The 65,206-nt window shown below is 41.4% G+C and overlaps 1 protein-coding gene across 1 annotated transcript; it reads right to left on the reverse strand.

The window, feature by feature from the left end:
* Positions 1-26,215: 26,215 nt before the first annotated feature.
* LOC121984650 (syndetin-like) lies at positions 26,216-49,831 on the reverse strand. Its single transcript, XM_042537711.1, has 25 exons — positions 49,342-49,831; positions 48,169-48,324; positions 46,374-46,448; positions 45,381-45,459; positions 44,308-44,372; positions 44,122-44,211; positions 43,387-43,476; positions 43,152-43,238; positions 42,318-42,401; positions 41,865-41,984; positions 40,762-40,790; positions 40,542-40,674; positions 37,471-38,034; positions 34,838-35,379; positions 34,425-34,488; positions 34,237-34,339; positions 33,940-34,127; positions 30,936-31,061; positions 30,605-30,675; positions 29,896-29,958; positions 28,678-28,750; positions 28,139-28,258; positions 27,997-28,074; positions 26,580-26,630; positions 26,216-26,483 (listed from the first exon to the last, which is right to left on the reverse strand). The coding sequence occupies exons 1-25, from the start codon at positions 49,552-49,554 to the stop codon at positions 26,373-26,375; spliced, it is 3,375 nt and encodes a 1,124-aa protein (XP_042393645.1). The 5' UTR covers positions 49,555-49,831; the 3' UTR covers positions 26,216-26,372.
* Between the last annotated feature and the right edge of the window lie 15,375 nt (positions 49,832-65,206).

The raw sequence follows: 65,206 nt of genomic DNA on the forward strand, positions 1-65,206 counted from the left end.
CATTGGATGGGTAAGAAGGTGGGTATGTGGTGGGTATAAATCTCTATATACTAGAGGCTACGATAGGGACCGAGAGGAGGAATTGGTTTTGGTCTCCCGATGAAATTAAGCATCCCGTGTTCGCCCCGAACACACAACTTAATTTCATCAATAATAATTCATTCCACTAAAGAACTATTATTGAACTACCGCACCAATCCCAAATTACATTTTGGGCTCCTTTTTATTATGAGCATGTTAGTCTCCCTGTGTTTAAGATATCGAATGTCCACTAATTAAGTGAGTTACTGACAACTCATTTAATTAATATCTAGGTCCAAGAGTAGTACCACTCAACCTTATCGTCATGTCGGACTAAGTCCACCTGCAGGGTTTAACATGACAATCCTTATGAGCTCCTCTTGGGGACATTATCAACCTAGTATCTCTAGGACACAGTTTCCTTCTATAATCAACAACACACACTATAAGTGATATCATTTCCCAACTTATCGAGTTTATTGATTCATCGAACTAAATCTCACCCATTGATAAATTAAAGAAATAAATATCAAACATATGTGCTTGTTATTATATTAGGATTAAGAGCACACACTTCCATAATAACTGAGGTCTTTGTTTCTTTATAAAGTCAGTATAAAAGAAACGACCTCTAATGGTCCTACTCAATACACTCTAAGTGTACTAGTGTAATTATATAGTTAAGATAAACTAATACCTAATTACACTACGACCTTCCAATGGTTTGTTCCTTTCCATTATGGTCGTGAGCTACTGTTTATAATTTATAAGGTACTGATAACATGATCCTCTGTGTGTGACACAACACACCATGTTATCTACAATATAAATTAATTGAACAACTACATTTATCATAAATGTAGATATTTGACCAATGTGATTCTTATTTCTAGATAAATGTTTATACCAAAAGCTAGGCTTTTAGTATACACTCTAACACAATGTCCATGCTCTATTGATAGAACGGGCAAGAGACCGTGGACGCCTTCATCTCCTCAGTCGGTCGGTGTGAGAGACTATGATACTTCTGGCAAGACAGGTAGGTAGCCACCATTCGGGCGGCATCCTCTTGGAGGGTCAGCCAGAAGTACTCAGCCAATAGAATCTTTCTTGCCAGTGAGCGACCGCCCGGATGTCCTCCGCAGGACCCTTGATGTACCTCCCACAGTAGTAATCGGTGTCCTCCGATCCGACGCACTTAAGCAGAGGCCTAGAGAAGGTCTTCTTGTAGAGCTGATCCCCGATCAGGGTGAACCGACTAGCTCTCCTCTTCAATATGCGAGCCTCCTCCTGATCGAACAGTGTAGCTCCTGACCTCAAGAATTCCACTAGAGTCGTTCTCCAGTCACTTGGAAAGGAGAGTCCTTCCATTCGGTCGACATGAGCCACTAAAGATGCTTGCTCGATCGGCTATGGTATGACGATCGACGATAGCGAACTGGCTAGTTTGGCCAGCTCGTCCGCAGCTTGATTCTCCGATCAGGGGATTTTATATATGACAACCTCTCGAAAGTTGGCCTTTAGTTTTTCGAAAGCTTCGGCGTAAAGCTTGAGTCGCGTGTTACTTATCTCGAATGCCCCGGCCAACTGCTGAACGGCCAATTGAGAGGACGAGTGGATAAGGACCTTGATGGCTCCGACGTGCCGAGCGGCTTGCAGACCGGATATGAGCGCCTCGTATTCGGCTTTATTGTTTGTTGCCCTGTAGTTCAGCTGAACGGACAGCTGCATCCGTTCCTCTTGGGGGGAGATGAGCAATATACCGATCCCGCTCCCCTGCCGAGTAGACTAGCCATCCATATATATATATCTTCCAAATAGCTTCCGACTCAGGATTTTGTACCTCAGTGATGAAATCTGCCAAAGCTTGAGCTTTAATGGTTGTTCGGGGTTGGTACTGGATATCAAACTCGCTGAGCTCTGTTGTCCATTTGATTAGACGTCCGGACGCTTCTGGATTAAGGAGGGCTCTCCCCAAAGGATTGTTGATCATCATGATGATGGAATGCACGAGGAAATATGGGCAGAGCCTCCAAGCGATGAGAACCAATGCATAAGCCAACTTCTCGAGATCGGTGTAGCGAGATTCAACATTTTTCATTATATGACTTAAGAAATACACTGGTTGTTCCTCGCCGTCCTGCCTAACCAACGCCGAGCCGATCGCGTGCTCGGTCGAGGACAGATAAATTTGGGGTGGTTCACCGACAATTGGCTTAGCTAGCACAGGTAATGAGTTAAGGTATTCCTTAAGCTCTTCGAACGCTCAGTCGTATCCCTGGTCTCATTGAAACTTGGTGGCTCGGCGCAATATCTTAAGAATGGTAAACTCTGATCGAATGATTTGGAGATGAACCGAGACAACGCTATTATCCGACCAGTGAGACGTTGGACTTCCTTCAAATTTCTTGGCGACGACATATCTTGTAGTGTTTTTACTTTACTAGGATTTGTCTCGATGCCCTACTCGGTGACGATGTAGCCCAGGAATTACCCACTCTTTGCGTCGAACAGACACTTGTTAGGATTTAGTTTAATTCCGTATGTCCTGAGTGTCTGGCAGGTCTCCTTGATATATACACATAGGTCAGCTGCTCGGAGGGTTTTGATTAATATGTCGTCGATGTATACCTCTATGTTACGACCGATCTGCCGTCGGAACACCTTATTCATCAGCCTTTGATAAGTAGCCCCGGCGTTCTTCAATCCGAACGACATGACGTTATAACAGTATGTTCCATAGGCCGTAATGAAGCTGACTTTTTCCTGATCTTCCCGGGTGAGCGGCACTTGGTGGTACCCTTGATATACGTCCAGCATGCATATCATCTCGCACCCAGCGGTGGAGTCGACCATCTGATCAATCCGAGGTAGTGGGTAGAAGTCCTTCAGGCATGCTTTGTTGAGGTCCCGGAAGTTAATGCAGACTCATCACTTGTTGCCCGGTTTCGAGACCAACACGACATTTGTGAGCCAGTTCGGGAATTGAACTTCCCGTATGTGGTCAGCCTCCAACAGCTTCTCTATCTCTGCCCGGATGATCAGATTTTGTTCGTTTGTTCGGCGCTAAACTCTCTCTTTTTCTGCTTTACAGGTCGAGCGTCCGGTCGAACATGCAACTCATGTCGTGCGATGCTCGGGGAGATCCTGGGAAGCTCATGCGTCAACCACGCAAACACATCGTGGTTCTGCTGGAGACATGTGATCAGCTCCACCTTTTGCTCTACCTTCAGATCGGACACTATGAAGGTTGTTGCCTCCACTCGGCCGAGATGGAGTTGCACTTCCTCTCTCTCTCCTCATAAACTAGAGTAGGCGGTTTTTCAGTGATGGCGCTTACCTCTAGCCTGGGAGCCTTCCGAGCGAATCTAGTCTCAGTCTTGACCATCTCAACATAGCAGCGCTGAGCAGCCAACTGGTCACCTCTGACTTCTCCCACCCGGTCGTCTATCAGGAACTTGATCTTTTGGCAGTAGGTTGAAACTATCGCTCGGAACTCATTGAGGGCCAATCGGCCCAAGATGACGTTGTAGGCTGAGTGGATGTCTACCACAATGAAGTTTGTGGCTCTGGTCCTCTTGAGTGGCTCTTCTTCGAGCGATATGGCCAACTTAGTTTGGCCAATCAGCTGCACCTCGTTGCCAGTGAACCCATATAGTGGGGTTGTCATTGGCAGTAGCTCGCCTTGGTCGATCTGGAATTGATCGAAAGCCTTCTTGAAGATTATATTCACCGAGCTACCTGTGTCAATAAAAAACTCGATGAATGGTATAATTCACGATTACTGCTCGGATGATGAGAGCGTCGTCGTGGAGGACTTCTACTCCCTCGAGGTCACGGGGCCCGAAGCTGATTTCGGGCACGTTCACCTTCACTCGGCTACAACCTACGACGTGAATCTCCAACCGCCAAACTTATGACTTCTTGGCTCGGTTAGAGTCACCGCCGGTCGGCCCGCCGACGATGATGTTTATTTCTCCTCGAGCAGTATTGCTTCTATTTTCTTCCTCCCGAGTAGAGGGCCTGTTTTCTTCATGAGAGGCTAGGGGACAGTCGATGTTGGACTGCCGATGGTGGCGTTGTCGCTCGGGTGATCTTCTTGCATCCTCCCACTGACCAGCGGATTGATGCCTGTGCCGCCAGTCAGGAGAGGGCGATCAACGACGATAGCCCCTCGGGGCTGGACGGGCGATCGACGCCAGGTCGTGACAGTCGCGTGTGTTGTGTGACGCCGACTGGTGGAAGGAGCAAAACATGGGCATCCATACCTTGCCTTTTGATGCCTTTGGCCTGTCGGAAGTCACATGCTGTATGGCATGCACCCTCATTTCCTGGTGAGGCCGACCTTCAGCTCTTGGCCCTTTCGGCGGTTGGTGGTTACTCGGTGGCCGCATGTCTGGGCCTCCTCCACATTTATATACTCATTAGCCTTCTTGAACATGTGGTCATAGTCGCGGGGCGGCTTCCTGATGAGGGACCGGAAGAAGTCTCCCTTGACGAGCCCCTGGGTGAAGACATTCATCATGGTCTCAGATGAGACCGAAGGGATATCCATAGCTACCTGGTTAAATCGCTGGATGTACGCCTGGAGAGCTTCTCTCGGTCCTTGCTTCTAAGAAAATAAACTGACGATCGTTTTTTGGTAGCGCCTACTACTAGCGAAGTGGTGCAGGAAGATCGTTCGGAAATCCTTGAAGCTCCGTACTGATCCGTCCGGCAGCCTTCTGAACCAGCGCTACACCGAGCCTGAGAGTATGGTGAGAAAGACCCGACACTTCACCCCATATGTGTATTGGTGAAGTGTAGCTGTGTTGTCGAACTTGCCCAAATGGTCGTCCGGATCGGTTGATCCATTGTACTCTTCGATCGTCAGCGGAGCATAGTTCCTCGGCAACGAGTCTTGCAATATTGCTTCATAGAACTGGCGATTGATCCGCTCGGGGGGCGCGTCGCCTCGCGGCGCTTTGCCTTTTCGTACATCCCGAACGAGCGCTTTATCCGAAGAAGATCACCGCTCTTGATTCGCTTGTGCGATTTCCGAGGGCGTCTGGAACAGAGCCCAGTGGAATGGTATCGGCGCAGGGGTACTTCTCCTTGCGTGCCGATCAGCCCTCTATTCTGTCCCCAGATGGAGAGTTGTTCCGGCCAATCCTCCTGCGTCGCTCAGCCTCCTGACGTAGACGTGGCCTGTTGCGCCAACCGATCTGCTAGCGTCGTCTGCTGCTACTGCTCGACTATTTTGGCTGCTCGAGATTGCACGAGCATATCGAGCTCCTCTTGAGTGAGTGTCACGGTGTGGAGGCATCCAGCTTCTTCCATCTTCTCGGCTCGGATGCAGGTGCATTCCCACATATGACGCTAAATTTGATCCTGCCCGAGAGTCGAGGCGATGAACGCTAGGAGAACGTGGCGCTCTTGTTGACCGTGCGTGGACTCCGAATAGGGCGAACCTGCAACCACAATAACGTCAGTGCCGAGCCAGGGAGGGGTTTCTCGGCATGACCCTCCGACGCTCAAGTCAGTCTCCGGCGATGTGTAAGTAAGGAGGAGGAGAAGAAGAGTAACAGTGTAGCTACAGTAGAAATTATGCATACCTCCGTTGAAGCTTGGTGCTCCTTATATAGGGCTATCGGGAGCGTGCGTGCATGCTTTCCGAGATGTGCACGCTTATCAAAGGTTTCCCTTGAAAAGATATGTCAGGAAAGCGTCTCTGACACCATACCTTAATGATCCGAGCATATCTCTGACATGATAGTGAAAACTTCCATCGTACGATCCTCTGCCCGGTCATGCCGCCTATCAATGGTACGAGTTCCCACAAGGATATCAGTTGATCCTCCTTTTGTCTGTTAGTGGGCCGAGCGGGATGGCCGCTCGGCTAGCCCTCAACCGTTCGGGTGTCTGGCCCTTGGGCCGAGTGGGTTGGCCGCTTGGCCAACATTCCACTGTCCGAGTTCCGCTGTTGTGCCGAGATATATCTGAGTGTGACTATTCAGTTGTGCTCCCGTTTCTCCGGTTCTGAGGTTCGACTTAAGTCCGAGCGAGCTGGTTGCTTGGCGTGTGCCTCGCCGACACATGATTTTCTGAGCGTTGGAAGTTCGGTATGTGACCAAGCTGTGGTAACATTGGGTTGATATCGACCTGGCTATCCTTCGCCTCGGTCGGACAAGTGGATTGTCTGATCGGCTAGAGATACAAGGGCGTTGACCGCCTAAGCTTTGACTTCCACCGTGATAACAACCCTCTGAGAGGTGGGCCTTTATCACTGGATGAATATATAAATATTATTATATAATAATATTGTATTTTAGTTGTAGTATTGTGAAATAGAAACAAATATAACGACAATAACAATTAAAATAATAAAAATTAATTTCAATAATAATAAATAGTAGTTATGTATAAGAAAATAAAATAGAAATTAAAATTTTATTGGATTTCTTGAAGATTGGGGTTTCTAAGTCAGTTTTAGTTTGTATTATGAAAATTATTACAATTCTTACATAAATAATTCTCCTATGTCGTAATAAATGTAAAACCAACTTTCTATGCTTTCTTTTTTATCTATTTGAGGTCCAGGTCATGATATCACGATAGAATATTTAGGTTATCATCTAAATATCTATAATTTTAATCAAAGTTATAATTTATTTGTAAGAATTTTTCTTCAAATGGAGGTATAATCAAAGGATGTTGGATTTCTAATTTGATCATCGCATGTGCTTTCCGATTTACTCTGATGACTAATAAAAAATTTTTATTAAATTGAACCGACCACTTCAAAGATAATTAATGAGACTAATTAGAATTCTCATTAGTGAGTGTTGTAACGCGAGAATGATCAGTAAATGTTCTTTTAATCGAGTATGGATCTTAAAACGGAAATGATTATCTTTTTCTAATAACACTCATCATTCGGATGGATTTGTGTGAACATTTTTTTGATTTATTTATATGATCAATATAAAATTTTTATTGGACTGAATCTAACATCTACCAAATTAATCGGTTTAAACCTTTGGATTAGATAAAAAACTGATTTGTTATTCCCGGGTAGTTTCTGGAGTATGTAAATTGATCGTCGAGGTTAGTATTCGACACTATCTCCGTAAACGATATTGCTCCGCTACGGTGCTTAACGGATTATTGCAATTCGTTTCCAAGATACAACGACGACGAACGTCTCGGAATCGTAGCACTCCGACTTCCGAGACCAGCGAACCTTCTAGTAGACTTCTTGGACTCTTGAATGCACAAGATGAGATGAATGCTTGAGGAAGAGAAGAGAGGATTGAGTGAATTGAGTGAGTATTCCATCATCTGGAGGGTTCTATTTATACTGAAAGAAGAGGTTGATTGTCTTTTGGGTGAGTGGATGTGTTCCTTGGGCTGGATCGATCTAGATGAAGTGCAAAGTGCGCCTACAAAGCGCCCATTGCTCACGTGGCGGGTGGCGGGCTCACAGGTGCGAGCACCTGCTCGCCTTGGGCTAAGGGAGCACCTGTCCTTTTATTTTTTTTTGTGTTAACTCCATTAACACATCTTCATTAATAAATAGAGAATATACATCGAGAATTTCCGATGTGGGACTATTCTCCCATGCACTTTATTAATGAATAATAAATGCTATTTTGGGCCGACTTTAAACATTAATTTCTTATTCACCCTTAATCGGTTTTGAGCAAATTAATAGTCTAAATCTATCTACGTGAATCGTATATTTCAATTTTGAAGTCAATTACGACTTTCAACAATTGATGGCTTCCTTCCTCAAAATCGTTTTGATCCATTTAAGGCCCCTGATCCTGTCTGGAAGCTGAGAAAACGAACCTGCCGGTGTGACGTGTCTGGAATGTGGACCGCATCCTCACGACCCGGGGGTGAGCTATCCGCTGCGTTGACCAGATCGTCAGAAGTCCTCCTCCGGTCAACTGTACCTGTATCCAGCGACCGGGTTCCCCTCGGTCTCTGGTACCTCGGTGCTCGAGGCGAATCCCACAAATGTATGATTATCCAGATAATAACAGAATAGTAGTAAAATAAACAGATATCGAGTACGAGAACGTACCCTGGCCCAGGGGGGCGCCCTCGAATGGATCAGTGAGCTGACGGAGTCGTCGCGATCCCGAATAGTAGATAAATGTCCACCAAACGCGTAGCTGGCTCCAGTAGCTCGAAGCCGGACGCGATATAGATCCGCAGGACGGAGCACGGTCCGACTGCATGATAACAATCCGAATAACGAAACACCACACGGCTCGATGTCCGGAAACACTGCACTGGATCAGATCTGTGCCGCACGCGGCAAGGACAGCGGCTGTACCGCCGTCGGAATCGACGGTCGGGAAACCGGAGGTGCTGGCCGCCAAAGACGGCTGCGGCGGTGGCTACAGCATGAGATGCCGGTAACGGCAGCCTCTGGAGGAGGCACATGGCCGGCGGGAGGCGCTGACCGCCGCCGGAAGTCGCGGCCGGCGGAGACATTCGCTGCCGGCAGTATGGGAGAGGCGTCGATACTCGCTGGACGCGGCGGCGGGAGGCGACGGTAGCGGCGGGAGGCGCTGGAAGCCTCTAAAGGAAGCCTTGGCGTCTGCCTGAGGCGGCTTCGCCTGCTGGACTCGAAGTCGGCGACGCCTGCTAACTACGGCGTCCGCCGGAAGTGGCTGTAGCGTGTGGAGATGGCGACAGGAGACCCGCCGGCGGCGGAGGCGACGTCACATGGAGGTTGTGCGTGAGATGGGAAGCAGCGGTCGAAGATCTCTACAGGCGAGGGAAGCCGAAAGCCGGCAACGCGAGGGGGAGAAGAGGCTAGGCGGTGGCGGCCGGCGATGGCCCCGACGAACAGTACCCGATGGGGAGGAAGACGACCTCCCTTCATCTCTGCTGGCGGCGGCCTCTTTTTTCTCCCCCTGATCTCTGCCGCCGCCTCCTCCCAAAAAATCCCCCTCCCCCCCCCCTCTGCCCCCGCCCCCCCCCAAAAAATCCCCCCCTCAAAGCCCTAGCTTCTCAAAAGACCTAAATGCCCCTCTACTTTCTCCTATCTCCTTTTCTGCCCCTTACACAACCGGATCACAAGTCTCCCCTTCAAGTCTAGTCGAAGGAGGCGTGAGTCCGACTGACTGGACAGTCTATTGCAAAGAGCTAAACCGCTCTCGATGTCAAAACCGCATCGCTGAACCGATAATATAATGTCACTCGAGCGGTCGCTATGATAATAGTGTCGCATGAGATGATAAACGTGCCGAGCGGACCAGGTCAATAATCGCACTGATGTTGAATGCGCAGCCGCGAAGATACTGACCGGACGATCGAAGTGATGTCGATCGAGTGGATAGACGACCAAGCGTGTGGTCGAACGGACGATCAGAAAGATGTCGATCGAGTGAGTAGACGACGAGTGGACAACGCCGAACGGGCGACAGAGAAAATGACGATCAGTCGATTATGAAATGCTGGCCTGACGTGCTGAATGAGCAGCATCGAGAATGGTCAGCGAGCGAACATAAAATGTTGTTCTGGCAATCGAGTATCGATGAGTAGGCAATGCTGAACGAGCGATCGAAATGATGCCGATCGGATGGATTGATGCTAGGCGGACGCTGTCGTGCGAGCGATCGAAATGATGTCGATCGGTCAGATAGATGTCGGGCGGACGATGCCGCACGTGCGACCGTGGTGACGTCGATCGGTCAGATAGATGCCGGGCGGACGATGCCGCGCGTGCGACCGTGGTGACGTCGATCGGTCAGATAGATGCCGGGCGGACGATGCCGCGCGTGCGACCGTGGTGACGTCGATCGGTCAGATAGATGTCGGGCCGCGAGGACTGCTCGACCCCGAACGGGAGAGATAGATGTATGATATACTGGTCCGATATACTGGTCCTCCCGGCCGAACGGCTCGGGGGCCTTCGGCTTCGAGCCCGTGGCTCGGATATAAACCACCCGGCCGAACGGCTCGGGGGTCTTCGCCATCGAGCCCCTGGCTCGTATATAATCCTCCCGGCTGCTCGGCTCGGGGGTCTTCGCCATCGAGCCTGCAGCTCGGATATAATCCGCCCGGCCGATCGGCTCGGGGGTCTTCGCCATCGAGCCCCTGGCTCGTATATAATCCTCCCGGCTGCTCGGCTCGGGGGTCTTCACCATCGAGCCCCTGGCTCGTATATAATCCTCCCGGCTGCTCGGCTCGGGGGTCTTCGCCATCGAGCCCCTGGCTCGTATATATTCCTCCCGGCTGCTCGGCTCGGGGGTCTTCGCCTTCGAGCTCCTGGCTCGGATATAAACCTCCCGGCCGATCGGCTTGGGGGCCTTCGGCATCGAGCCCCTGGCTCGTATATAATCCTCTCGACTGCTCGGCTCGGGGGCCTTCGGGACTAATACAGATCATATAACTGCCAGGATAAATACCAGAAAAACTGACCGTGATCATGAGGATGGCAGAACTATCCGGCGTCGTTCATCTTCACGTTCCAGATCAGGCGCGTTCCCACAAACGGCGCCATTTTGATCCTGTCTGGAAGCTGAGAAAACGAACCTGCCGGTGTGACGTGTCTGGAATGTGGACCGCATCCTCACGACCCGGGGGTGAGCTATCCGCTGCGTTGACCAGATCGTCAGAAGTCCTCCTCCGGTCAACTCTACCTGTATCCAGCGACCGGGTTCCCCCCGGTCTCTGGTACCTCGGTGCTCGAGGCGAATCCCACAAATGTATAATTATCCAGATAATAACAGAATAGTAGTAAAATAAACAGATATCGAGTACGAGAACGTACCCTGGCCCAGGGGGGCGCCCTCGAATGGATCAGTGAGCTGACGGAGTCGTCGCGATCCCGAATAGTAGATAAATGTCCACCAAACGCGTAGCTGGCTCCAGTAGCTCGAAGCCGGACGCGATATAGATCCGCAGGACGGAGCACTGTCCGACTGCATGATAACAATCCGAATAACGAAACACCACACAGCTCGATGGCCGGAAACACAACCGGTCGGAATCGACGGTCGGGAAACCGGAGGTGCTGGCCGCCAAAGACGGCTGCGGCGGTGGCTACAGCATGAGATGCCGGTAACGGCAGCCTCTGGAGGAGGCACATGGCCGGCGGGAGGCGCTGACCGCCGCCGGAAGTCGCGGCCGGCGGAGACATTCGCTGCCGGCAGTATGGGAGAGGCGTCGATACTCGCTGGACGCGGCGGCGGGAGGCGACGGTAGCGGCGGGAGGCGCTGGAAGCCTCTAAAGGAAGCCTTGGCGTCTGCCTGAGGCGGCTTCGCCTGCTGGACTCGAAGTCGGCGACGCCTGCTAACTACGGCGTCCGCCGGAAGTGGCTGTAGCGTGTGGAGATGGCGACAGGAGACCCGCCGACGGCGGAGGCGATGTCACATGGAGGTTGTGCGTGAGATGGGAAGCAGCGGTCGAAGATCTCTACAGGCGAGGGAAGCCGAAAGCCGGCAACGCGAGGGGGAGAAGAGGCTAGGCGGTGGCGGCCGGCGATGGCCCCGACGAACAGTACCCGATGGGGAGGAAGACGACCTCCCTTCATCTCTGCTGGCGGCGGCCTCTTTTTTCTCCCCCTGATCTCTGCCGCCGCCTCCTCCCAAAAAATCCCCCTCCCCCTCATCTCTGCCGCCGCCTCCTCCCAAAAAATCCCCCCCTCAAAGCCCTAGCTTCTCAAAAGACCTAAATGCCCCTCTACTTTCTCCTATCTCCTTTTCTGCCCCTTACACAACCGGATCAGCCCCAATATCCAACAATCCCCCATATGAATGGAAATTAATGCAATGCGTGTATGCATGCTGACACTTTACAAGAGTCCAATCGATAAGTCACTGCATCGGGAGAGGTAGCTTGTGGCTTTGAACCTTCCGTAGTGAAATGCTATCGAGTATACTAGGCTGCGCAGTGAACGTGATGTCTTGAACTGCTCAGCTGTTGGTGTATACTTAGACAATAACACCCACACAGAGATCTATCTCACCTACTTTAGGTTCTCATGGTTGGTTCCGTTTCGGCCATGGATACCATCTTGGATTCATGAGTGTTTCATTGAAGCGGCCTGTCTTCACACTCACATAGGTGACACTTCTATCAAGAGTATCCTACCATACTATACCTTATCAGGTATAGAAGTCACTAAAAGCATAAGCTTAACCTCACTACATAAGGTAGGACAGCACAAATTCATCCTAGGATTGAGATAGAGATAAACTATCGAATGTGCTGGACCACAACTTCTGTAACTTCGTTGTCCTATTGAACCAAGATCTTGGGATCTCCAGTCAACAAGGTTGGGTTACCGCTACAGTCGTTTTCAGTTATAGATTTTTAATCTCATTCCTCTTGATGAGCAGTATACTTGATCTCGACTCAACCCCTTCATTAGAGGATCTGCCAAATTATCTTTGGACTTAACATAGTCGATTCCAATCACTCCATTCGAGATCAATTGCCTAATGGTATTATGTCTACGACGTATATGTCGTGACTTCCCATTATACATATTACTCTGTGCCCTTCCAATCGCCGATTGACTATCACAGTGGATTAGTACGGCAGGCACAGGTTTCATCCAGCTCGGAATATCTTCCAAGAAATTCCGCAGCCATTCAGCTTCCTCAGCTGCTTTGTCTAGTGCTATAAACTCGGATTCCATAGTTGACCGAGCAATGCAAGTCTGCTTAGTTGATTTCCAAGATACTGCTCCCCCACCGATCGTGAATACATATCCACTAGTGGATTTGGAGTCTTTTTTATCTGATATCCAATTAGCATCACAATATCCTTCCAACACAGTGGGATATTTTCCATAATGTAATCCATAGTTCATAGTATATTTCAAATATCTGAGAACTCGCATCAATGCTTTCCAATGGGTGTCGTTTGGATTACTCGTAAAACGACTCAGTTTGTTGACCGTACAAGCAATATCTGGACGTGTGCAGTGTTGGAGTGTATACTGAAAGTCTAAGCTTTGTAAACATTCATTATGAATAAAGAATCACATTTGGTCAAATTGTCTACATTTGTTTGTAGTTGTTCATTTAATTTATATTGTAGATAACATAGTATGTGGTGTCACATACAGAAGATGATGTTATCAGTACCTTATAAATTATAAATAGTAGCTCACGACTAAAATGGAAAGGAACAAACCATTAGAAGGTCGTAGTGTAATTAGGTATTAGTTTATCTTGACTATATAATTACACTAGTACACTCAGAGTGTATTGAGTAGGACCATTAGAGGTCGTTTCTTTTATACTGACTTTATAAAGGAACAAAGACCTCAGTTATTATGGAAGTGTGTGCTCTTAATCCTAATATAATAACAAGCACATATGTTTGATATTTATTTCTTTAATTTATCAATGGGTGAGATTTAGTTCGATGAATCAATAAACTCGATAAGTTGGGAAATGGTATCACTTATAGTGTGTGTTGTTGATTATAGAAGGAAACTGTGTCCTAAAGATACTAGGTTGATAATGTCCTCAAGAGGAGCTCATAAAGATTGTCATGTTAAACCCTGCAGTGGACTTAGTCCGACATGATAATAAGGTTGAGTGGTACTACTCTTGGACTTAGATATTAATTAAATGAGTTGTCAGTAACTCACTTAATTAGTGGACATTCGATATCTTAAACACAGGGAGACTAACACACTCATAATAAGAAGGAGCCCAAAAATGTAATTTGGGATTGGTGCGGTAGTTCAATGATAGTTCTCTAGTGGAATGAATTATCATTGATAAAATTAAGTTGTGTGTTCGGGGCGAACACGGGATGCTTAATTTTATCGGGAGACCAAAGCCAATTCCTCCTCTCGGTCCCTATCGTAGCCTCTTATTTATAGAGTTCTATACCCACCTATACCCACCTATACCCACCCAATAGGGGTCGGCCAAGCTAGCTTGGGAACAAGCTAGGGCCGGCCTAGGTATAAGATTGGGTGGCCGGCCCTAGCTTGAACCCAAGCTAGTAGGGCCGGCCAAAATAAATTAAAAAGAATTTTAATTTTAATTTTTTATTATGTGGAAGAAATAATTTATTAAAGAAAATTTGAATTAAATTATCTCTCTTGTAAAATTTACAAAAGATTAAAGAAAGAGATTAGATCTCTTTCCTTATTTGTAGATTGGTGAGATATTTTATTTTCTCTTTAAAAATTATTCACATGTTGTAAAATTAAAATTATGGAAATTTCTTTTTATTAACCATGAAGAGATTTTTGAAGAGAAATTTTATTTTTAAAATTTCCGGAAACAAATAAGGAAAGTTTTAATTGTTGATTGAAACTTGTCCAATTTGCTTCCCATTGATGTGGCCGGCCATTAGAGATTAATTGGGGAAATATTATTTTATTTTTCTCAATTAAATCATGTCAAGGGAATTAAGGAAATTTTATTGTAATTAAATTTCCTAATTTGCCTAGGCCAAGGAATATAAAAGAATGGGTGAGGGTGCCTTCACAAGACACAACCTCTATTGTTTTCTCTCCCTCTTTTGTTCCTTGGTGTGGCCGGCCATACTCTCTTTCTCTTCCTCTTGTGGTGGCCGAATCTCCTTCTTCCATTGGAGCTCTTGTGGTGGCCGGATACTACTCGGAGAAGAAGAAGAAGAAGGAGAGAAAGCTAGCATCTCTTGGAGCTTGGTTAGTATTTTGGTTTTTCTCCTTGGTGAAGTTTTCCTTTGTGGCCGAACCTTGCTTGGAGGAGAAGAAGGTGGTTGGTGGTTTCTCATCTCGGAAGATCGTTGCCCACACAACGTCCGAGGTTAGAAGAGGAATACGGTAGAAGATCAAGAGGTTTTTCTACAAGGTATAACTAGAATTTTTCTTTCCGCATCATGCTAGTTATTTATGGAAATAATACCAAATACAAGAGGCTTACGTTCTAGAATTTCGAATATGTTTTTCGATATTGTGTTCTTTTGTTTTTTCTTTTCCTTGTGATTTGATTGTTCTCTTTGGTTAACCTAAAGTTATTTTAGGAAATTAAATATTAGATTTCTATAAAAGGTTTTGTCTAGTCGGTGGTGGTTGCTCTCATATCCAAGAAGGTCATGTGCCTCGCCACGTCAGTACTGGGAACCAATTATGGAAATTAATATTTAATGGAATTAATAACTTAAGGAGACTTGGGTTGAACGTGTTAAGTTCCGCAGGAGATCCAAGTCAAAACCTAAAAGAACAAATAGATTAAGTTTTGGATCAAACGTGTTAAGTTCCGCAGGCGATCCAAAATTTAATTTAAAAGAACACATGGTAGCTAGGAAAAGGTTCAGACCTTTGTACAAAATTTTTGTACAGTGGAACCTATAGGTTTTCCGAGTAGCAACCAACAATTTTGTGAGATACATCAAACTGCTATTATCCGAGAATATTCCAACTGCGATATGGTCTCACCATGGTTTTTCGCTAAGTGTTGACTTAGATCCATAGGTGTTTTCACTGTAGAGAGATCGTACGCATTGAATTTTTTCAATACAGATTCTACATAATGGGATTGTGTTAAAACTATCCCTTCTGATGCCCTGAGAATTTTAATTCCCAATATAACATCTGCTTGACCCATATCTTTCATATCAAAATTTCTGGTCAACATTTTCTTTGTAGTCATGATTACATCATGATTACTGTCCATTATTAGCATGTCGTCTACGTATAGACAGACAATTACATAGCCTTTAGGTGTGTTTTTGACATAAATGCATTTGTCACATTCATTTATTCTGAATTCGTTTGACAGCATTACTTTGTCAAATTTTTCGTGCCATTGTTTAGGCGCTTGCTTAAGTCCGTACAACGACTTAACAAGTCGACACACCTTTTTCTCATTTCCAGGAGCCATGAACCCTTCGGGTTGCTCCATATAAATTTCTTCTTCCAACTCACCATTTAAGAACGCAGTCTTAACATTCATTTGATGTATTTCAAGGTCATACAGTGCTGCAATGGCTATTAGCACTCGTATGGACGTAATCCTTGTCACCGGTGAGTATGTATCGAAGTAATTAAGGCCTTCCTCTTGCTTGTACCCCTTGGCTACAAGTCTGGCCTTATACTTGTCAATTGATCCATCAGCTTTATACTTACGTTTTAGTATCCACTTACAACCTAATGGTTTATTATCAGAAGGAAGGTCTACTAATTCCCAAGTATGATTATTCATGATAGACTCAATTTCACTATTGACAACTTCTTTCCACATTGGAGCATCGGGTCTAGAGAGAGCTTCACTTAATATTCTTGGTTCCATTTCTGACATGAAAGTCATGAAATTTGGCCCGAACGATTTCTCAACTCTAGCCCGTTTGCTACGACGTGGCTCTTCACTTTGATCGTCAATAGTCCTTTTTATAACAGCTAAGTTCGGTAACGTCATTTTTGTTTGAACTTCCGTTGTTATCACTTTCAACGTTTCCCTTTTTATTTGGGAATACGTTTTCAAAGAATATCGCATTCTGAGATTCTATGGTTGTTCCCACATGTATATCAGGAATGTCTGATTTGTGAACTAGGAAACGATATGCACTACTATTATGGACATATCCGGCAAATACCGCATCGAACGTTTTAGGTCCGATCTTTACTTGCTTTGGTTTAGATACTTCGACCTTTTCCAAGCACCCCCACACTTTCAGGTATTTGTACGATGGCTCGCGGCCTTTCCATAGTTCATATGGAGTTTTATCATTTTTCTTATGAGGGATTCTGTTGAGAATGTGATTTGTCGATAATATTGCTTCCCCCCACAAGTTTTGAGGTAAGCCTAAATTTATTAACAAGGCATTCATCATTTCTTTTAGTGTCCGATTTTTACGTTCGGCAACACCGTTTGATTGAGGTGAGTAATGCGCCGTTGTTTGATGGATAATGCCAGATTCTGTACAAAATTCATCAAACGGTGCACCATATTCTCCACCTCTATCGCTTCGAATTATTTTAATTCGTTTGTCAAGTTGGTTTTCAACTTCTGTTTTATAGGTTCTGAATGCCTCTAGGGCTTCGTCTCTTAAAAGAAAGACATAACAGAACTTTGTGCAGTCATCGATAAAAGTAATAAAATATTTTTTACCTCCTCTAGTTTGCACAAATTTCAAGTCACATAGATCACTATGTATCAACTCTAGAGGAGTTGTTGTCCTTTCCACCGAATGAAAAGGTAGTTTCATCATTTTCGCTTCCACGCACACTTCACATTTGTGTGTTGCGTCAACATTGACGTTTGGTAATAATTTTAATTTGACGAGACGTTTGAGAGTATTATTATGCACATGTCCGAGTCGATCATGCCATAAATTAAAACACTCAACAACATAGCTGGAAGTATTTATTTTATTACCATCAAAATTTCGGAGTACAGGCATTACAACCATTTTGAATAGACCCTTTTCTAGGTACCCCTTTCCTACGAAGACACCATTCTTCGTAAGTACAAAGTTGTCTGACTGGAACACTAGCCTAAATCCGGCCTTGACCAATGCTGCTCCAGAAACTAGGTTCTTACTGATGTCGGGAACATGGAGTACATCAATGAGTGTTAGCTCCTTTCCGGACGTCATCTTCAGAACAACCTTTCCGAGTCCAACAATTGGCGACGTCGTGGAATTACCCATATAGAGCTTCCTGCCATTTATCGGAGTATACTTGGAGAACATCGCCTTATCGGAACAGATACGACGAGTTGCTCCAGTATCAATTGTTGGAACCTCGAGGTGTTTTGATGTGATCAAACCAAGTTAAGTTAGGTCCTGCGTTGTTTAACCCTTGTGTCTAAGTGTGCAGGAACTTAGGAACACAGGAAGTCGAGCGGAAGACGCGGCTAGCGAGAAGGACGGCACGGGAAAGAGCCGACGGGCTCGGTGCGTCCGAGGGACGAGGTGTCCGCGGAAGAGTACACCGGTGGACGAGAAGAACGTGCGCGGCGTTCGAGGGACGAGAAACCGGGAAGGAAGGCTGCTCGAGGAGAAGGCCGGAACATGGGTTCGGGTGAGCCCTATTCCGGATGGCCAAGATCACCCAAGCTAGTGGAGCCGGAACAGAAAACCCGGACCGAGACGAACTGAACCGAAGCAGAGCGACCGGACGGAAAAAGTCAACCAGAGTTGACTTTTGGGGTCCGGGGCGCCCGGAACCATCCTGGGCGCCCGGACCCCTCCGGGGCGCCCGGAACCATCCGGGGCGCCCGGAATATGGTTTTTGACCAGATCGAGTCAAACTCGATCTGAACGTTGGGGGATAAAGTTTTATCCCCCCAGGGCGCCCGGAACCCTTCCAGGCGCCCCGACCAAGGCTATAAATATAGCCTTGGTCCAGAAGCAAATAAATTTAATCAGAACGACGAACTTGTAATCAACTTCTGTGTGCTTTACTTTTCTTCTTGTACGTTCAACGCTGTAAGAGGCTACTCCGCCCAGAGGAGAATCAGATAGTGTGCTTTCTTTGCCTTGGATTAGCAATCCTCTGATTGCAAACCAAGTAATTCCTCTGTGTCTATTTTCTGTTTTAATTAGTCTCTGCTTTTTTAATTACAAGTTCTTTTAAGTTAGTTGAATATCCGAGAAGGGTTTTTGTTTTATTTTGTAGGGCAATTCACCCCTCCCCTCTTGCCGGCCTCCAAAGGGACCTACATCAATGAACCACTGCTTCGGGTTGGTATCCACCAAGTTGGCTTCAAATACAACCGCAGTGAGATCCAAGTCCTCAAGAGAGGTTGCGACATGATTCGCAGCATCCTTTGGCCCCTTGGTTGGCTTCTTTGGGCGTCTGCAGTCCTTGGACAGGTGTCCTGCCTTTCCACAGTTGTAGCAGGAGCCTTTGAACTTCTTTGCTTGAGCCTTCTTTTTGAACTGCTTCGGCTTTTTAGCGTTCGGCTCGACCAGGTTGGACATTTCGTCTATAGTCCGCTTGGTTCCTCTGGAGTCGGATAACTTTCGATTATCCTCCTCTATTCGTAGCCTCAGGATCAGGTCTTGCAGCCCTATCTCCTTTTGCTTGTGCTTTAGGTAATTCTTGAAATCCTTCCATGACGGAGGGAGCTTCTCAATTACCGCAGCAACTGCGAATGTCTCGTTCAGCTTCATGCCTTCGGCGTCCAGATCATGCAGTATTAATTGCATATCTTGGACTTGAGATGAGACGCTTTTTGAGTCCACCATCTTGAAATCCAGAAACCGACCGACGATGAATTTCTTCAATCCAGCATTTTCGGTCTTGTATTTCTTCTCAAGGGATTCCCACAAAGATTTCGCCGTCTCCAGAGAACAATATACATTATATAACGTGTTGTCCAAGGCGTTGAGTATATAATTGCGGCACAGAAAATCTCCGTGAGACCATGCATCGCTAGCAGCCTTACTACCTTCCGTAGCGGCTGCCGTGTCTTCGTGTAAAAACCGTACAAGGTTTAGCGATGTTAGATAAAACAGCATCTTCTGCTGCCATCTTTTGAAGTCGGTTCCGGTGAATTTCTCCGGCTTTTCTCCATGCGGAATGGTTGTCGGAACGACGGTCGGAACGGCCGTCGGAATGTCGTTGGTAGCCATATCAGTTTGCACGAAATATCGTTTACGACTGTTATTCCCGGGTAGCTTCTGGAGTATGCAAACTGATCGTCGAGGCTAGTGTTCGACACTATCTCCGTAAACGATATTGCTCCGCTACGGTGCTTCGGAATCGTAGCACTCTGACTTCCGAGACAAGCGAACCTTCTAGTAGACTTCTTGGACTCTTGAATGCACAAGATGAGATGAATGCTTGAGGAAGAGAAGAGAGGATTGAGTGAGTATTCCATCATCTGGAGGGTTCTATTTATACTGAAAGAAGAGGTTGAAACCCTTCACCAAGCCCACTTCAATCTCATCCATCAGATATGAGGAGTTGTGACCCTCAGATCTCGCCTATTGTCATCGGTCATCGGATCTGGATCCATTGATTCGATGCTTCATATCAAGTCTCATCCCAAGCCGTCAGATCGTTACTCTTTGCAATCCAACGCTCTAGATCGCATCACAAGCGATCCATCATACCTATTTGATCAATGTTGATCAACGGTAGCCATCCATTCCCTAAGTCAACTGTCCAGTCATCTCCCTTTGCCCACGAGGATGCCGCATAGGTGCTGCCACGTCAGGTACGAGCCTGACAAAGCGGCCATTGCGCACGTGGCGGGTGGCGGGCTCACAGGTGCGAGCACCTGCTCGCCCTGGGCTAAGGGAGCACCTGCCCTTTTATTTTTTTTGTGTTAACTCCATTAACACATCTTCATTAATAAGTAGAGAATACACATCGAGAATTTCCGATGTGGGACTATTCTCCCATGCACTTTATTAATGAATAATAAATGTTATTTTGGGCTGACTTTAAATATTAATTTCTCATTCACCCTTAATCGGTTTTGAGCAAATTAATAGTCTAAATCTATCTACGTACGCGAATCGTAGATTTCAATTTTGAAGTCAATTACGACTTTCAACAATTGATGACTTCCTTCTTCAAAATTGTTTTGGTCTATTTAAGACCTCAATATCCAACAAAACTGATTGACTTTTGTTTATTCCGGTGATCTTTATAATTTCCATTGCCATACAGAATTGCCTGATGAATCACTGTGAAACGTCGGATTTTAATTGTTCTAGACCTTTCAATAAAATGTAATGATTGACTATATCAAAGCATAAAATATTTAGGGCAACAATTAAAAGAGTATTCTGTATTCTATTTTATAACCGGCCAAATCAATCCTATAAATGATACCAAAGCAAAATCGCTTAGAACAACTAATCGCCGATCCAACAATAAAATCGAGGAGAATGGTCGGATCAAATATTTACCTATCTAAGTTCGAGGAGTTCACATTTTGGAAACGTAAAATGAAGATATATTTCAAAATTAATTTCAAAATTTTATTAATAATTAAATTTGATTTTGAAGTGCCAAAGAATAACAATGGAAAATAACTCAAAGAATGACGATGGACCAAAATGCAAAGGGAGGAATTTGTTGCCAACGGTAAAGTAGAATTTCATTTGCTAAGTGTATTATCTCTTCAAGAAGTCAATTGAATTAGTACCTACGACTCCACTAAAAAACTATGGAAGAAATCTATGGAATTTCATAAAGGAACCTCGGAGGTCAAACTAGCAAAACGGGACTTACTTCAAAATCAATTGAGCAATCTTCGACTAAAAGAAGGAGAAATGGTTGATCAATTGCACGCAAAGCTAAAAGAGATAATCACTGAGCTCAACAACCTTGGAGAAATAATAACAAACAGAAATTCGTTAAGATACGCTTTAAATATATTTTTGAAGACATCGGAGTGAACATCAATAGTAAACTCGTACTATATCTCTAAAAATCTCAAGATAAGCAATCTTGAGGAACTATTTTCTACTCTTGAACTTCATGAATCTAGATACGTAGAATAAAAAAAAAAGATGAATAAAAATATAGCATTACAAGCTAAGAGGAACGAGCTAGATTCAGAAATCACACCCAGCGAAGACAAAGAAATATATACAATAAGAAAAATTAAAATTTATTTAATTTTAACAATTTTGATAAGAAACAAATAAAGAAGCTTCTATAAAGAAAAATGAAAGTTAAATGTTACAACTGTGATAAAAAGATATATTAAGAATAATTATCCCAAATTAAAAAAATATGGGAAAAGAAAAAAAACAGAGGGTCAAAAGGTCCAAGTACAAAAATCTCAAGAACTTGGAGCAGCTGATCTTTAGAAGAGTCTAACACTAAGGAATACATGGGAAAAACACTAACGGTCAACCATCTACTTGAAGACGACCAAAGTTCTTTGGAGGAGAACAACGATCAAAGAGGAACGATGAAAGAGGAGCTTCAAACTATGAGTCAAAAATGGTGAGGTACGTATTCTTTCCTCATATAAAATATATAAAGCGATTAAAATAGTATCTAGAATATTATGTAAGACAAGGACTAAATATGTAAATTCGAAGAAAGAAAATGCATGCTCACTGTAAGAACTTGAAAAAGTTAAAAAAAAAAATGCAAAAGAATTAGTGGAAACTCGAAAACATGAATTAGAAAATTTTTCTATAAATTTAAATTTATTTTTAAATACTCTTGAAATTCGGGTTTAAATTGACATGTTAAAAATCACAGGGCTAAATCAAAAAAGTTTCAAATTTCAATATTCTATGAAAATACTTGATAAATATAGGAGGTAGAAATTTATTTTAGATTTTCTTTATTAGTTGCTAGAAATTCTATTAAAAATTTAAATGCTTTAATTGTTAGAAATGTATTATGTGCATAGCATTATATTTCATAAACATTCTGTTTGGATTTTTCTATTGAAATTTTTTTATATGATAAAACTACATATTTTCTAGGTGAAAATTTAAAAACTTAAATAATTTCTAAAATTAAAAATTTTCAGAGATCAATTTTTAAAAAACTTGATTTTTCTACATAAAATTATTATATTTTGAATGCTAAAAAAATAGGAAGTTATTTTGACGTTGAAATCTATTTGTAACTATTTAATTTAAAATTAACTATTTCTCTAAGATAATATATATTTTCACTATAAGAAAAATGATTTTTTATGAAAAAATATTTTTCTATGTTAATTCTCAGTATTCCATAACTTATAAAAAAAATTTGCAGAAGTTTTGAACAATTCGAGATATTTTTTTAATTTTATTTGAAAATTTTGAAATATAATTCTTAGAATTTATTTTATATAAAAAAATAATTATTTGAAAAATATACAAACTTGCATTCTGTACGTCCATCCCTCATAAATTTTTTCTCTATTATTTTTGTTTTTCCTATTTATTTTTTATGTGACTTTTGCTTGTACTTATTTGTAAAAATATTTGTCTTAATTTCTCATCCATTAAAATGTTTGTTTTTAGACCCTAATTTAATTTGGGTTAATTCATATTAAAAAAGGAAAAGATTATTGAAACCTCATAATTTTAATATGAACATCAACTAAGTTAAGTTAGATCTTATAAAAAAGGTAGATCCACTATCTTAGCGGCCCCCCTAGTGCCGGTCCCACGGATATGGAGGGAGGTTCATGCAGGTACACATGCCATAGGCGCATGGCGGGGTAAACCCCAGGTCGTCAGTTCCTGAGAATCGACCCCTGACCATTACGCCAGAGATACCATGCGCCCACCGTCTGTGCTACGTCCTGGGGGCTAAGTTAGATCTTACAAGATTTGATGCATTGTGTCTAAGTATGTAGAGACTTAGGAATATAAAAACTTCAGCGGAAGACCTAGTGAGTAAGAATGATTGCACGGGAAGAGGGTCGATAGACTCTGTGCACTTGAGGGACAAGAAGATATGGAAGAGTAAACTGCTGGAGCGAGAAAGATGTACGCGGTGCATCTGAGGGACGAGAAGCTGGAAAGAATACTGTTCAAAGAGAAGACCAGAGTTGGGTTCAGGTGACCGGTCTTTGACTTCCACTTGCCCAGGTGATGGTTCGGCCGTTTGGAGTTGAGCTCACGAAAACCTAATTTCGACCTTCTCCTCGAATACTCTTCCTCCTGGCTTCTCGTCCCTCAGATGCACCGTGTGCGTCCTCTCACTCCACGGTATACTCTTCCGCAATTCCTCATCCCTCAAATGCACCAATCCTGTCAACTCTCTTCCCGTGCAATCCTTCTTGCTCGTTATGTCTTCCGCTCGACCTCTTATGTTCCTAAGTACCCTCACTCTATTGGTGTACTCTTCTATAGCTCCTTGTCCCTAAAATACATTAAGCCTGTAACTCTCTTCCCATATAATCCTTCTACCTCGCTATATTTTTTGTTCGACCTCTTATATTATTAAATCCCTACATATTTAGACACACTACATTAAATCCCATAAGTCCTAACTAGCGTTTACATCAAAACTATGAGGTACCAGCACATTCCACATTTAATTAATCATTAAATGAGCATATCTTTTATAAAAATTATCAAATGGACATTGTATCATATTTTTAATTTCATAAGTATCCTTTTTTTCACAGTTGTAACGGCTACAACCCATTGCTATAACGTAACAACTCTAAAGTAGATGTTACAATATAATATTTCATTTTAATCAAAATTATTTCAGATAGAATATTCATATATCATAATATCTTTTACTAATTTGGTCAAAATTACTTTAACTCTATTGAAATAAATTTCATCAAAATTAGTTTAAATTTTTTATAAAAGTTACTTTTGTAGTTGTTATAATATTATGACAGTTATCTTGATAGTTGTTACAACTAGCTAATACAAATATTGTAACAACTAATTAATAACTACTAGAAAAAAATGTAAAATGATTTTGACAAGTTAAAATAGTTTTAATAAAGTTTAAATAATTAGACTAAGTTACTAAAGAATATTTTAATATAATAGTATTTTATATATAATAATTTTAATTAAAATAAAATATTATATTTTATCACATTATAAAGACTATCCCATATTTATTATAAATTGCAATAGCTAGCTAATAACTGTTATATATTATAGTAATTAGTTGTAGCTGTTACATGTTGTAACAATTAGTTGTAACTGTTACAATAATATTGAAAGTGAGGATATTATTAGGGGTATAAATGAGTCAAGCCGTTCGTGAATTATTCGAAGCTCGATTCGATAAAAACTCGTTTAACGAGGCTCGTTAAGATAAACAAACCAAGCTCAAGCTTCACAATATTCGGCTCGTTAGCTCGTGAACATATTTGTTAAGCTCATAAATCAACTTTTAAATAAAAATAATAATAGTTTTGATATTGAATTTATAGATTTTACACTCGACTTAGGAAAAACATAGACAAATATATTAAATTTATTTATTAGAATAAAATTATAAATTTTAACAAGAATATTATAATTTTTTTAAAATATATAATTTAGTTTTTAATGAATATTTAAATTTATAATTTATATTTATTAAGCTCGTTTAGGCTTGATAAAAGCTCGAATAAGCTCGTGAGCCATGAATATATTTGTTAAATAAAGCTCGAGTTCGGCTCGATTATAAACGAGTCAAACTCAAACATCCAAGAGTTCGGCTCGACTCGGCTCGATTACAACCCTAGATATTATCGAGATGAAAAAAATATGATAGATCGTTCATTTGTTTTTTTTTAATGCTCATTTAACTATTCGTTAAATACAGTCATTTTAATTTCTTTCCCAAATATTTATTGGTAAGGGTGTAATCGAATCAAGCTAACCAATAAGAAGCTCAAGCTCGGCTTGAGTTCAATTCAAGCTTTAATTTTTAAACTTGAGCTCAATTAGTAATGAAATTAAATAACTTGCGAACAACTCGAGTTCAGTTCAAAAAATAACTCGTTTAAAAGTTAAACGAACTTAATTCAAGTTCTTCGTAAGTCTCTAAATGAATATATTCACAAACTCACGAATTAAATACTGTTAAATTTAAACTCGATTCGTTAACTTTCAAACAAATTTTTTTTTCTGAATCAATAATCAAATAGCTCGTAAGTGGCTTGACTAATTTACACCTCTATTTAGTGGCATCTCATCTATACAATATAACCCCAGGCTGAAGAACAACAAATAATTTGGCAATTTAACATATATATACTTGTTAATTTGTGCATCCATGGTGGGCAATCCTCACAAGGCTAGAGAGTTGGATCACTTTCAGGTTATATATAGACACACACACGACTACAGATGCTCTAACAATCATCGTTGTGTTAAACTATTGTTACTTGTTATAAAAAAAATATGTTTTAATGTTACTCTACTCATTACAATTAAGTTTTTACTTAACTATATTTAAACTTGAACAATTTATCCTTATTAACTTTGTTAAAATTTATTTATTATTTTTTTTGCACGTTTTACTATGTACCATTATTTATATACGTATATAATTTAATTAAAATATTAATTAATTAAAGTATATTATATTAAATATAATATAAGTCTTTATAAGTAAAATCACAGTTTACTAGTTAATAAGTAAATTTATTTATAAATTTTATTCATTTCAATTTATTTATTTAATTTAATTTTAACTACCAAACAAATACAACTAAACTTTCTTCAAATCAAATATTAAATTTAGAAGAAATAACATACATTCTCTGAATTAAATTACCCCAATAGAATTCTGAGCAAAGAATGGAAATGCATGAACCTTCTCTTTTCTAATGGGGATTATTACGATACAAAAAGTTGTTCAAAGACATTTATCATTATATGCTGCCAAACAATCGGACTCGAAGATATCCAAGTTACATATAGATACCTAAGGTACATATACAAAATGAAAGAAAAGAAAATTGAATAATTAGAACTTTACATGTCGAAAAAATTGTAGATCTACTCTCTTTTAATTGCCTGCTTCGATCCTTTCTAGGATTTCCAACCTTGTCTTCCTCTTCCAACCTTTCATGGTGGCAACGAGATTTACGAGTCCAGTTATCTGAGATTTACTGAATTCCTGGAAAACAAATATGCAGCCGAACTGAAATGATTCTGGATATCAAACAAAGAGAATCTCACTTTGTTCAACTTCTGTAAAATCAAAATTCCTTACCGGATGAGTGCGAGCCCAGTGAACATATTCAGTCTCTGGGAGATAGTAGGCCTGTTCTCAAGGAAAGAGTAACAACTCGAATAAATCAATAGTTTGCGATGATGAGACAGTATAAGTATTCGCAGAATTTGAAAGGGATATCTTGTGCTCAGGGAATATCTTCCATAACATGCTTTTAATAAGTAATATTGAAAAGTTGGGCTTATCGCTAGCAAGCTATTGAGATTGGGCAACAAAAGTGTTTAAACTGCTATCTAGATGATGCAAAAGCCCAAATGAACCCGGGATAAAGAATTAAAGATATTATGCCAAACATACCTGCAACATTAAATTTTATGAGTTTTTATGATCATGAGAAGTAACAAACTGAACTTGTTTTGCCAAGCTTAACCTTTCAGAAGCCACTAGAAGCCATGAGATAAATTCCTAATCTAGCTACTCTGCTCCAGATCCCAAGATCTAGAAATAGAGTGGATTTTAAGAAACTACCAGATATTCTTACTGAAAATTTGGTATCAGATTTTGCTTACAATGATTTTGTTTGCAAACCAAGAGAAGTTCCATTACCAGAACCAGACAGCTTGAGCCAAGTCCCTATTATCCCATAAGTTGGATCAATCTAACTTGTTAGTTTGGATGGCCTGCATATACATCCGTCTCCAGCATTCACTCAACCAATAACAAGATTTGTTATTGAACAGGACATATCCAGTTAGAGGTGATTAAAAAAAAGGATCTGATTTCAATCTAATCCTGAAATTTTGAGTCAACTTTAGGTCTTGAACCAGGTTTTGCGCTATTTGTTTTGAAATTTTGGGTTAGGTTGAAAATTTTATTGTTCCACTTGATTCAAACCATTACTAATAACAAAACCAAAACAAACAAATTTCAATAATTATCATCAAGCCAGAACTGAATCGATCTAACTCCATGGTTTTAATTAGAATGACTTGTCCAGCACAATACGTTGATTATTGAAATCACAGTTTTGCTGTTTTGATAAAAACCAAACATAATCAGGTTGGCAAATTTTCCACAAGTAGTCAGGTCTCAAGTTGAGGATAATGAGTGTCTTGAACAAAAATCTCGGACACTGTAAACCTGACCAAGCCAAACCTCAAGCGCAACTTTTTATTAGTTTATCATTGTCGCTACAGCACAACTCAACAGTGCCAACTTGGAAATTTTATAAAATTTAAGTAGTAGCATCTTAGTATGGGATTGTGATAATGTCAAGTAAATGATTGACGCAGCCATGAATGTTAAATATGAGAAACATATTTCTACATCTTTTTGAAATTCTCAGCAGGAATCTAGTAGAATATATGCAATTCGTATGATCTTCCTGTAAATCTCAGAATCCATATACCTGAAATAGCTAACACGCAGGAAGGAAGCATAAAGTAAACACATTTACCTTGATAAATGTTTCCACTATCTGCAACTTTGGCTTCACATTTATGGTCACAAAATGTTGTAGTCCATTAATCAAGACCTGTAATCAGGAAGGGATTAATACCTCTTATATGAGATCTAGCATAAATAGCAGTTTGATAAACCTGAAGGTCGAGTGACATTAAAACTCTTCCTTCATCTGTGCATCTTTTAACACGTGATAGACCTTCAATAAGTGTCTCTGCGACATTTTCAAGTCCGTATTCCAAAAGGAGATCTTGAACCTGATAAAATCTCAATGTCAAAATGGAAAAACTACAAGGATGAAATTCAAGTTTAACATGGGGTTAATCATATTACTCCCCGCGCAAAGCAAGGTTGAAGCTTTAGTGTGAATGGTTGCAATGTACAAGAATCAATTTGTCACAAAATGGATCAAGAATTCAGCTGATATTCTGGCTAATGAAAATGCACTTGAATTTTAAGTCAACATATTCATTTTCTAAGGTAAGCAAAACAATAGATTGGTACTTAGCACACCAGTGAAAGATTCAAGAAAGGAATACAATTACAAGTTACAGAGTCAAGTCATAAGGAGAAGCATGGCAACTGAATTTAACTGAAAACTGAACAGACTGCCCAAGTAAAGAAAGACCACTACCAATTTTGTTTTTCTTAAAATAAAAATATCTACTACAGTTACCTCCTTTGAAATCCCACCATGCATGAGCCTTGTTTTATAATGTTTGAATTCTCCCAATAACAAGTCAACATACCTGTTAATAACAAACAATAAGCATAGGAAACAAATCCAGTGTCAGCAGCTTAAAAAAAAGAAAGATGTTTGATAACCAACAGATTCTACACTTGTAAACCATGTAGATTTGATCCCTTCTATCAACCAAATATGCAGGAGTTCTAATCTGGTACCATTACAATTTTTAGAAAATTGTATCAGTAGATTATTGGCGCCCCAAGCAGTATATTGAACCATCAGTTTGATACCAACCGAAAAGAACTGAAATTATTAGCATGCATTAAAGATGTTACCATGTAGTAACAATCCTTTTTAGGACCAACAGGTAGGTTACTAGTTTACCACATTTAAAATCATGAAGTTTACAACATGTATCATGTGAAAATACCACAAAGCTTTTACAAAAATATTTCCTATAGAATTCTTGGATTAACATATGGATAAAAGTGTTTTAACAAGGAAACTACTTCCACTAGTTATGAGTTAAACATAGGATGTTGCTATCTAATACTACATGAATAATTGAAAGATATAAAGGATTACCTTAGATTGCTGTAACAAAGTAGAATTAAGCATTATTAGAATTGCTATGATAAACCAAACACCGACAAATTTATAATCCAAGAAAATAACAGAAGTCGATATAATAATGATCCAAAGTATTCTCCATTTATTGCTTTGAAAATCAGTAATAGTTTGCTGTAAATATCTGCTTCAGGCCAAAATATGGGGAAAAACCATGCTCAAGGGCACAAGATTGAGCATGGAACCAAAAACAAAACAGTGGTTCTTCATTTAGTACCAACCCTTACATTCAGTTAGCTAGAAGATATTTCACATGCCAGGACAAAGCTTGCTTTAGGCCTAACATTCAGTGTGGAACTTATATCAGTAACATCATAGTGAATTTAAAAAGATATGCATAATGAAACTAATGAGAAAATGAATGAGCTCTTGCAGCAAAAATGAGATGTGGTTATGGACACTAAAGTGAGATGAATAATTAATGTTCATGGCACAAAGTTATTCTATCATATAATAATAAAAAACACAGCTGAGTGATCTGGGAGTGGTTTCTAGGGTAGAAGCATAAAGTAAATAATCAAGGAAGGCAAGAAGCAAAAATAAGAGAAAAAAAAGAACTGATAAATATGATGAACCAACCCATTGTGCTCAAAACCAAGCTCCTTCACCTCCCATTTTGCATTGGCAATCTTATCAGCGTACCTGCACAAACAAATGATCTAAATTACTACTTTGGCATGATAAAGAACAAGGATGTGGGATAAATTTTGGCTGCAAAGGATCTTAATTCTACAAGCAACGAATAAAATTAATTAACCAAAGCAATCTAATAATTTTAAAGTAACAGTTACATGTGTGTATAAGTCTAATCTCATATTTGGTCATTAGGTGTTATGTCATAGTCCTAAATATATGATAAATATGGGTATTAGGATTAAAAATAAAATGCAATTTAAGTCCTTTCAATTTGGTATCATAAAAGTCCAATCTAATTTTACGATTTTCTTCAATCCCCATTGAGGTTGCAACTTTGTTATGGCAACATCACCTCCCTCATCCTCCTCTCTCCATAAAAGCTTTCTTCCACCACATCCCAATCTCAACAAAGCCGTGGAAATACCCTCCCACATGGGTCCCACTGGTGTGTGGTGACGGATTTTTCGCCTTTTGTAGAATTTCTTCCACCACATCTTCACGCTCTAGCTTAACATGATTTCCCATTATCACGCCACATGCAACTTCAACTGTTGATGGCAAATGATTTCTAGAGGCAAGGTTAAAAACTGATGACTAAATGAAAAGGGTTTCGGAGAAGCATTATATTTATGAAATTGGAATGAGTTGATACCCATTAATATGGAGAAGCATACGAGCTGTTGCCCTGTGAATATACTCGGTCAGATCAGGAACTGCATCCACCTGTCAAACAGCAGACTGTCATTCCATTCTTCAATGAAATGGACATCAATAGAATTAAAACAACAAATTTACAAAGTAGTTAACGATTAAACAACTGATTATTAATATGAGGCAAGAAATGATGAAGAGAAAGAGGTAGGAAGGAAATTGATTGTTTGAGCATATGCAAATAAACAACCTGATTAAAGAAAAAAGACTTTACACAAGAAGCAAAGAGAAACAAAAAGGTGAAAGTTTGTGTACAAATTATTTAAAATTACCAGATGGATGAAAAACTCTTCTATTACACAAGCATTGTGCTGTGATAACATAGAATGGATATGAGCCTTCGATTTATGCAGTACTTGAGCAACTAATGATATGGTTTCAACAGAAGAACATCGTTCCTGTGACAGGCAGAATTAGCAGGAAATAAACATTACACGGACCAAATGGAAAAGAAAGCACTTGCACTACAAAACCAGCAATTGCTTATTCAAAACTAGGAATAGATCATTAAATAAATTACTTAACAGCAAAATATCCAGCTGAATTGATGTCTAATAAGATATATTATCCAACGGAAATAAAAGAAAACACTTGTCAGTAAATCTTTTCTCCTACATAAAACTTGTGGTATTTGATAGTATAATTTAGGCTGGCAGATTGATATGTAAAAATTTAAGATTCTAAAGGTGCGCTTTGTTTGCATGTTTTACATTTTCATTTTCTGAAAAACGCGCGTTTCTGAAAAATGGTGTTTGGTTTGCATTTTCCATATCTGTTTTCTAAAAAAATAGATAGTATTTTCTGAAAAAATAGAAAATGACTAAAAGTCATTTTCTATTTTCTAGAAAACTCGCGTTTTCTAGAAAATAAAAATGGAAAATGCGCAAACCAAACGCATCCTAATTTTGTTGAGGATGTAGGTCAAGAAATAAGCTATTCATTTTGGTTGAGAACCTAATTGTAAATATAGAAACATCCAGGCTAAATATCTCAATCTTTTGTAATGTTTTGAAATATAGGTAGAAGGATGTACCTGGGTTAATTTCAATGCTATTTTCTGCATTATCTGAAAAAGTACCAGAGCCAACTTGACAACAAATAGGTAGTAAATTTTATATCATGCAAACTTCCATAAGCAACCTCCTGATCGGATGCAGCCTTCCTTCTTTTGATGCATGCCTGCAGTCTCTTGTCCAAGACTCCAAGTAGTACAGAAGCACAGTTAACGCATCTTACTAATCCTAGCAGCAGATCACCCACAGCTAAAGAGATGATTTCTTTCCCTTCTCTCCAGATTCAGTCATAAAACCTCCACATTGAATTTGATTCAAGCTCAACTCAAATCCTAGCTAGCCTAGGCCTAATCCCACTCTAAAGAATCCCCCAGAAATACCCAACTAAAATCAATAGAGTCCAACTTGCTCCAAATAAACCCCAATACAAGCAAAGTTGCTTCAAATTAACCCCGTGAATCCAAAAAATATCAATTAATTTACATCAAGATATAAGTACCTGTATTGCATATGCTTAATGTATGGGTTTCTTTATTAAACAATGAACCTTTACATATCTCCCTCCTATCACTTATCAGAGACTTTTGGGGTTCAATTTAGTTTCCCAATTTAATATCTAAAGTATAAGATAATTTTAGGAGAAAATCTAAAAAAGACGGGAAGAAAGCTATTAATTAAATAAAATAAAGAAAAAAATCTTTTTTCTATAAGAAAATAAAAATAGAAGCACTCATATAGTCATGTGCAAGCTAGTGATAACCAAGGTCATTATAAATCAAAAGAGAAATTAGTACTGTTCTGTATGACTAATTATTTTGAAATGCTCACATAAACATTTCCTCGTGGTTAAATATTACCCTTTTTTAGTATTATCAGAGACACCCTAAAACCTAATAAACAGTAGCTAGGTATACTGATTCAGTCTAGTCCTGTGTCACTGACCTTAGAAAGAATTACAAATTATCCAGATTTGGTAAATTTAAATAAACAATTATTTTCAGTTATTTTGATTTTTTATTTAAAAAAAAGGCAACAGCTTATTGAAAACATGCACACAATAGTTTACAAGATGAACCACACAATTCAACTAATTCAAAAAATATGTATCAAGATTTTGAAGATTGGTTCACTAAAAGAACCTATTTCTGAAGCCAACATCCAAGCTGCAATATTTAGGTTACAACTTAAAACTTTTATGTGGGAAAAGAGACATTGCATCGATATTATTGCAAGATAACTATCACAATATATAAAGAACACAACACAATAACCAAAAACTAAACCATCCAATGTGAGACTATACCCACAAGATATAACTACTGACTTGTAGTAAACACATTCTGCAGCAGTACTATCTATGTTTAGTTTGTTGCATAAAAAAGAAAAGGTTTAAAAAAAAAATATGAGAAGATATGACTATTATGAAATGAGAACACAATACTAGTGTAGTGGTTGAGAAGCTCGACAAAGCAAAGCTTTGAAGAAATGACCATAGGCTGAAGCATGATGCAAGCATGATTTTTTTATATTTAATAAAAAAGATAACTCGGTGCACGAAACTCCTACCAATGCAGGATCCCGGGAAGAGTCTATTGTACGCAGACTTATCCTATTTTGCAAGAGGTGGTTTCTGAGACTCGAACTAGTGACGTCACACAGTAGCAACTTTACCTTGCGTCAAGACTCCCCTTCTATTTTTTATTATTAATGAATTATAGGTATTTTAAAATTATAAAAAAAATTATAGATATTATATTATTTAGGTATTTGAATGAAAAGGACAGCATGATGCACAAAGCTCTTGTCCCAGGGAAGGGTCTATGTAATACATTCTTACCTTACTTTGCAAGAGGTTGTTTCCGAGACTCGAACCCGTGACCTATAGGTCACACGAAGCAACTTTACCATTGAGCCAAGACTCAACAAATCAGAATTGAGATTTAGATAAATTAATAAATAAATTTATTTCTAAATTGTTTTAATTTTTTTTTCATGAACATTACCGAGCAAAGATAACTAATATTCAAGCCTGATCATTGATACATTTTATACTATTAAACAGAAAAAACAAGTTCTTATTGAGCCGAGTATTGATCTTGTTCACCAACATCCTATTCATTTTTAGCCCTAGAAGTAGATTTGAAGGGAAGATAGAAAAGAGTTTGATCCTCTGCCGTAAGAATAACCACTACTCAAGGAAGAAAGAACAACTTATAACTTAGGACTTATAAATACTAGTATATATACAACAGATGTTAGATACCTTTAATCCAAATGAAGTGTTAGGTGCATGCCCAAAAAACGTGTTAGGAGGTGCTGTAGGCGTTACATCCATCTGTGCGAATGTTGGACTCATTGGGATAGGTGATGAAATTGAATGTAATATGTTCTGTGTTCTAATCCACTGATCACAATCTTGCATAATCTTTGACAAAGCTGTTTTAATTCGAGCTGGAAATGACAGATAAATATTTGAAATTAGCAACTATATCACACAGAATGTGATTCAGCTCTATCATGCTTAGGTAAAGAATTGAAGGAAAATATAACCACTTCTCACAAGGTAGAAAATCTGGTATGGGTTTCCCACTTTGACTAGCTTCTGGCTGACCAAAGGTCTCAAATATAAAATGATAAAATATACCAAACAATTGACAGATGCCCTGCAATAACATAATGAGCAAAAATATATATTACAAAACCATCAAACCTCTAGAACAACATAAAAAAGCATATGCTTCAGCTTACCTTGAAAAACTCAACGTTGATTATTTCTAGTTTCTGCATAAGCCTAGCATACTTGTCCAACAACCTGATTCATGGGAGGGAGTAAGAAAATTCAGAATTATTAGTGATATATCAGTGTAATCAATATTCTAATGGATAAGAAGTAGCCCCCTGGGCTACGGTGTAGTGGTAAGGGTGCTTAGTTGTCTTCTAGGCACTCATGGTTCGATTCCCAGCTACGACGTATTTGCAGGGATTTTTCCTCCAAATGGAACTTGCAACTAAGAGATGCTGGGCTTTTGGACTGCCCACCACAAATGCTTCCCGATTTACCCTGGTGGCCGGTGGAAAATTTCCATGGGGCCGGGCCAGTCACCCCAAGCTCGACGTTACCCAACCTAGTTAATCATTTTTTTTTAATGAATAAAAAGTACCTTAAAAGATAAAGCGAAGACCCTGTCTGTGCTGAGATTTCCTCACTGCTCCAGGTTGAGGATTTTGTTCTGTTATGTATGGGTTTAGATATTCGACTAGGCAACTGACTATCCTCATCAATAAAGTCGGCAAGAAGATCTTCATTCTCATCCTCCATGACAGAACTACTTCCATTAGCCTGATCATTATAATAGCTCTTTGGAGATATATCATCATTGTGCGAAATACCAACACGTCCTTGGCCTAAATTTGAGGTTGATCCATTAAGTGATAAGATAGATCGTGGTGATTCCTTTGAGCCAAATGTCAGCTTTGAATAAAATGGATTTTCCATCTGAAGCCAATAGGCAAATCCATTCTGTTTGCCAGAATCAACAGAATCATTAGTTCTCTTCAACTCAAGCATAGACATGGATGCATGACCTGGAGAAGGAGCAATCAATGGAGCCCCATCACCAACAAGACCAGCTAAATTAATTACTTGTAGCGTGTTCATTGACATTTTCACCCACGATTCTTTTTCTAGAATCATCTTAAGAGCCTGGTTGCAGAAAATATTACAAATCAGCCATTATATGTAACATGGCAAACTAGCAGCTAAAATAATAGAACATGAGATGACATGGTTCAAGATTTCAATAAAAATGGCACATACCATCGCAAAAGAATTACACGTACACATAATATACAGTATGAAGATTAAGATATTCTAGATCATATACAAGCAACTACATGATGTTAGTTTTGTAAAGAACAACATAGGCACTTTCAATTGCCAGATATCAATATATACATGAGAAATATGATTTAAACAATACATTATCTTTCTTTATCCAAAACAAAATCATGGTCTAATATTTCCCATAAACTACCATTTTGGCAATGAACTGATTTGTGGATGTCTTTTTGTTATGCATAATGACTGATAACTACCCAAGAGGATAACTGATTCTTGGATTGGAACACGCATAACCACATGGAAATTAGGTCCATCTGAAAAGGCTTATTTATAGATAAACTATGATGTTACACAAGTTAACTAGATGTGGCGCTAGAGTCAATTGCAAGAATCAAAATATATAAACTATCACCAATGTTTCAATTTCATACTGGACAATTTTTGTTCCAAACAGATGCATCAATTTATAGCAATTATTCAATCTATGTAATCAACTCATTACTTAAACACACCCCATGGCCTACAACTAGAGAGAATTTCACTTAATAAGAGACACAAATAAGCTCGACTCATTTACAGAATAATATAAGGTTTTCATGTCTATCATATGAGATCCTTATCAATGGCAACTTCCAAAATACATATGATTGAGACAGTGGAAATGGATAGCATTCAATACAACATGAGATTGTACTATTTATTTTAGGCAAAAAAAAAATTGCAGCCAAAAGACCTTTAATAAGGCAGCTAGACGTGTATCAAGATGTCACCTATGCCCGACAGCTAATAGCTGTAGGTAAATTCATCTTTAATTGTTTAAAAAATACTGTTCTATAAAGCATTATCATAGATAAAAACTTCTTACTGATACAAAAGTACCCTGCAACAACACTGAATGCATAAGGTAAGTTGATTGGCATGCTAAATCTTCACAGCAAACAAACAGACAAAGACAAAACTTGAGAAACAAAGTTGTAAAACTCAGCAATGCTACCAAAAAAAAACTGTCGAACATAAAACATATGGTTAATGCTGTCAAAATTGTGCATTTTGATGAATGGAGCAGTGACCAATAGCATTGCTTACAAAAGGTGAAGTCTCAAGCAGATTAATTATATTAAGTCTTAATATCAAATAAATAGACCAAGAGACATGCTGAGAAAAAAAAAGAGTTCAGTATAATTAAGAAAATCATGTCAAAAATCATATCCTTATTGAAGTCTGCATCTTCTTGAATGAGTGGCGGCAGACATTCATGATCCCGCATGATAGTAACAGAACGGTGAGTATAGATGTAGACAATACAAATCATAACAACAGATGAATCTCCATAGCAATGTGAGTTCAAAAGTCAGTAAAAAAATGTATCATAAAAATCCATACAAATGACAATCAAGGACTTCAAATTCTAATTGTCCAACACCAATCTTAGAGTACAAGAGATTAAGTGACAAGTTAACTTTGGCACTGATATTACAGAGAGTCAACATTATCCTATGCAAAGCCAGACTGAGAAACAGTTTGAAAAATTCTTGAAAAACTATCAATTTTCTTAAAGATTTTATCCATTTATTCTGTGTACATGACTTGATCAAGGTCACCACAGTAATGTTAATCCCTTGCAAGCACAGTTGCTGAAGGAGATCCAAAGTATCCAATCATCCAAGGCTTATTGTGTCTCAAGATATTACACATGTTTTGTATGTTGAAATAGAAATACAATGGTAATCTTCTATATTTTTATGGCATATAAGTCTACAGATAAACCCAAAATACTCACAGAAGGAAGATAACATACTGAACCAACTACATAATACCAAATAGCATTCAACCAAATTATGACAACATTTCATTTTAAAGTCCCATAAAGCTAAATAAGATACTCAACCAGAAGGCATAAAAGTCAATTGAAGTAATATACATAATACGACATCACTGTGCAACATTACGTACATACACATTTTGACGGTGAAAGGATGCCAAATAACTTTCGCAAGTAGTCTTCAATTTCTGCCTGAATTCAACAGCCTTAGTGCCACAGAATGCTTCACCAGCTAAGATAAAAATATTGAGATCTTCGTAGTTCCGTAAGAATTGGTAAGTACTGGTTGAGCAAATAGCAGAAGAAGAAAGCAAAACCGAGACACGACTTGAAGTCAGTTGCCACAGATTTTTTCTCCCTTTTCCTAATGTGTGAGAGACAAAAGCTGTTGCATCCTTTCTCAACTGGTAGAAAGGAGAATCACAAGCTGAAGTGGCAACCCCAGCCTCACTTAAATCAGTTGGCCTTTCCATTGTAGAACTACAAGAACTTTGTGGCATGGTATCTGAACTTGTGGTGGTTACATTGTTTGGCACAATAATTCCATCCATCTGGTTAGATGACATAGGTGCATAGTCAATATGCTCGATTGAGTGAGTTGGAACAATGGACATTGAATCAGGTATAGATCCTTCCAAGTCATGTGATGTGCTACTTTTCTTCAGATCAATATCAGGCTTCTGGGAACCTAAGACCTACCATATGAAGAAAAGTTTACAGGTAATGTACAACCTTGCAATGTGAAAATGGAAGCCGAGGCAATACATTCAATATGAAAGACAATTAAAAAGTGGAACACCAATAAAATCTCCAAAAGTTATATCATAAGCTGACAGACGCCTATGCATGAAAATTCTGTCAAAATATAAAACCCTGTATTCTAAAACTAGTAAAAAATTTGCTTGTGCAAAGGTCTCAACTTATCTTGCCATCATCATCAAAATTGTGTTAGTCCCAATAAAGCTGGATCTTAATCCTCTAATAAACACTATCCGATGCAATATCACTACTAATATTCAAATCAATTAAATCACCTTTTATTATATGTAAAAAAAATTCATCTCTCTCTCTACCACTTACACCTTACACTTTTAACACTGTTCAATTAACTTATCTTGCCATTGAATCTATTATTCACCTTAGACATATCCACACTATCTCAACCTCTTTTTTTATTACTTTATGAAGCTATTAGAAGTAGAACTAATTACTCTTGGATAGTAATCTTTTTTATTTTATCCTTTCTAGTAGCACCACATAACTATTTCAGTGTCATCTCTGATTCATTAGATTCTCATGTGTATTGTTTCCTGATTAACCAACACTCTATTCATGATGGAAAATAACAAAATCTTACGATAAATACTGATCACACAAGATTCCAAGATAATAAAAGCTATTCTCCATTTTACAGATTATATCTTCATCAATATCACAGATTTTCCAATAATAGTACTATGTTATCTAAAATAAGCTTTGAATAAATAAATAAACAGAAACTTCAATTCGAGATTTCAAACCTTATGTTCAATAGAAAAATAAATAAACAATTAGGGACTTCTTGTTGAATAAGCTTTGAATTACTATTTACATCAAAATAGAGTGTGTAAGCATTGTATAGAATTGAAAAGTGAAATCATAGAGTGTAACTTCAGTATTAAGGAGGCTGATGCATAAACGCTTGAACCCATAAAACAAGAAAGGCTGTAGACTAAAGTAAATTGATTGTGGAACTAAGATCATGAGAGTGGATCTATGGATCCTCTAATAGTTGTCCAGGTTAAGTTTACTCCACTTGCTTCATTAGCCTTCCCTTCTTGATGCACAAAATTAGCAGAACCCAGTAATCTACATTTCCTTTAATAATCAAAGGCAAGTAGTTAATGCAAACAAGCCTATTACTAGCAACAATAGAGAACCACTACACAGACCAACACCAAACAGAAATATAAGCCTTTGTCTTAGTTGCTATCCAATGTCAAGGAGATGTACTTAAATCAATGTCTATGACAGAAAAAAGAAGATAGAATCTAAACCTGTATACATTAGTAGGATTTCTCTTCACTAAAAGGGCTAATATTGGACATGGAACACCATAGCAGCAATGATACTTGAAATTACAATACATACAATGCAAAGAAAGCAGTTTGCTTGAGACGAACCATAACCTGTGTTTTGATAAATTCTATTTTTCCTAAAGAAAATAATACATCAACAGAATTTGTATCAAGAAAATCAAAAAAAAATATGGCAAGGAAAATTTACAGGAATATTAAGTCAGGCTCTTTCATCAGTTAGGTACTCGACAAGACAATTAGATGTGTTATGTCTCCATCCATCAAAGTAGGGACCAACTAGCAGTTTGCAAACTGGCATTGATCAATACATGCTTACGGGATAACAAGCTTTACAAGTTGACAACACTAAAAACTTAATAAGAAAAACTAGTCCAAATTCATGATTTGGCAGGTACGCATTGACTGGTATGTGGTAGTAGTACCCTATGTATCAACCAGAATTACACATCCATCAAGGTAAAACTAGGCAACAATTAAACTGCCATGGTGAAAAGACTCAGCGTGGGTGGCTGCATCATTTATTTATGCCATTTCTTTAAAAAAATTCAGGCAATTACTTTGTAGCAAAAGTCCATCAGTATAAAAGTGGGAGAAGAGTAATAATTGGTGGAAATCTAACAAAGAATGAATAAATCTAACCAGTACCAAAAGATTATAACTTAACTAGGGAGTCATCAAAAAAACTTGTCCAAGAACCAAGGAACCAGATACATGCAAACAATAGTTGACATGTGCACATAACAACAACAAGAAACACATTAAAAAAGAGCAAAGCAAATGGACCATGCTAAATGCATGAATTTCAATTTTTGGTATTCTGGTAAATAAAAGAGAAGGACCAGCTAAAGAAGATGAAAAAGTTATATATTAAAACTTGTCCAAGAACCAAGGAACCAGATACATGCAAACAATAGTTGACATGTGCACATAACAACAACAAGAAACACATTAAAAAAGAGCAAAGCAAATGGACCATGCTAAATGCATGAATTTCAATTTTTGGTATTCTGGTAAATAAAAGAGAAGGACCAGCTAAAGAAGATGAAAAAGTTATATATTGCAAAATATTATATAGATAATACAGATAATTGAAGGTGATGACAGCAAAGGATATACATTCTTACCTTTTCTTGTGAATGAAAGCTCATGATAGAGTAATATGAACACATTAACCTAAATAAGACATCCAAAGTTCTCAACAAACACTGACGAAATTGAGATTCAGGTATCTGAATGCAGAGATCACTGTAAGTGAGTCTGAAACAAGAAACCTATTAGGCATTTATAAAATTCATATGCATACATAGCAATGTGCAGAGAGAAAATTTAGCTAAAAAGACGCACCTACTTGTCAGCGAAGGATTTCCAATTTCCTGTAATAAAATTTACTGATTAGTAACTAGTAATCAAAAGGAAGACCTTACAAATGCAACAAATTCACAACATCAGCAAGCTATTAGAGGAAAAACAAGAGTAAGCAAATACAAGAGGAGGATACAGATTTACAGATAGACATCAATTCAGACTATTGTAAGTCAAAGTACAGCAATTCCTCCACTGCAAACCACTTCTGACCCTTGGGTGGCAGCGAACAAGCACATCTCATACTTCAACCAATTACAGTTTTACACTTCAAAAAAGTAAACAAAGCATGGAAAAGGGAAGCGTTTTTTATCTTCTATATCATCTCTAATTTTAGATTGAAGGAATTTGACAATATAACTTGCCGTGAAATGTCCAATTAGAGTTATTTCCACATGCAGCAACTAGATTGTCTCTCCAAAATAAAGATTACTTTCCAATGATGATTGAACAAAACCCCCTAGCATTCAGGCTAAATGCATATATTCTAAACCTAAGGAGTTGATTGAACTGCTCAGATCAGAAAGAGTAAACATATTATAGAAACACATTAACAAACATAAAATCAAATGCATATAAATTGGTGACACGAAGAGGTAACTTATAACCCTACTTTGAACATTTCTAAAGCAGCAAATGCAGAAAGCATTATGTTGAATGTTAAATAATATAGAGAGTTAGACCGAAGAATCATAAACCAGTACAGAAGGCATAGAAAATTCAAAATTTTCAGTTAATCTTTCCCAGAAAGTAATTTGAAAGAGGGAAAAATCATTAAGATAAAGAAAGGAGCCTCCAGTAAAAAATTTCATAAAATCTGAAGTTTTTCTTAACATCAGATAACAATTTGCAGTTTGACATGTAGAATTCATTTAATTCAACAAACAAAGAGTCATCTTAAGTAATTAACATTAGTGGTGAAGCTAGATGGTTACTGGAACACAACACTGAAAGATCAAGATTATGTCTCTGAGATTTGGAACTTTTAATGTATTTCTCATGAACCTATACAAAATCAGAAAAGTTCTGTAATTAATGTGGCACCCAGAAACTTGAAAAGAAATAGAAGAAACAGAAGTGATTACCTCTGATATCATATCTTTCAACACAGAATGTGTTTGAGAGAGAACTTCCTGCATAAAGAAACTCTGAATTTTCTCACCAAGACCAGCTATATCTCCCATCAAGGCATAAGCATCAATTGCCTGCAGAGGATTGAATTCACAGAATTAGTAAAAAGAATTGTGCCTGAACAAGGAAAGCCCACTTGGCAAGAAGTTAAGATGAAAAATGAAAATCAGTATAATAATAATAGTTTTGCTCAGACTACGAAAGGGTTTGTTGATCAGTACTCTAAGCCAAGGTACAAAGATATGATTCATGGTGATAAAAAAAATGTAAAATAATAACTATGCTAATTTGTTGGGTTGAGAATGTCAGTTTATTGCATTATATTAGATAATTTACAAAAATACAGAAAAGGGAAGCCGAAAGAAGAAATTATTGAAAGAAATACAACTTAGCTGTCAGATACTAACAGTTACATAGCTTTCTTCTTCAAATGCCCTGCAAACACCCAGCAAATGTGAATCTAGCTTTTGAATTGTCCTAGCAAGCCAAGCCTGCAGACATATAGGCATGAAATGTCAAATTATCATGCAAAGAGAAGGATACAATAGAAAAGAGAAATTACAAGTACTTCTTACTGTGCATCTACATTATTGCCAAAACTAAGTCCAAGAAAGAAGAGCTTGTGCTCACAATGAAGCACATGTTATCAGGTTTTACCATTGTTGAATCATAAAATGAAGTGATATCCTAGAATAAACTGAAAATTAGTACACTAGATCATATCTCTAACTTTCTCATCTTATGGTATTGGCATTCATTCAACCTTCTCCACCAAGGACAAGTATTGGTTCTAATTTTCAGTTTCTTCAAAAGCATCAAAACTATATTAGTATATTGTGTGAAATTTCAACCAAATATCTTGCATCCTAAACAATCCAATCCTTGCAGTAATATAGTCAAAGCAGTAAACCAGCTGAAAGACCAGAAGTAGTACAATTTCAACTTACAGCATGTAAAAGCTTGAGGAAGCCTTATACATTATTTAGAGTTTTTAGAGGTGTCAATAGCAACCACTGAAGAACTTTGTACCTTGGTTTAAACTTTCAACCACCAAACTTTTCTCATTGCACAATTTTGAATTTATACCAATTATAAAATCCATTGCCATAATTGTTACCACTTGCTTTATTGTTCTCAAAATGATTATGCAATCAATGAGTTTTAAGCTTCTAAGCCAAAAGGTTAGAAGTAAAACAAGTTACCAAATGAATTTGGCAAATGGACTTGCAAAGAAAACTAACCTCAACTCCATGTCCCATCTCTTGAATAACAGAAAGCTCAGAGTAATTATCTAAAATTTGCAGATACTCAGGTAACAACTGAAATGCCTGTAACAGGACAACGGCCAGGTCATAAGAAGGAAAATTATTCAGACAAGATAACCACACAGAGGTTGTGTTTGTAGCATAAGAACTTCTAATTTAAATTTAAGCATGGAACAGGATAACACCATAAAAACCTGGAATAGCAAACCACCTGACAATACTTTCCATTTTCAACAAGAACTTCTAGGTCCATCTGCATGTCTATTGAACGACGAAGTTCTGTAAGAATTGGGATCATATCCTGCAGGACATATGAACCCAAGGATGACTTAATTATACAATGCCATCTAACAATCTGGCCAAAAATTAATGGCCTAGAAAATCAAACAAAATGTACAAAATGATAAGAAATTTTAATGGTAATAATAATCTATGTGGAAAACAAAGAAATAGAAGTATGGAGAGATCAACAACGGACTAACATGAAGACTTCCAAACATAATGGGAGATGATAAATATCTTTTAATGTAAGAAACCTTGATTCAGGTAAACTATAACAATCTTTCTGTCTTTCAAAGATGTCAAGGACCTGCAATTAAGGTCATTTAAATTGTATTGAGTTTTTGAATTTTAAATAAAAAAAGATGAAACAGTGAACAAGGAAATGTCACAAACAATGACAAGTCCTTTGATTTATTTTCTAAAAAAAGATTTCCCTATTTGAAATCCTCGGAGTTACTTGAAAATAAATGCTGCAGACACAGAGTTATATTATAATAGCAGATGGCCATTTTACATAAGTAATTGAAAATAGGAAGATAAGTCATATAAGCTAAACATTCCGACAACTTCTAAACAAAAATCCTTCTTGTCAGTGATAAGTGGCAACAGTGTCAAAAAGAAGTTTGCAGAAAAGGAAGAAATAGTGAAGACATTAGATGCCAACCAGTAATGCTTGTTTCTTTCTTGACATTTTATTGACAACAAGATCTCTTGAAACCTCATTTATTGATGAAGTTAGGTGTCGCCGCCCATTCTGTAAGAGTAGACATGCAAATAAACATCATATCATTTCAGCAGACTTAAGCAAGGAAAATAACTAACAACAAATGTATAGTCTTCATATAGCTACCATGCAGATGACATTCGCAACTTTCAAATCTTGCTCCAGCTCGGTCACTAACTGCATTCCCTTCACTGACCAAAGAAGAATCAAGAGAAAATTTTAAAGTACACTTAAGAAATAGGTTAAGTTAATTCATATCATTGTCAAGCAAACATAATGAATCAAGAAAAATATCATACCAAGAAAACATGCTTAGAAAAAGTAGAATTTTCAATAAAGAAAAATTTGTCCAGTGTCCAATAAAATTTGGTTTCCATAAGCACAAGATTTTAAAAATTGTTCTATTCTAATTGGCGTAGGCAAAACTTATTATTCTGTCAGCCAACCAACATGCTGAACAAGCTTGAAACCATGACTAACAGCAACAATTTTGTGTGAGTTTTCCATGGGATCCAGAGAAAGTGACAACTTCACCCGATACTTCATCAAGATCCTAAGAAAGGTAGCAACTTTGCATGAGGTTCACAATGACAATGACGGCTCCCTGCAAAGTGTGCTAGGCTGCCATGAGGCCACAAGAAGTTTACAATTTCACACGGAGTTCACAACAACAGAGGCAACTTCTCATGAGAGCACAGAGATGGCGTCATAAATCCTCCTCCCTTATTCCTTCCTCTTCTTGGTGCCTCTAGCACCATGTGTCAACACAACACCAATACCAAATCGATCCAATCAATGAATCAAGGAGCTAAATCCCAGCTCAAAATGATATTTCAAATCTAGCACGAGCATATCTAAATTTAAAATGACTCTTCAAAAGTGAAAAATTGACTATATGTATGCTATTTGTCATGTATAATTGCTCATGCTAAATTGCTAATACTGAAGTGCAAATGGCTAACTGAAGCCCTTGGATTCTTAACTCTATTCAGTTCCACCTATTATGATTTCAAAGAAACCAGGACCACTTTATCATTCGGTAACTTACAACAACATGATGCTTATGGATCCAAAATAAGATACAAAGACATAGACAATATAAAACTATGTTCTGCTGAAAGTCATGTGTATCTTCAGTTGTATGAAAAATAATTGAAAGATCAGCATCGTTCTCACTATCCTAGAGTCCAGAAACATACCCATCTCTTCATGGTGCTCCATGACATGATGTGACAACTGCTCTGATATCTTATCAAGTTGTGCCAACCTAAGGGTTGACTACAGTATCAGGAAAAAAAATTCACCAAATCAGGAGGTTGTAAAAATGCCCATAAACAGGAAAAATATATATAATAGAAACATGTATTACAGGAGTGGCACGTAGAAAATAAAATAGACATGAAAGCATATCAAAACAGAATCAGTGAATGTTGAGCTCAAATAGCAGCCATATAACTAAACAGATTTGTGACTACTAATACAAGTTCAACAAACGCATCGCATGATTTATTTTCCTTATATTTCAGATTATTTCAATGGCTCATTTGACAGTGATATATGGTATACACGAGAACCAAAGTCAAGCATCTTTAATCTGGACCAAAACTTCCATCTCGAAAACAATGTTTTCTGTGCATCAATGAAAAGAATGGTTGTCTGATCCCACTACTTAAAACCACAACTTATATTTGTATAGAACTTAAATTTTAACTAAATTGTAGGATCACACAATCATTTAATCTGATTGTACGATGCAAGTTTGTAAGTCAATGATTCATCCTAAATTAGAAAGGGATTTGGATAAGCATTAGCCGACCCCACCTGGTGGGATAAGACTAGGTTGTTATTATATTTGGACAACATGATTGACATATCAAATGTTTACATCAACTGAATATTTAACTGGTCTGTAAATTACTATTATTAGTTCAAAGATATTCATTACTGAGGAATGGATATGCATCCATATACTGTATAAAACCATGAAATGACCCAAGCACAAGCTGCCTGCTTTGGAAAACTATACTCCATGACATAAAGCGTACAATTGATAAAAGAATAGCAAAAATATAACAAAACAGGTAATAATATTAATGATCCCAGAAGTTATCAGTAAATTAACAAAATCCCTTTTTTTATGAGGTAAATTTTCAAATATCTAAACAACAAAATGAATACTTGAACGAACCAACCTTTTTATCAAAGTAGGTAGAATCAAGTTCTTCATCTGGAAAGTTTTCCAGGACATATCCAACTGGATCAAAATCCTGCAGACAAAATCATCATACCTTTTTATTTTTGCTCATAGAGAACACAGTTAGCATTTAGCCACTTACAAAAGGAACTACTAGTAAATAAGCATTAGAATATTACTAGCAGAACAAGGACAGAAGGACATCATGACTCAGACAAATGTGAATAATGTATGTACTAGAGAAAATAGTATCGAAGCAAAGTGATTTAGTCTTTCAAGGGAAAGCCTGATGCTTGAACCATAAGATGACCATGACTGGAGCATTCACCATAGGATATGGAGAGAAAACCAGCCTAATGAACAAGACTCAGCATACTAACATGAGAAGAGAAAGTGTTACACCATACCAAATTGAACTTACAACTAAACGTAAATGGAACTAATAGTTACAACAGTAGATAACAAATTCCCTTGATTTCGCCAAAATAAAATCTCATACAGTCATTGGTTAGCCCTCGCATGAGCTCACTTATGGCGTCCAAGGGGACAATAAAGCAATTTGGAGGCCTTTGCATCCTCAAATTTGAGAACTCTTGTTAGAAATAAAACCTCATCATTAAAACATTTTGGAGGCTTTCAAATCTTTTAACTTATTATTAGTATAAATTCTAGCAACAAAGTAGCAATTCTTTCATGATGATTCTCAAGAATAGACAAGTTCCAACTACTTGGAAGTAGGTGTATAGTTCTATCCCACCATGAAGCCAATGTAAGGCTATATTGCTAGTGCTGCCCAAGTGTTTCAAATCACTCAAAATTGTCATATAGATTTCTCCTTTATCTTTTTTCAGCTCACACGCCTCCATTCTGAACACTTATGTAATCATAGATTCTATCATTGTTTTAAACAAGGCAATACCATTGGATTTGTTTTATCTTTATTTATCATCTACTAGAGATAACTACTTCTTGATTGTATACTTTTATCTCAGCTAGTGGCAGGGGCAAAAAAAAATAAGGATTGGGAAGAAATATTAATACTTCATATTTTATGACAAAATTTTCAAATTTTATAAAAGATTTTTAGAATGCTGGGAGAGGGAACCACCCCCCTGTCTATTTGCATCTGTCCTTGATCACAACATCCTCATCTTTGCTAGCTAAACTTTTTTATGAGTTTGTTTCCTCATTGACCAATCCATACCATATCTCATAAATCATTCCTAGTAAAAAAGTGCACAAGCACATTTATTCTCATCAATGATCTTGAGGGTGCAGGAAACAGCTCAATCAAATTTCTGACAGCAGTTATTTGAGTTAAGCAACCATCTACACTTTGCTCCCCATTGCTTGGGTTTCCTTTTGACCCAAAACTATAAAATTTATTTGTCATTTCAGGGAAAGAGAATCTAGTTCTTCAATGGTTTTATAAATAAAGTATCATATTCCTCTAGTCTAAATCATTTTCCAAAGATCTATAACTAAATTGAAATGCTTAATTTGGATGATATTGGCATCTTAAATTACTTTACCATGTTACTTTTTGATGATTTAGCAATCTAGTCAGGAATTCTGACTTTGTAGGACATACAGAACCTAAATCATAAATGGAAATTAGATGATAGTTATTGAAGACTGGAAGAAAGTTCATAAGTGTTTAAACATGCATGTCTACTTTGCATAACAATAATATTAAATAGAATAAATGGGTTGTGGACATTTCAGATCCCAGATTGAGACTTCTTGGAATTGATATAAATAAGAACAAAATCACAATGCAGGAAAAAACATACCTCTTCATAGAACTCCTCCTCAAGATCATCAATAGATTTGCTATTATAAATTGATGCTGATTCTTCTGAGCTTGATAGTCTATTAACTTTTTGATAGGGTGGTATGGCAGCGAGAGCATGAGCAATAGCAGCTGCAGCTGCTGCTCTAGCAGGAACCTTAATCATAGAAAGAATAATATATGAAACATCTTGGAGCAGTTCTGTTTTCTAGAAAAAAGACAGCACACAGATACTGGATAAACTCTAGCAAAATATGAGACCCAAACTTTGAATGGCTAACTTCCTGATTAGATTTGAGAGAATTAAACTGTTATATAGAATGATCCATCAAAAACTACAAACCAGTTTAGAGTTTAGACTATGTCATATGGAATATGAACTGATTTAGGATTTGTGCACAGGGAAAAGTATGTATTGTTTGAAAACTTGAGAGAGAGAGAGAGAGAGAACCTTTGCACTTCATAACAGAATCACCAAACCAAGAGCTCTACAGAAATGACCAATAGGAATTCACTGAATTATTTAACAAAAATACTAGATCAGATACACAGACTTAGCGAGGGCTGTCTCTTCCATGTGCTAATGGGCCCAAAACTAGCATGTCTCTTGATACAGAAATATAATACATTCTTACAACGATCAAATGAGTTACTGTTCAAATTCATCTCAGCCGGAGCTCTATCCTATCATGCCTATCTGGGCTCAATTTTTTTCTCAGCTATGCATGAGTTTACTGGCAACTAATAGAAGTGTATGGGCTTTAGATATTTTGTAACCCGAACGTATTTAGAGACAGAGAATTGCATGAGAAGGAATCATTCGTATTGGGGTGGATGGAAGGGAGTACGCCATTCCAAGCAGGTGAAAGTGAGGGAAGAAACGTGGGAGCGACTAGGGGACATAGGAAGGCGCGGCGCTCACCGATAAGGTAGAAGAGCCATTCTCGAAGTAGAGGAGGATTTGGGAAATGGTTTGGAGGTTGTCTTTGGCATCCTAAGCATAGCGCTCGGAGTTAAAATAGGAAACTCAATCAGCAATATCTAGCCGAAAGTTAAGAAGAAATAAATTCAACTAAAAATCCTCATTCTGCGAGATGAACTCAACTGGCACTGCACAAATTTGAAAATGTAAGGCGATAAATAATAATCTTGAGCAGACCAAGCTCGCACTCACCTCGGGCCGATCAGAGGAGGAGGGAAGAAGTCCGAGAGATCTAGCGGATCGCACGGAGCTGAATATCTTCTCCCCGACCTTGGAGAGATCCATTCCTCCCCCCTGGATGAAGAGCAAGGGGAGGAACAGGAGGGGCCCTGGGGTCTCAAACTCCGAGATCGCGCGGTCTCCGTCGAGGAACGATGGAGGATTGCCTGCCTGATCTGGGCGCATCTCAGCTGCAGCAGCCAGAAATCAGAGTAAGCCAGCCAGCGCTCCTCGATCCCATCGCAGGATCACGACGACGGAGACGGCGACTCGATCCAGTGCTCCAGCAGCATCCGGTACCGGCTGCGACAGGATCCGAGGTGTAGAAATCGAACACGAGCCTCGATCACCGGCACTGTCGGCCGGAATTCGTTTCGGAAAGGAAGAGAAGCAAGCGAGATTGGCAGCGGACGATGGTGGCCGAGGTCGTTCTTCGGAAACGGAGACCCTACGCCGTCACTTGACTCACATCCCTACCAAGAGCCGAACACGTGTATTGCACGTGAGGACATGGACGTGCCATCTTACCTGTGTATAAGTAAATTTTGCTTTTAAACCATTCATTTATTTTTCTACAGCGTGTCTGTTTCGTATTTTTTCTTATTACACCTCACAATAATTTTTATCTGTCATCTATCCTTGTAAATTTACTCTCCTCACTAGCACTATAATAAATCTGTCACTTCTAGTTAACTAGATGTAAAGAAATATATTTTCAAAAAATTATTTAAATCTAAGATAAAATACGGGTTTTTTCTTATAATAACTTAATTTTAAATTTAATTTAGAAACATTTATTTGGACAATGGAGATTACATATATAAATAAAAGCTTAGAATCTTAATGTGATCATTCTTTTCAATTGTAATAAATAATTTTTTTTATGTTTTTTGTAAGGTTAGAACTAATTTTTGTTGATAGAGGAAGTTTAGATATAAGCATATATATTTAACCATAATTTTCAATTCAATTTTTTTCGCTAGTTTAATAATATATTGTTTCGTTAACATATCATTCTTTCAATCTGTAATAATAAGGCAAAAAAAAAAAACAAAGAAGTACCAAGTCGTTAGAAATGAAATAAAGAGTTCCAGATTTTTAGTATTTAAATGCATTAATTTATCATTCAACAATCATTTTATTAATACTGCATATTTTAATGTGCTAGCGTTACTAAATTTGTGCCTAGTTAATTAGTTAATTAGAGCATGAACACTTAACTATAATGAAATAAGGGCTTAATTCCCGACTGACACCTTCCGAAAAAAAAATCCTCCCACCTTATTTCAATGCACAAAATTAATTAAAGAAATAAATTTAAACAACTAGTCAAATTAAATAAATAAATTTATACGTTCAAGTTAACATTTACGAACACCATTCGTAGTAACATTTATAAATAAAATTCATGAATAATATTTTTATAAATTATATTTATCAATAAAATTCTTATTAACATACTAAATAAATAAAAACAATTATGATGAACAAAATAAATTTATATTATCAAACTCAATAGTCAATCTTAAAACATAAAAATTTTAAAAAACCAAACAAAATTGAATTAAAAATTCAAAAACATCCAAATAAATTAAACTCAAATCAAACTTAAACTAAACTCAAGCTCATACAAAACAATTAAACCTAAGTTGAACAATCATTTTAATAACTTCATTCATTTTAAGATTAAAAACATCATAAAATTTAACTATGGCCTTAGTACCGGGGCGCATGACTCTTCCATCGATTATTTCAATTAAATTTTAATTTTAAATATGATAAATAAATAATAACAAATTTATTATATTTTATTAAAAATAAAAAATTTATTTTTTTAAAAAAAAATACCTACCGAATTAATTCAATTTTAATAGTAAAATTTGGTTGATTTTATTAGTCCAAAAAAAACATCATATAGTTCAATATTAACTGAATGCTCGGCCTACTCTTTACCACATGAATTAACTAGCTTTCATCGCTTGCAGTGGCATTTATACTACATGTTAGTGGGTAATTAAACCATGTCAATGCTTACCAAAGTAAAGCGAGGTGACACAAGACACGGAAAGAATCTCCACTGGCATTGTGCTAAACTGCTAATGAAGCACCACTGGCTTGTATGATTGTATCCCTGTGCGGAGAAAACAGAAAACAAGAATCCTGGCAATGTTTTGAAACTCGTGCTCAAAATCTTCAACATGCATTTTGCAACAATGAAAACAGCAACAGCTTCAATTGCACATCAAACAGCTTGCACGATCAATTGAGTCAGGACTTTATGGAGTCTTCTGTTATCTATTACCTGTTTCTTTGAACTGTAATACAATAATAAGTTTCCTCATGAGATAAAACCTAACGATTCCAAAGGGTTCGCTGATATTTTTTTATTAACAAAGCAATGACAATCAAGTACTGGCATCGCAAGCAATTAGTAATTCTGCATTCGTTAATGCTTCTAGTTGCAAAATCTCCAAAATCAACATTAGTTCCAGAAAAGAAATTGGGAAGGAATTATAATTAAAATTTACTGTACCAAACAATAAATCATACCTCGTTACGATGAAATTTGAAGGAAGAGAAAAACCACTGGATAGAGGAATTCGTCTCTTGCCATCTATGAGAAGGTTAGACGAACGCTTCTTGACGACTCCACGGACTCAATCTCGCTGCCTAATGGATGTTCTTCTTTTCTCTTTTCTTTCTTTCTCTATCTCTCGGTGAAAGACTTAGACACTTTATATAATGAAAATATCTAGGAATATATCAGTAAATTACCCCGTGAAAATATGGACAACATGGGTGATCCGGTGGTAAGGATCGGGGGCCCACAGAGGAAGAGGGCAATGACACGGGAGAGTCAAAGGTCCGGCTGAGCAGAGAGGAAGTCTCCTGGTCGACCGGCCTGAGTGGACCCCGGGCCGGCACGAAGACAACACGACCTCGGGTTGAGTTTCCGACGCTCACAAGCTCCTTTATAGAGGAACCGCTATGTCGAGTAGCTAAGCTGCTCTGCCGAGCTGCAGAACAACTAGTTGGTGCCCCATCCGAGTATGTGGTCGAGCGGCCGTCTCGCCCGATCCGAGGCGCGTGTATACCCGGGCGCCCGGGAGGCCTAGCGATCAGCCCGTTCGGCCCAATTAAAGACAAAGGGTTTAGAAGAAGACAAAAGGGACAGGTAGTGATATCATTCTCGAGACGTCTGCAGCCGACAAGCAGCATGGTCGGCGGTCGGGCCGTACCAAGGATCGTACAGAGAAAGTTTCCGCTGTCATGGCAGAGATATGCTCGGACAATTGCTGTATGGCGTCAGGCATGTTTTTCTGACACAACCATTCTGAGGTATGCTTTGAGGAACGTGCATGCCTCGGGAAGCGTGCACGCACCTCTCCGGGGTCCTATATAAAGACCCCCGAACTTCGACGGAGGTATGATTTTTCTCCCCATCTACTGTAGCCACAGTCGCTATTCTGTCGCTGTTTCTTCTTGCCATCGCCTGACTTGAGCGTCAAAGGGTCGTCACCGAGAACCCCTTCCCGGCCCGATTTTGTTGCAGGTTCATCGGAGGCTTACGTCGCCGCGAAGACCACCTGGGAGCAGCAGAGAGCGCCACGCCCCCAGTTTTCATCGACTCAGCGCACGGACAGGATCAAATTGACGCCGTCTGTGGGAACACACCTGAATCCGAGCCGAGAAGATGAAAGAAGCTGGACGCCAACTCATGGTAACGCTCTCTCCCGAGGAGCTCGAAGCACTCATCCAAGCGCGAGCCGCAAAGATGGTCGAGCAACAGCAGAAGGCCCAAGCAGAGAGGATAGCGCAATAGGCCGCCTCGGTCTATGGAGGCCGAGCGGCCATGGAGGACCGACTGGAACAATATTCTACGTGGGCTCAGAACAAAGGGCAGACCGGCACACCAGGAGACGCGCCGACCGCCCCCATTCCATTTCATCGGGCACTGTTCCAGACTCCGTCGGAGCTGGCCCTAGCCAACCAGGGATCGTCCGATGAAGCGCCCGTGCGGGACGCCAGGAAGGGGAAAGCACCGCGTACAGAGTCATCCCCCGAGCGGGTCAATCGCCAATTCTCTGAGGCGATTTTACAAGACCCTCTTCCGAAGCGTTACGCTCCAATATCGATCGGGGAGTATAATGGCGTAACTGATCCGGACGACCATCTCGGTAAGTTCGATAACGCTGCTACTCTTCATCAATACACTGACGGAGTCAAATGCAGAGTCTTCCTCACTACATTATCCGGCTCGGCTTAACGTTGGTTCCGGAGGTTGTCGGATGGATCAATTAAGAGCTTCAGAGATTTCCGAACGACATTCCTCCATCACTTTACCAGCAGCCGACGCTATTAGAAGACTAGCGTCAGCCTCTTTTCCATGAAGCAAGGCTCGAAAGAAATTCTCCGAGCCTACATCGAGCGCTTCAACCAAACAGCTATGGACATCCCCACGGTCTCTTCTGAGACAATGATGCATGCTTTTACACAAGGCTTAGTCGATGGGGACTTCTTCCGCTCGCTCATCAAGAAGCCGCCTCGGGACTACGACCACATGCTGAAAAAAGCGAGTGAGTACATTAACGTGGAGGAAGCACAAGCGACCCGAAAGAAGGAAGCGCCGGGCGAACCCCCATCCCAAATCGAACAGAGAACACATATCAACCAGCAACCGCCAAAAGGGCCACGTGCCGAGGGGATGAGACCACCTCAAGATTTCAGATCGCCCGTCGTTCAACACATTGCGGTCAAGCGGCCTCGATAAAAGGGCAAGGTATGGACACTCATGTTTTGCAAAATCCATCAATCAGCCACCCATAATACTCGAGACTGCCGAAGTCTCCCCCCGGTCAGCCAACCTGAGCCGAGGATCTATCGTCGCCGGTCACCTTCACCGGACAGGCGAACTCAACATCAGCACGCCGAACAGCGAATAGTTCGGCGTTCACCCGAGCGCATCATCATCAGCAGCAACAGCGCCAGCCAAGGGCCAGCCCCCGAGTCACCCACGAGCAAGTCAAACCGTCTGCTCGAGAGAAAGAAAATAGAAGTAATTCCGCTCAGAGGGAATTCAATATCATCGCCGGTGGGCCAACAAGTGGGGACTCCAACCGAGCCCGCAAGTCGTACGCCCGACGATTGGAAATACATGTTGATCCTGTCCGAATCGCTGAACCAACAGACGCTGGGCACGTGGCGCTCTCCTAGTCGATGACGTAAGCCTTCGTCTGGTCGCACGAATCTCCGGGGAGCCTGCACAAAAGTCGGGCCGGGAAGGGGTTCCCGGTGACGACCCTCCGACGCTCAAGTCAGGCAAGCAAGCAGTGAAAAAGTGGCTCTCCAAATATTAGAACGCGTACCTCCGGCGAAGGATGAGGGCCTTTATATAGGGTCGCGGAGAAGCGAGTGTACCCATACCGAGGTGTACACGTGTCTGCGGCCCATACCCCAGTAAGGGCTTGTCAGTGAGCTTACCTGACCCATACTGCTACAGTCTAAGCATGTCCTCGATGGGACAGTGGAACACCCTGTCATAAGATTTGGAGTATGGTCTACATGTGGAACATACCCGCTGTCAGAAAAAGATGTCACTTGTCCCTTTACCCTTACTCCCTGGAGATCGTCCGGCCGGCCAGCTTCCACGACCTCCGGCCGGACGTATACGGTGGTTTACTTAGGGCGATTCTCAATCACGTACTTTGTGGCGACTTCGCAGTATGCTACCTGATGGCTTTGGCCGAGCATGCAGTCCGATCGGCCCTGCGATCTTGTCCGCTGAGCGCCGGAACCCTGACTTTCGACGAGACGCCTTTAATCAACTAGACACCGGTCGGCCGCCCGGCCGGTCGAACCCACCCCTCTCCGGCCGGCCACCTGCCACTTTGACTTCCACGTGGCGTTGACCCCACCGGACGGGGGTCCCCTTCAAGTCTAGTCGAAGGAGGCGATTAGTCCGACTGACTGGACTGTTAGCCTAGCCGGGCGGCTCCTCCGTGCTAGTATCCTCCGATCGGCCTACCGCCGAAATGACCTTAAAAGTAAATCAACAATGGCATTCATCGGGTATCCTCGTGTGTTGCGCTAATCTTCGACATTAAGGCTGAGCATGCGTTCATTAAATGCTTCGAATGGTCGAATGCCACGTGGCGTACTGCCATCATCGTACGGCGGCGGTGGCATGGTGCTTTGATGTGATCGAAGCGATTCGAAATGGACGGCACGATGCATGCTTTGATTCCCGTGACCTGGATCCAACGGTGGAGGCCGCCCGGCCTCCACCCTATAAATCCTTCCTTTCCTTCTTTCTCTCATTTGCCTCCGCGATTTCAACCCCTGCCCTCAGCGCTTGGAGCTCCGGCGATACCGTTTCTGTTCTCCGACGCTCTCCGGCGCCTCTTCCTTGATCCCTTTCCTCTCTGTAAGGCTTTATAACTTTTCTTCCTCATTTCCGGTGTCTCATTCGCATTTCTTTCCCTAGTTCCAATCCTTGAAACCTCTTTTCGTTGGCTGTTGTTTTTCTCCTGCCTTTTTGCCTTTTTGACTCCTTCCGATCGACTCATGGCTAGCTCTTCCCATCCCGAAGAACAATCCCTCGGCCCATGGTACACCACCATGCAGTCCCGATTCGACCAGCGCGATTTTGATATTCTGACAGACAATTTCGAAATCCCCGAAGATTTTGAACTTCTTTTAGCCGGTCCTTCCGCTCGGCCGCACAGGCCACCGCGCGGAGCTTTCTGTGTCTTCCGCGACCAGTTTACCGCCGGTCTGTGTTTCCCTGTACATCCTTTCATCATAGATGTTTGTAATTTTTTCGGTGTGCCGCTCGGCAGTCTGGTACCCAACACCTTTCGTCTCCTCTGCGGTGTTGTTGTTTTGTTCAAGATTCACAACATCCCCCTCCGACCGGATTTCTATTACCCCAAGCAAGCCGAGCCGGGCACCTTCATGTTCCAAGCTCGGCCCGGCTTAGTCTTCTTCAACAAACTACCCACTTCCAATAAACATTGGAAGGATTATTTTTTCTACATCCGTATGCCCGATCAGGCCAACTTCCCGACCAAGTGGCAGGTCAACTTGCCCCCCACTCCCGAGCTGAAGAAATTCAAGACCCGACCAGACTACCTCTATGCGGCAAATATGCTAGCCGGTATGCGGCTTGACATCAATAAGCTTCTTCACGAAGGGGTGATGTACATCTTCGGCCTGAGTCAAATGCGGACTCCCCTTCCGAGCGGCTTTGGTAAGCATTTTACTTGGTCCTTTGTTTTGATTGCTAACTGATTTCTCTTCTTTCCTTTGCAGCGGACATCGTCATGGATTCGGTAATGGCCGGCGTTTTGAAGAGAAAAGCGGCGGCGATCGAAGCCGCAGCGGCCAAAGAAATGGAAATGCTGGGTATCCAGCCGGTCGGATCCCATGAAGGGGAAAGCAGGACTCAGGCTGAGTCGGCCGCTCCAGCTTCTCAACAAAACGTGGCCAGCGGAGCCACCCCCACTGGGGAACCAACTGTCCCCGAGGAAGGTTCCGCTTGGGAGGAGGAGCAACCTCTACCAAATAGACGCCGAGTGGAGACTCCCCTGCGGTCGACTACCTCCGCGGTCCAACCATCCGAGCGGGTCACTGCGACTGCTCGGGGCAAGGCGCCAGAGGTCGAAGCCATTTCGTCCGACCGGACGCCTTCCGAATGGGACGAGCCAGCTGTTCCAATTGAGGCTACTCCGGTTAGCACCCTTCCGCCCGCTCGTCACTCAGTCCAGCGCTCAACCATTCATTCTCAGTTTTCTGCGACGGCTTCTGATCCCCTTCCGACCGCCGGTCGGACGACCCACGGTCATGGCCGCACCGTACGAGTCACTCTTCATCTCCCGACTGAAGAACTGCTGCCAGAGGCCGACCGGCCAACCGCTCCCGACCACACCATTACCTTGAAAGGGCCCCTAGCTGAGATGTGGGCCGATGCTCGAGCGCGCATCGCGCTGATTCCCCTCCGGAACTTGGCCAATAGCCACATGCAGGAGGCCACGGGGGTAAGTTCGCTTTCTTCGAAGTTTTGTACACATTGTTTCCGATCGGCCACTAATAACTCTAATTTTCTTTTGCCAGAGATGAGTGGAGGAGATTGCAATCTCCAATCGTTTAGCCATGGTGGATGAGGAGTTAAGGCAACTGAAGGCGGCGTGCGGTCCGTCCGGCTCTCAAGGCCCGTCTTACTCCGAGCTGCAGAAGGAGCTTAAGAAGGCACAAGATATGCTGGCGGCCGAACAGAAGAAAACAGCCAACCAGGCTCATCATCTGGCCGAGCTCGAGCGGCAGGTCAAGTCGCTTAAGCAAAAATTTACCTTGGCCACCACTCGGAAGAATACGGCCATTTCCGACTTGGAGACGAAGAATGTGAAGGCTCGAGGCCTGGAGTTGAAGGTCAAGGAGTTGATGGAGCAGCTTGACCAAGAGAAGGTGAGCCGCTCGGCCGACGCCACCAAGCATAAGGACGATCTGACCACTTTGCAAGAATCCCTCGCTGCAGCTCAATTAGCCTTCAAAGAGTACCAAGAGGCCGAGCCGAGTCGGGTTGCTGCTCTAAGACAGGGCTATATCTGCTCGCCTGCATTCTCGGAGAAAATCTGCGAGCGGATGTACACAGCCTTCGACTTGGCTATGACCGCCACCCTGACATATCTGAAGTCTAAGGGTCTTCTCCTGGAGTCCACTACTATTCCAGTCGGCGATCAGATGGCGCTTTTAGATAACATCCCCAAGACCCTTTATGATTATATTGAGTAGTTTCTGTAATTTGGTCACTCGACTGGATATGATCCTTTTTGTAATTAGGCCGCTCGGCCTAAAGTTTTAACCTTAATGCGATGTTTCCCTCGTATTTGATGTCTTTTTACATAACCAAAATGTGTGTTTATCCGCTCGCCCATTATTACTTCTCGTGCTCCCCAAAGGGATTTTCACAAAGTAATCATCGTGATCTCCCCGCTCGGCGAAATGTACCATGTTCCTCTTTGATAGTAGAGATCGTTTACACAATGCCAAGTACCTTTGGATACTGGGCCAATCGTAGCGTAGAGACGGTCGAATGGTATCGAAATCGCGTGCCTCGGGATACTTGTCGTCCTTTCTATGGCTCTATTCCTCTCGGAATATTTATAGACGCCGGCTCGTCTTTCGATATTTAACATCGGAGCTCGACGGTCTTCCGCTCGGAGGGTTTATAGACGCCGGCTCGTCTCTCGATATTTAACGTCGGAGCTCGACGGTCTTCCGCTCGGAGGGTTTATAGACGCCGGCTCGTCTCTCGATTTTTAACGTCGGAGCTCGACGGTCTTCCGCTCTGTCGTTTATAGACGCAGGCTCGTCTCTCGATATTTAACGTCGGAGCTCGACGGTCTTCCGCTCGGCGGGTTTATAGACGCCGGCTCGTCTCTCGATATTTAACGTCGGAGCTCGACGGTCTTCCGCTCGGCGGGTTTATAGACGCCGGCTCGTCTCTCGATATTTAACGTCGGAGCTCGACGGTCTTCCGCTCGGAGGGTTTATAGACGCCGGCTTGTCTCTCGATTTTTAACGTCGGAGCTCGACGGTCTTCCGCTCCGTCGTTTATAGACGCCGGCTCGTCTCTCGATATTTAACGTCGGAGCTCGACGGTCTTCCGCTCGGAGGGTTTATAGACGTCGGCTCGTCTCTCGATTTTTAACGTCGGAGCTCGACGGTCTTCCGCTCGGCCGTTTATAGACGCCGACTCGTCTCTCGATATTTAACGTCGGAGCTCGACGGTCTTTTTATGGCTAACTTTAATACTGCCGCTCGGCGAAACCACCAGCCATCCTTTAAACCATTTATGCTTCCTGCATTTCAAGGACAGGGGCGACCAAAATATACAAAAATGAATTACATCAATGCACCTTTCACCCAGCTCTATAAGGCTGGAGATGATTCGCGCTCCACGGTCGATCAAGCTGTCGTCCGTCTTCATCCTCCAAATAGTAAGAGCCCGAGCGGAGCTTTTCGATAACCTTGAAAGGCCCCGCCCAAGGAGCTTCAAGCTTGCCAACGTCGCCGACCTGGAATGATCTGGGGATTACGCGCCTGTTGTAATTTTGCTTCATTCTTTGACGATATGCCATCAACCGGACGGATGCCTTTGCTCTTTCTTCCTCGACCAAATCCAGCTCCATGTTCCTCCGCTCGGGGTTGTCCTCATCATAATTTTGGATCCGAGAGGACTCAACTCCAACTTCGACAGGAATAACCGCTTCGCCGCCATACATCAAATGGAAGGGCGTGACGCCAGTTCCTTCCTTCGGGGTAGTTCGGATGGCTCATAAGGCGTCTGGCACCTCATCCACCCAGCTTCCTCCCATATGATCGAGCCGAGTGCGCAAAATACGAAGAATTTCCCGATTGGCTACTTCGGCTTGACCATTGCTCTGGGGATATGCCACGGACGTGAAGTGTTGCTCGATGTCATAGCTTTTGCACCAACCCTCGAGCATCTTTCCTGTGAATTGCCGCCCATTATCGGAGATAAGTCGACGGGGGATGCCGAACCGATAGATGATGTTCTGCTAAATAAATTTCTTGACCATCTGCTCGGTGATCTTGGCTAGCGGCTCGGCCTCCACCCACTTGGAAAAATAATCAACCGCCACCAATAAAAATTTCCGCTGTCCGGTTGCCATAGGGAACGGACCCACAATATCCATTCCCCACTGATCAAACGGACATGAGACCGTTGACGCCTTCATTTCCTCCGTCGGTCGGTGGGAGACATTGTGATACTTCTGGCAGGATAGGCACGTCGACACGGTCCGAGCGGCGTCTGCTTGTAAGGTTGGCCAGAAGTATCCGGCCAGCAGGATCTTCTTAGCTAGTGATCGTCCGCCCGGATGCCCACCACATGATCATTGATGCACTTCTTGGAGGATGTAAGCCGAGTCTTCCGAGCTCATGCATTTCAACAGCGGGCGAGAGAAAGCCTTCTTATAGAGTTGATCACCAATGAGTATGAACCGACCGACTCTCCTCAACAGCTCGGCTTCATTCCGGTCAGACGGGGTGGCGCCCAAGCGCAAAAACTCTGTGATGGGTGTCCTCCAGTCGCTCGGAAATGTGAGGCCCTCCATCCGATCGACGTGAGCCACCAAAGATACTTGTTCAATTGGCTGCTGGATGGCGACCGACGTTATTGAACTCGCAAGTTTGGCTAACTCATCGGTCACTTGATTCTCTGCTCGGGGTATCTTTTGGATAATAACCTCTCTAAAATTGACTTTAAGCCTCTCGAAGGCTTCGGCGTAGAGCTTAAGCCGAGCGTGGTTAATTTCAAAAGTACCAGAGAGCTGTTGAGCGGCCAATTGTGAATCTGAATGAATTGTCACCCGACCGGCTCCGACATGCCGAGCTGCCTGCAAGCCGACTATGAGGGCTTCATACTCCGCTTCATTGTTTGTAGCTCTATAATCCAGCCGGACGGATAAGTGCATCTTTTCTTCTTGGGGAGAGAGCAGCGGTACTCCAATCCCGCTTCCGAGCCGAGTGGACGATCCGTCCACATATATTCTCCACATAGCTTCCGGCTCCGGATTCTGCACCTCAGTCACAAAATCCGCTAAGGCTTGCGCTTTAATCGCCGAACGAGGCTGGTATTGAATGTCGAATTCGCTCAATTATGTAGTCCATTTGATAAGCCGTTCGGACGCTTCTGGATTCAACAGAACTCTTCCCAGAGGACTATTCGTACGGACGATGATGGTATGAGCCAAGAAATATGGTCGAAGGCGCCGAGCGGCGAGGACCAGAGCGAAGACCAACTTCTCAAGCCCAGTGTAGCGAGATTCAGCATCTTTTAAAATATGACTCAGAAAATATACAGGCTCTTCTCTGCTCGCTCTCACTAGCGTCGAGCCGACTGCTTGCTCGGTTGAAGACAAGTAAATACAAAGCTGCTCACCTACAGTTGGCTTGGCTAGTATCGAGAGAGAATTCAAATATGTCTTCAGATCTTCGAATGCCCGATCGCATTCTTCGTCCCATTGAAACTTGGCGGCTTTGCGCAAGATTTTGAAGAAAGGCAGGCTCCGGTCGGCGGTTTTGGAGATGAACCTAGACAGGGCAGTTATCCGACCGGTCAAACGCTGCACTTCCCTCAGATTTCTTGGAGGCGGCATGTCTTGTAGAGCTTTCACCTTGCTGGGATTTGCTTCAATACCCCACTCGGTCACTATGTAACCTAAGAAGCGTCCTCCTTTTGCTCCGAACAGACATTTCTGGGGATTTAGTTTAACGTCATACCTCCTCAGTGTTCGGAAAGTCTCCTTCATGTCTTCCAAGAGGTCGGCCGCTCGGACGGATTTGATAAGAATGTCGTCCACGTATACTTCAAGATTCCGTCCGATCTGCTCTTTGAACACTTTGTTCATCAAGCGTTGATACGTGGCTCCCGCGTTCTTCAATCCGAACGGCATCACCTTATAGCAATAGGTGCCGTCGGTTGTAACGAAGCTAACTTTTTCTTGATCTTCCCGAGCGAGCGGCACTTGATGATAGCCTTGGTAAGCGTCAAGCATACATATTAATTCGCAGTCGGCCGTAGAGTCCACCAGCTGATCTATCCGGGGCAGAGGATAAAAATCTTTCGGGCAAGCTTTGTTGAGATCCCGAAAATCTATGCACACTCTCCACTTGTTGCCTGGCTTGGAGACTAATACTACGTTAGCCAACCAGCTCGGAAACTGCACCTCGCGTATATGGCCGGCCTCCAGAATCTTCTCAACTTCCGCCCGGATGATGACATTCTGCTCGGCACTGAAGTCCCTTTTTCTTTGCTTTACAGGCCGAGCGTCCGATCGGACGTGGAGCTCATGCTGTGCTATACTTGGTGAAATTCCGGGCAGCTCATGTGTCGACCAGACAAAGACATCATGGTTTCTTCGGAGACATTGGATCACCTCCTCTTTCTGATTCGCCTCCAGATCGGACGCGATGAAGGTCGTGGCCTCCGATCGGGTCGGGTGTATCTGCACTTCCTCTTTTTCTTCGTAAACTAAAGAGGGAGGCTTTTCAGTGATGGCGTTTACCTCGATCCGGGGCGTCTTCCGAGCGGAATTGGCTTCTGCTCGGACCATCTCGATGTAGCATCGTCGAGCTGCCAGTTGATCTCCCCGTACTTCTCCCACTTTGTCATCCACGGGGAACTTGATCTTCTGGTGGAAGGTGGAGACGGCCGCTCGGAACTCGCTGAGCGCCGGTCGTCCCAAAATGACGTTGTATGATGAGGGTGAATCGACCACCACGAAGTTTGTTGTCCTCGTCCTCCTGAGTGGCTCCTCTCCAAGAGAGATAGCCAGCCGGACTTGTCCGACCGGCAGGACTTCATTGCCCGTGAACCCGTAGAGGGGGGTTGTCATGGGCAACAGCTCGGCTCGGTCAATTTGTAGTTGATCGAACGCCTTTTTAAAAATGATGTTGACCGAGCTTCCTGTGTCAATAAATACGCGGTGAATAGTATAGTTGGCTATTACCGCTTTGATGAGCAGAGCGTCGTCGTGGGGCACTTCGACTCCTTCCAAGTCCCCGGGTCCGAAACTGATTTCGGGTCCGCTCGCCCGCTGTTGACTGCAGCCTACTGCATGGATTTGGAGCTGTCGGACGCTTGCCTTTCTGGCTCGGTTAGAATCGCCTCCGGTCGGACCACCGGCTATGATGTTGATCTCGCGCCGGGAAGTGTTGCTTCTATTCTCTTCCTCCCGAGTGGACGATCTAGGCTGCTCTCTAGACATCCGGGGATTGTCTTCACGTCTCGGTGTATGATGCCGCTCGGGAGTTTGCCTTTGTCGCCTATCGGGTATTGTCCGCTCGGTTACACGGGGCCTCTGTCGCCTGTCGGACGATGGCGATCTGTGGCCATCACTCCGATGGAAGGGATGGGCAATCAAAGGAAGGCTCCGACAATCCCTGGTATTATGCGTGTCCGTGCGGTGGAACGAGCAGAACATGGGAGTCCACTTCTTCTTTGGCTTGGGCCGCTTGACTGCTACTTCTTGCACGTGGGACCTCCCATGGGGGGAGCGGATTGCTTCAGCCCTTGGTCCTCTTGGTGGTTGATGAGCTATGTGAGGCTTCCGATCGGCAGGAGGAACCCGCTCCGTTGGAGCTTCTTTTTTCCGTGCTGCTTGGGCTTCCTCCACGTTGATGTACTCGTTGGCTCGGTGTAGCATATGATCGTAGTCTCGGGGCGGCTTCCGAACGAGTGAGCGGAAAAAATCCCCGTCCACAAGGCCTTGTGTGAAGGCATTCATCATGGTTTCCGAGGTGGCCGTGGGGATATCCATGGCCACCCTGTTGAACCGCTGGATATAGGCTCGTAGCGACTCGCGAGCTTCTTGCTTGATGGCGAACAGGCTTACGCTAGTCTTCTGGTAGCATCGACTGCTGGCGAAGTGGTGGAGGAAGGCCGTTCGGAAGTCTTTGAAGCTGGTGATGGATCCATCCGACAGCCTCCGAAACCACCGTTGAGCCGATCCCGAGAGGGTGGTAAGAAAAACTCGACACTTCACTCCATCTGTGAATTGATGGAGAGTGGCAGTATTATCGAACTTACCCAGATGATCATCCGGATCGGTGGTCCCATTGTATTCGCCGATCGTCGGAGGCACATAGTGCTTGGGCAGAGGGTCTCGTAGAATAGCCTCTGAAAATTGGCGGTTGATCCGCTCGAGCGATGTGTCCGCTCGAGGGGCTTTCCATTTTCTGTCATCTCGTCTTGGCATTTCATCCGATGATGATCCCCGATCTCTATTAGCTGCTGCGACTTCAGGCGTGCGGAATAGGGCCCTATGGAATGCTACGGTGGCATGAGGTGCTTCCGCTCGGCCACCAGACGCGGACGTTGCTTGCTGCTCCGGCCGCTCGGCTGATGCTTTCTGTTTTTGCTCCACAAGCTTGGCGGGCCTCAACTCGATCAGAGCATCGAGTTCCTCCGTGGAAAGCGTCACCGTGTGTTGTCGTCCAGCCTCGTCCATTGTTTCCGTTCGGATGCAGGAGCATTCCCACAGACGGCGTCAAATTGATCCTGTCCGAATCGCTGAACCAACGAACGCTGGGCACGTGGCGCTCTCCTAGTCGATGACGTAAGCCTCCGTCTGGTCGCACGAATCTCCGGCGAGCCTGCACAAAAGTCGGGCTGGGAAGGGGTTCCCGGCGACGACCCTCCGACGCTCAAGTCAGGCAAGCAAGCAGTGAAAAAGTGGCTCTCCAAATATTAGAGCGCGTACCTCCGGCGAAGGATGAGGGACTTTATATAGGGCCGCGGAGAAGCGAGTGTACCCATACCGAGGTGTACACGTGTCTGCGGCCCATACCCCAGTAAGGGCTTGTCAGTGAGCTTACCTGACCCATACTGCTACAGTCCAAGCATGTCCTCGATGGGACAGTGGAACCTCCTGTCATAAGATTTGGAGTATGGTCTACATGTGGAACATACCCGCTGTCAGAAAAAGATGTCACTTGTCCTTTTGCCCTTACTCCCTGGAGATCGTCCGGCCGGCCAGCTTCCACGACCTCCGGCCGGACGTATACGGCGGTTTACTTAGGGTGATTCTCAATCACGTGTTTTGTGGCGACTTCGCAGTATGCTACCTGATGGCTTTGGCCGAGCGTGCAGTCCGATCGGCCCTGCGATCTTGTCCGCTGAGCGCCGGAACCCTGACTTTCGACGAGACGCCTTTAATCAACTAGACACCGGCCGGCCGCCCGGCCGGTCGAACCCACCCCTCTCCGGCCGGCCACCTGCCACTTTGACTTCCACGTGGCGTTGACCCCACCG

This window comes from Zingiber officinale, chromosome 5B, assembly GCF_018446385.1.
Source record: "Zingiber officinale cultivar Zhangliang chromosome 5B, Zo_v1.1, whole genome shotgun sequence".
In the NCBI taxonomy this organism is placed as follows: Eukaryota; Viridiplantae; Streptophyta; class Magnoliopsida; order Zingiberales; family Zingiberaceae; genus Zingiber; species Zingiber officinale.

Bases quoted from the DNA above. Each gene is read 5' to 3' on its own strand.
- LOC121984650 (XM_042537711.1), bottom strand. From the start codon at position 49,554: ATGCGCCCAGATCAGGCAGGCAATCCTCCATCGTTCCTCGACGGAGAC. The intron at 34,489-34,837 runs GTACTTTTTATT...CCCATGAATCAG, and splicing joins TCTTCGCTTTATCTTTTAAG to GTTGTTGGACAAGTATGCTA. The intron at 28,259-28,677 runs GTAACTGTAGTA...AGATTTTATCAG, and splicing joins ATGGTGGGATTTCAAAGGAG to GTTCAAGATCTCCTTTTGGA.